The sequence below is a fragment of the Tachypleus tridentatus genome, chromosome 1 (genome assembly GCF_004210375.1).
Source record: "Tachypleus tridentatus isolate NWPU-2018 chromosome 1, ASM421037v1, whole genome shotgun sequence".
Lineage (NCBI taxonomy): Eukaryota > Metazoa > Arthropoda > Merostomata > Xiphosura > Limulidae > Tachypleus > Tachypleus tridentatus.
The window spans coordinates 35151349-35223437 of NC_134825.1; the positions used below are offsets into that span (position 1 = coordinate 35151349).

General features: G+C 33.0%; 1 protein-coding gene across 4 annotated transcripts; it reads right to left on the reverse strand.

Moving 5' to 3' along the window:
• Positions 1-12063: 12063 nt before the first annotated feature.
• LOC143246121 (uncharacterized) lies at positions 12064-29283 on the reverse strand. 4 transcript variants are annotated; one of them, XM_076492346.1, is made up of 6 exons: positions 29087-29283; positions 21018-21465; positions 20458-20580; positions 18265-18406; positions 15549-15641; positions 12064-13390 (listed from the first exon to the last, which is right to left on the reverse strand). In XM_076492346.1, the coding sequence occupies exons 2-6, from the start codon at positions 21336-21338 to the stop codon at positions 13224-13226; spliced, it is 846 nt and encodes a 281-aa protein (XP_076348461.1). In that variant the 5' UTR covers positions 21339-21465; positions 29087-29283; the 3' UTR covers positions 12064-13223. The 4 variants fall into 4 exon arrangements, with proteins under 4 accessions (XP_076348461.1, XP_076348473.1, XP_076348465.1 ...); XM_076492358.1 differs by lacking the exon at positions 29087-29283 and adding an exon at positions 22423-22568; XM_076492350.1 differs by lacking the exon at positions 29087-29283 and adding an exon at positions 22346-22484.
• Between the last annotated feature and the right edge of the window lie 42806 nt (positions 29284-72089).

Sequence of the window (72089 nt, forward strand, 5' to 3'; positions counted from 1 at the left end):
TCAAGATGACAATTTCCCAGTCCACAGAGCACGAGTAATCAAATCGTCTAATGGTTTGAACAGCATGGCACTGACGTTTCCATATGTCAAGGCCTTTGTCACCATATCTGAATTCAATCGAACTTATATGGGATATTCTGGAACAACTTCTGAGACAACGTTTTCCATTTCCATCAATTAGGTATCAGCTGACTGACTTTCTCGTCAGTAAGTGTTGTAGTATTTCTCCTGCAGAATTTGAGATGTTGATAGACTCGATGGGACGACAACATGCAAGCCGTAATGAGAGCACGCTGTGATTCAACGCCCGAAAAAGTAACTTTACATTAGTGCTTCCATTTACTGGCTACAACCTGTATGAAAATTTGAGATAAAGCACAGAAATGTATGGGTAGTACGGCTGCATAGGTACGCGATTTAGAGTTATAGTCACACTGTTACCAATTTGAGGCTGGATCTTGTCAGACTTTAACGTTTTAACCACATTGTTTCAGTCCATCCTGTTAGCTGAGGCTTATTAACCTTCGATGGAATATTGATTCACTAGTGACATGAATTTGAAGATGTATTTGATCCACAGACTTACAACTTCCTAAATTTACTTCCTACCAGATTTGAATAATAATTATATTCAGTTAAAACACTGTCATTGCTACTTATACTTAATTTTTCCTAACTCTTTCTTTTTGGTTAAAGGTATAATTCATAAAACATTTTCAAGTTTCACTGTTAGCTTATACATGAACACAATGCAATATGGTAGACTACCGTACAGAATAACCGTGAAGTCAAATCCCTCTCATGTTCAAATGGAACTTAAGACGGTACTAAACTTCAGCTTAATTAGTACAAGTGTATGCATCAAATACATCTTCAAATTCATGTCAGATGAGAAACACTGGTGAATCAGTCTTTCATTGTTTATAAAGTAAAGTTAATCAAAGACTTAAGTTGTAACTGTTTATCAGCATGAAAACTTTGTATCTAGACTTTGAATGTTGATTATAAAATAAAGCAAAAATGTTTCCTTAAATCATTTCTTGATCAATGAAATCATAATAGCGCTAATAATATAGAAGGGTGTGTTGTCAGTCTGTATGTAGGGATGGCACTGATGACCTGTGTTAAAACAACATAAAAGTAATTTGAATTTCCTACTCTACAAGCCATCAGAAGCTAGAAACTGTTAGCTTTCTAAACGAGTCTCTCTGTATCTTGAGTATATGTCGCTTTTCAGCTATCCAGAGCGTCCTAAAGTCGTAATCCGGCAATTAGCCAAAATCGAGATTTCGTGTTTTTGTTCATTAACATCTTTCTTCAACAGGCCCAGAGCTTACCTAGTTCTAGCAGTAAGTGTAATTTTATCATCACTCGATACCGTAAAATACTCCTCAAAGTCTTTGACTATTTATTTTATTATTGTTTTATGCATTATTTAAAAAGAAGTAAAAATGTAATTCTAGTGTAAACAACATCTTGTCCGTCTTGATCAAAGTTAGTTTTCTAACATACATTTTTGTTTTTTCAGAAAGTATAAGTTCAGGATGAAGTAGAAAATGTAGAAGATTATATGACTGTAACGTGCAGAATACGTAATAATTTAAACACTACATTTGAGCACTATACAATGGGTTTTAGAGAGTTAACACCTATAATATGGATGAAGTGAAGGAGTAGCAAAGAAACATCAATACACAAACAGGCCATGTAAAGTTAGATATGAAGACATACTTGGTATAGACTCTCTATCTCTTAAATATATGTCACTTTTCAGCTAACCAGAGCATCCCAAAGTCAAAATATAGCAAATATCCAAAATGGAGATTTACTACTTCAATTCTTTATTATCCTTTATTGACGTTACTGGCTTCCTCACTGGCATAAAAAAACAGAATTTCTCATTGTACAATGTTACTCTATTGTAAAATAGGCATAAAAGTAGTACTGTAGATTTAACTAATGAAAAGATAAAACAAAGAAAGCTGAGATACTGGCCAGACACAAACTTTCGACAGACAAATTGGATAGCCAGTAATTTATGGGTTTTATTTTCCATGTAAGGTCGAGATGGCTTATCTGGTTTGTGATCAGTGTATATGACCACTTCCATCTCTGTCTTAAATGGGTTTTTATCAAGGTCAGTAGTTCTTAGATTTTTTCTTTAGTGGTAATGTTTTTTCTTGATATTTTTGCCTCCCCACTCTGATACAGTGGCATGTCTGCAGACTTATACTGTTAGAAACTGGGTTTCGATACCCACGGTTGGCAGAGCACAGACAGCCCATTGTGTAGCTTTGTTCATAATAACCAAACACCTAATTCTTCTTGTAGATTAAGCACAAACCATGCTCCCGAAAAATGTTTACCTCTTTTAAATAAAATAAAATATTTATTTCAAAAATACATCGTTTTAACTTCAAAAGAAACATTAAAACAATAATAATTTAAAAAATAATTGCACATGACAGGAAGAGGTTGAAATATGTTACAGTTTTTTCTCTCAAATATTTTCTCATTCTTGACCAAAAAGTACATTACTACATTAGCTGCACAAAATATTTACTACACAATTGTTTTATTCAGATTTTACCTGATTATATGTAATTTCACAGATCAAAAATTTTATTAAGGATTATACGACTCGCTAAAAAGCTGAAGAATTTATAAATTTATATGTATAAAAAGGAATCAGTTTAATATTTTATATTGCAAACCTATGTCAATTAAATCTTATTCACTGCAATGCCTAGTTCATTAGTTGCACTATTTAAAGCCTAGATTTAATATGTTTGCAATTACAATACATTGTCTTTCGTCATTACGATATGAAAGATTTGATGCTCAGTTTTTGATCGAATGTGTTATTCGTATTTAAACTTCTAAATTAAAGTTTAATTTTGTTAATATATTTCAGAACTCTCTCTACGTTATTTTATTCCTTCAAGCAACATGTTTAAGGTTGTAATGAAGAAAGTTTATAAAAGTTTCACATACTAAATAAAACTGGAATTTGTTCTAACAATAAATAAATTTGAAAAGTGAATCTTGTTCTTACAGAAATGTTGACACATTTAAATTTTATATTAATATAAAATTGTTGATCACCAAAGAACAAACAACTTTTTCATAATTTTGTAGGATTAATGGTTTGTACAAGTATGATCGAATATTAATTACTTGGCAAAATTTCCACTTGTATTGAACACCAACGGCTCACGCCCGCTGATTAACACATTTTCAATTCAGTTTTAAATATTGTAACCACATGCATTATGTGCTTAATGGAAAGTAATGTAATTTTTTTATTAATTTAATTTTTATAAACATTAATATATATATATATAACTGATATGCAGATTTGTATTTAGTTGTAATATGTTATTTCTCTACCAATAAGTAAAGTATACGGCAATTTGTACGAATTTCCTTTACGTTACCCCCCGCTAGTACAGCAGCAAGTCTACGGATTTACAACGCTAAAATCAAGGATTTGATTCCCCTCGGTGGGCTCAGCACATAGCCCGATGTGGCTTTGCTATAAGAAAAATACACACACAACACACTCTTTATGTAACGACTGTTTATTAATTTCTTTATACGATCACAATAAAATTATGACTGTTAACATTCGGTTAAGAATATTAGTGGCCGGGCATGGCCAGGGGTTAAAGCACTCGAGTTGTAATCTGAGGGTCGCGGGTTTGAATCCCCGTCACAACAAACATGCTCGCCATTTCAGCCTTGGGAATCTTATAAGTAGCGTTCAGTCCTACTATTCGTTGGTAAAAGAATAGCCCAGAGTCTTACTATGCTAAATTACGGACGGCTAGCACAGATAGCCCCTTTTGTAACTTTGCAAGAAATTCAAAAAACAAAGAAAGAAGAATATTATGTTTTTGACTAATCAGAACACTGGGAAATATTTCAAAATCAATGAATGATTTAAAAAGAATACATTAATTAAAACAACTGTAGATGTAGAATTAAGACTGTGTTTTAATCGTATTTTATTATTATTATTTAATCATGGTATTCCTATGTTACACCCATATGTATGTTTTTATTATAAATAAGCTATTAAATATCTGTAGTACACCCATGTGTTATTGATTCACAAATTTACTCTCAAATAAAATGAATTTTGATACTAGCAGTATCTGTGATAATGGGTTAATCCAGAAAGCTTTATAAACACTTAAAATACAGAGAAGTGTCATAAAACATGCATTAATGTCCATATTTATTAAATTTTCTGTATTATATTATGTGAAAAATATAAATGAAAGCATAACAGACGTACGTTACAAAGAATGAAAATCTCCATTCAAATAACATAAATATCTCAATGTTAAACGAGATGAAATTCAGGTTTCTGTTAAAAGAAAAATGAAATAGGTAATACATTGGTGTAAATTAACAGAAATAAGAATTATGGAATTTTATTTTCATAAGTCATTAACAGTTGATCGTTTTTAACTGAAATGTTTCTACTAAGAAATTATGGTAAAGCTACTAATTTGGGAACAAATTATTCATTATTCACTACCTTTCTAGAACTATCTGGGCATTTTCTGCTAAAAACATCAGTGAGTATAAATATACTGACATGCCAAACAGGTAGAAGAAGAATATAAAGACGTGTGGATGATTGTAGCACCAAATGAAGTACATGAAAAAGTCACAATGTCTGGTCACACAAGAACTAATACGTGTTACATGAGCCTATAGTGTGTCACAGAAATGTACAAATCATGCGAAGATTGACTTGGAATGTAATAAATATATATTTATTATGATTGTCAAATAATATTTATAAACTAACCTGCTTTATGTGATAAACATCATTTTGGAGAGGTAGTAATATTACATTTATACACATAAAACAGCCCATATGTGTGTGTCAGAGGAGCCATAGTTCCAAGAGGAAAGAACCAAGAAACCTAAAATTTTATACTCATACAAAGGAAATTTCGAGGGTGTGAATATGGATAATACTTTTAGTTAAATCATTTTGGCCAGTTTTTTCGCCTATAATTTTATATTATAACCAATTAACAATAAAAACAAAACAAAAGTTTATGCTGCCATGTTTCGTCAGATACAACTAATTGTTAGGCAATTGTTTACTATTAATAATAGTTTTGTACCAACATGTTTACAAAACACGCATAAACAGATTAGAATTCACATTATTGGCGGAAATGATTATATTAAAATGTTCGTTCATCTGCATTTCTGAAATTCAAATTGATAGAAAATCGTTTTACACGAAAGTCTTTTTTTATGCATTTAGTGAAAAACAAATCGAATTTAGGTTAAATTTATTTTTTTTCGCTCTACGGGTAATAAAGGGTTTTATTTAAAAAAAATATTTAAAATATTTGAAAAAGGTACGAATGATACAAACCTGTCTTCGCAAACGAGCAGTGTATCTGTGAGATTCACCAGAAAGTGAAGGAAACTTCTAACCAGGAAGGTATCAGCGATATTTGTCTTTGTGCTGAACTAGCCCATAATAAATGTCGTTTAGGCTTATAAAATAGTAAAGTTACTGTGTATAATTAATTATTCATGGACGTTTATCTACTTCAAAATACCCTTATTTACGTGATTTTATCCTCTTATTGGGTTATTCATTGGGCAATAATGTACTGAGAGATAAAATCTCGTTATCGTGGAACTCAGTTTTGAACAGGCATCTGTGCAACAATCTTAACATTTGTGACACCTGGTAGTAAAGTTACTTAAAACATGGTATTATAATGAATATACAATATAAATTGATTATTCGAAATAAGGAAATATTATAGGTAGTATGAATAGAAAAATATAGGCTTTTTCATATTTCAAATTATAAAATGTGAAATTAAAGGTTTAAATTTATCTCGAAACCACATTGCTACTGTGTTTGTGTACATTTTTAAGTATTGCCTTTAATTTGCATTTAATTTTAAATTAATAATTAAGTTGAATAGTTTGCCTATCTGAGAATGATTAATTATACTAATTAAATAAAGGATCGAATAAAAGTTTAGGTTTTACTCGATACGAAGGTTTTAAAAACCTGTTGTTACAGAACTGTCACTGTTGTACATATTTCAAAAAACTAAATTATGCAAAAAAATGTTGGAATTCATATTATAAATTCCAGTAATAATGTTAAACAATAACAGATTTTTATAATGGGTTTAAGAAAACACGAAGTGTTAGAACATATATTATTGGTGGAAATGATTACATGTTGAAATGTTTCTTCGTACTAATTTAATATCCGTAAAATGTTTGAAATCAATGTCTTTATTTTAAGTATTAGCACCTTTATGCATTTGATACGTATTTTTAAGTGATACTTTCTGTTTAAAAATAGCCAAACATCGACTTTCCGTTAAGGTAATACACATGTAACTCCAGAATAACTTACAGAACACTTACAGTCTTGTACAACAAGCTATTAAAATATCACTCTAGTAATTTTGCGACTCGTTTCGTTCCTATACTATAGATTACTCTAATATCCTTTATGGAATTACAAGTATTTTACCATTTCGTAGGAAACACCTTAACATCAGAAACCTTAAGCAATATATAAATATCAATTATATTGTTTTTACTTGTAGATGTACATCAAGGATTAATGCAATTGTTCTTACATTTCGACATAAGTTGTCATCTATGTTACGACACACTGGCTGTGCACGTATGACAAACAATAAAAAAAATCACACCTCCTGATCCTCATGGTTATTTCCAAGGTTTGTTTGATCATGTGATTTATGAGATAAGTGAAACAAAATCAACTAGATATATTTAATGAAAAAGAAATTCAAACTACATTTTCAAACATGGGCTCTAAATGAAGAAAAAAAACACATCTGAACCCAGTTCAACTATGATGACGTCACAATACACCCCTAGAGACTGTTTCCCTTCTCAATACAAATACGCTGTACGTTTTGTTTGTGACTAAGTCACAACTACAGCTATGTATTTACCTGATAAAGTACAAAGAGCTAGAATAAGTTAATGGTTTTGGTTTTTGGTTTGTTTTGAATTTCCCGCAAAGCTACACGAAGGCTATATGCGCTAGCCGTCCTTAATTTAGCAGTGTAAGACTAAAGGTAAGGCAACTAGTCATCACCACCCACCGCCAACCCTTGGACTACTCTTTTACCAACAAATAGTGAAATTGACCGTCACATTATAACGCCCCCATGGCTGAAAGGGCGAGCATGTTTGGTGTGATGGGGACGTTCCTAAACAGATCATCAACAACTTGATTGTATTTACATCAAAACAATGATCAAAGTTTTTAACTACTTAAGACTTGCTTGTTGTTTTTTTGATTTGCGTGTAAATACACAATGAGCTATCAACATTCTGATTCATCAGAAAACTTTACTTCCAGACACAGTTATGTGTTATGTCTATGACACAAAACAACATCTAGTTAATTTTTAATAAAGCCATCTTAGTATGAAAATATGTATAATTCTCTTAAATTCTAATTATGGGATTAACAATCTAGCAACTTTCAATTTATTTTAACTTTTAACAAATTCATTTGAATATCAAAGTTTATAAATTCTTGTTAATTAGAACTTATCGAATTAATAGTCTAGTTAGTTCCAGTTTGTTTTTCATATGCATAGATATGTAAATCAACAAAATTAGTATGATAACGAATATTCGCTATAATCTTTTCTCTCACATCGCCAGAAACACACAAAAAACGATTAAATTATTATTAATGACTATTTCTTCACGTTCTCACTGTAATAGCATAAAATACATTTAATTATTTTAAGATAATTCAATTTCTACCTAAAATACTGAAACGCCCTGAAAGAAAAAATTACGGTTAAGGATTTTGAAGTGTTGTCACATGTTGAAACCACATAAGGACACTATCAAGCTATTGTTCGTTATCAGAACCAATAAATATAGATAAGTAAGTTAGGGTTGGTCAAGGAGAGAAATTGCAACATTTTTTTTGTGTTTTTTTATATTTCTTTGGCACATTTATGGCACTTTTTATCGCTTGATTAGCAAAGAACGTTTAGACTGTTATAACACTACTATCACGTCACAGTAACAACAGCTTAGTTTGTTTTTCAGTCGATCATAAATATGCAAACCCGAATTGGGCTGATAAGGTTCAATATCATTTCTACTTTAAAAGTAAAATTAGAATGAATATGAGTTCTAATTCAGGATAAATCAATAATAACGTTAGTTTTGTTTCAACGCCACAATAGTAGAGGAATAGTAGAAGACCCGTGTTTTTACAGTCAGTTTTGTCTTATAAACAGAGATTTACCAGTATATTAAGTGTCACCATTATGGAGATTGTTAAGTGATATTTCAAACATAACTAGGATAGTATTGGTTTAGTTCACAAATCGGTGATAATTGTTTATTTTTTATGATAAAAATGTGTGAAGAGCATATTTGACGAATTAAGTAGTTATCTTTAATTTATATGTGTTTTCCTTAATAATTAAAGAAACACAGTAATTTTGTAAGATTTATGCCTTAAGTACGTTGTCTAGTGGGTGAGCGGTACGCTTACAGACTTACAACAGTAAAATTTGAAGCTCGATTCTGTGCAGTTAAAAGAACATGTATAGCCCATTGTTTGGCTACACGCTGTAACAAACACTAAGTATTAATTTGGTTTTGAGTTTACTTAGTGATAAAATATATTTTTATTGCAAATAACAGCTTTTACATAAAGTAAGATTAGGTTTTAAAACAGGTATGTCGTTTCCATCAATCGTACGTTCAATGTCAAGTTGACAATATTTTACAGTAAAGAACGTTTTAGTATTTAAATCAACATTCAAAATCCAACAATGTATTTGAATTATACATTTAATTGAAGTTACTTATTTACGTAAGTATCAGTTTTACAGAATACTTATGTATGGCTAAACAGCGACAACAAAAATCAATTCAACAAACAATAAACAAAAATCAAACTATGAAATATTTTACGCAAAATATTTGCAGGAGATTTGGAATGTCTAATGAAATAACGATCAAAGACATATCGAGATATGCCTCAATATTTGTTAACTGTAGGATTGTTTGATTTTTTAATAAAGCTTCTCTGATTTTTTCTTCTATTAGTGTCAGGTTCATGTTTTAGTACTGTGACGCTCTGTTCATAAAATTGTTTGTTGTTATTCGTATGTTCATGAACTTTGGAGGGGATTTTCTGGTGTTTTTTTAATCTGATATTCAAATTATTTTCTGTTCCACCTGTGTAAAATACTAGGATACAGTCTCAGTTTGTTTTGTAAATGTTTCCTGGTGAGGTTGGTTCTTTATACAATTTTTCGAAACATGTATTTAATTTTTAGTCCAGGGTTGAAATCGAATCTAGGTGTTATATTAACGTTATTTTTAGGTATTAGTCATTTTAAAATTTCTGATAGAGTGGCGCCAATATTTTCGATATATGAGATCATGCAAGTAATAAGGTTTTCTTTGTTTTGCGCAGTGATTGAGTTTGTTAGCTTATTAATTTTTTTTTAATTTCTTGATGACGAGAAATCCACTTGAAATAAAAATGTATCTTAGAACGGCTGGTGTGGGTATAAACACCGGACAACGGTCACTTGCAAACTCTCTCTTTATTATTAACTCCCCCCCCAGTGGCTCAGCGGTATGTCTGCAGACTTACAACACTAAAAACCGGGTTTCGATACCCGTGGTAGGCAGAGCACAGATAGCCCCTTGTGTAGCTTTGTGCTTAATTCAAAACAACTGCAACAACTCTCTTTATTAACTTGAAGGTGACCTAGACAGGTCGAAACGTTGTTCCATGCTTATCTATAAAAGTGTTAATATCCATATCAGCCATTTTGAGATACATTTAAAAAAAAATTATTAATAGTTTTTATAACTACTTTAGTAGAGAACTGATTAACGTTATTAAAACATTGAGTTAAGTATATAGTTTCTTTATCAATGTTTTTGTTGTGCATATAATGAAGGCTAAATTTAGGAGTTTTTTTAAAGCTTCTGTAAATCTATGTAATTTCTGCTGTATTTTTACAATGAATTTTTGTGGTGAAACCTTGAGTGATTCGTGCGGTATTGACGATTAAAATGTATCGTGTTATTGTTTTGCGGCTAGTTGTAACAGTTTAATTAAGTTTTCCTGGCTTATGTTGATTATCTTTTTGGGATCTTGTGAAATGATTTATGCAGTAAGTCGTGTTGTTTCCTGAGAAATATATTCGTTTTTATAAGATTTATGTTTTCAAAGATGATGTCCGGTAGGTAAGCGATCGGACTTACAATAAAATCTGGAGCTCGATTGTGCGCACTGAAGAGAAGAAAAACAGACTATTGTTTGACAACACCTTTAACAAACACTCTATAAATTATTATCAAAACATTGAAAACACGGTGATTCCGTGATTTATAACTATATCTAACCAGTGCTAGACTTTGGAACAACGTACAGCAAAATGAGATCGCTTTATAGTTTGATACATATAACACTTATAAAAACTATACCACGTTACAAATGTGATAAATCTGAGTTACGTAATATCGTGAACTTGACGTTATGTGACTCAATTTAGGAAATAATGTTATTTTTAGATATAGTTTAGAAAAGGTTAGTGATGTAAATGAGTTTAATTAAAAACAAAATAAAGTTAGTATTTCCATGCCTTCAGCACAATTTAAAATGAACAAAATATGTTGCTTACGCGTTATTTTTCATAGCTCGAATTTGAAGTTCATAGTAAGCTATTATTAAGAACAGCTTTTAACAAGCTAAAATCTGTTGTTGCAGAAGGTGTTGTATCGTAGTATGCAGTAACATTAACTGGTCGTTTTCTCAATCTGTGTCTTCTTAACCAAGTTGATTAAACTAATAAATTACACAATCGAACAAGATGACGAATCGGGTTCTATAAAACGTAATTATAGTATGTGGTCAAATTTATGGCAGAAAAATGGTTAAACCTAGTCAATCCGTTTGGCTGATTATATACTAAGACAATAAGTATATGCTGCCGTTTTACCTTACTTGTTATTCAGTTTACTGAAAACTTTATCATTTTAGTACTAAGAGAACACAATATTAAACGGAAAATGAAAGTGTCCACAAAGATGTGTTAATGAGGACTGATATTTTCCCTGATTTACTGACGAAAATTGATATTTTACACGTTATAATGACTGAAATGTATTTACAACCACTAATTTTCCTACCACTAATTGTAATGAAGATTGTTGATATTTCTCCAAATCTTTCTAATTCAGAAAGTTGAACCTGCGCAAAAATCAAAACGCTTGTAAAATAATTTCTCTCGCGAACATTTGGTGGGAAAAAATTACGTCTGATATGAAATTAGTTTAACGCCAATATGCTTCGTTCATCTCCTGATAAATGACGTATTATTCGGAAATGAAAGATTAAAATTATCGTCGCTTTTCCAAGATAATATTATGGGATTAGGTTTTGTCATAAAAACTTTAACTGGTTTGCAGGTTTATCCTTATAGTACGGAGCGCGATTCTGGACTGACGATTTATCAAACGTGGCTTTTTCAGATATACAATCAAAGCGCATTAATTTCCAGGCCGCATCCGACTCCTCATTAAAAAAAAAACACAACAATAAACAAAATTTCTGTGTTTCTCAAACTTAAAAAACCTTGTAATATCTTTTTCTAGACGTTTTAATTGACTATTAAATATTTTATGACCAGAAATACAGAAATACGTAATTGTATTATGGTCATAGCAACGGTTTGGATTTTGTATTAAAATTCTCTTCTCCTACAAGGTTGGTCAAACACATCAAACTATTTAATCGGCAAACATGACTTTTGCCAATTTTATTACGTTGGGATTGTAAAAAAAAATCTCAGATGTATATTCTTTAGTTTTCTTGTACAATACATAATATTTCCATTGTATTACTTCTTTATTCATGATTCATAGAATCTGTGCACAACTGTATATATATATTGATTTATTACCTACATTTGAATAGAATAGGCCTAATTAAAATGTCAACTTTCCTTTGCTAGTATGTTCTTTGAAAATATTTTTATTATTGAAAATGAATAAATAAAATGTTAGTTCAATATCTATTAGTTATATATTTTAATTCTTTCACAACAAAAGTTAACATTCCTATGAAATTATGTAATAATTCATTATCATTACTTCTGATAATAAGTTCATTAATACATTATTTTCGAATAAGAAATATTTTCCGAATGCTAATTCCGATCACTGAAAACAGTCAGATACAATGCTGTGTAATTTAAAAAAAAATGTATGTTTAATAGTTATAATTGTTATCAATTCCTCTAAATATACCTCCATTTAAGAGTAAAATAAAAATATTTAACTTTATTTTTATATTATGGCTTAGAGTATAAAAATAATTCACAATAAAATATATTTTGGTTATATGTAAATCATATTGAGTTCTAAACATATATCAAAATAATCTTAAATTACACATTAATTATATTATAAACAGTATTACATAATACAGTTCAGTTGCCAAAAATTTCATTCTTAGTTAATTTTGTTATTGTATGAATAGTATAATGTATGATGCAGTTTATATAGATCAGCAGATTTCATTTAAATCTCGAGAGCCTAGAAAGAAAAATTCTGGAAGATTCTGCACTGCTGTAACTGGCGCAGTTTAATGAAGAAAACTGCGCATGTTTTAGTTTAAGGCACCATGTTATATTACACTTCAATATCTAGAAGTAGTGTAAAAGAGAAACATTCAAATCATGTTTCGGCCAGGTCAGAGAATATTGAAGTGAATCAAGCTGAACTGCTGTAGGATGTTTTATAACATTGCCTAATGATAGAAAAGGTAATATCTTAACTTTCTCTACACTCGGAGCTCATTCATAAGAGAAATGACTGTTTGTTCTATGAAACATCTCTTTACTGCTGTATGGTGACAAGTTTCAGATCTTTTAAAGTTATGGCTGTGAACAGTCACTATCTTAGATGTTTCATTTAAATGCAACTTTACACAATGGGATATCTGTGTGTGTGTATCTGATAGCAAAGCCACAGTACTGGATTTACGTATTGGTGCTAAAAAAGATAAGTGTATGTGTAATAAACAAAACGTGTAATGATCCAAAGTTTCCCTTTATCATTTTATTTCTACTTTTACTGCTAAATTTTTCCGCACCTGCTTTTTAACACAATAACATCTCTCACAAAACTTCCATTATAGTAATTTTTTCTTTCCCACAGTGGCCATCGTGAACTTTTTCCATAACCTTCTTCCACTTGCCTTCCTTAGATAGGTTTTCAACATCATTGTTAAACTTGTCCTCGTTCCTGACTTCACCAATATTTACTGACCAACAGATGTACCCTCCTAAAAATGAACAATTCATGTATAACATCATTAAAATATTATTGGTTAATTCACCAGTAACGTTATTGTTTAACAGTTGTTATAATAGCAATATCATCCTAAATCTGTTGGCAAATGAAAACTAAATTAAACAAAAAAAAAAACAAAACTCTGAATTTTCGATTGTCATCAAGCAATGCAATAAAGACCTTAAAAACTTGCATAAGTAAAAAATGCTCACATTATCTAAAAACAGGTCATGTTCTGTATGGAGTCATAAACTGTAATAACAAGTTAATGATCAGTGTGCCATTTACAAACTGAGATGACAATACTGTGATCAATTACTTCCAGATACACAAATGAACCGATGGAAGCGCAACTCTTGTGATATATTGTTATAACAATAAAAGTACTGAGATAAATTGTTTGTAAGTTGACAAAAGTGTTAGTAAAAGTATAAGAGTTGAGATAAAAATAACATTTAATTTTTATTTTTCTAACTTTTTATCAAAATAAAGATTCGTTGTTTAATATAGTCATTTGCATTCACACTCTGAATAGTTCACCTAAAACTAATTTTCATGTTATGTATAAAAATAGTAAATTTTACTTTACAGTTTTTATATTTCAGTTGCATAATCTTTTGAACCACCCAAATGAATGTTTAAATGTTTTTAAGCTAAATGTGTACATTTTATTCGACATTTGCTCTACAAATCATAAGCTTTAGCTGTTATCATCAAAATACAGTACATTGAAATATTCGGTGGTGGCGTTGTTCGCTCCTCCACATAGCGCTTTCTCTATCCATACCAGCCGTTTTTACATATATAAGTACATTGTAATGTTTAAAATTAAGAATTATAAATACGTACTGTACCTCTTGTCTCTTCATTGGATTGTTTTATATATATTATTATTTTAACGTGCATAATTTCACACCTTTAACTTTTTACTTTTCGTTTTTATTTCAATGTTTGAATTTCTTCTCCTATTTTTATTCACGTCAACACACATTAACACGTTCCTACAAGCATTTAAACATTAACTTCCGTCATAAGGTTTAGACCCTTTGCATATTAATTTTTTTCAACTTGCAGGTTTCACAAAGCTATTTTAGCAATTCAAAATACAGAATCATTTTAAAGAATAAATAAAACTTAGCTTCATTTCAACACGTTTCAAGGCAGATGTATGACATATGTTACATATTACATTAACACTTTCAACAGGGAAAATCGCCCATTTCTGTTGTTTATAAATATGCCATTCAACTTAAAACAGTTGTTGAGCAACCCAGTTTTTACTTTTTAAGTGGGTTTTGCACAGCTTGAATTAAGAATGTCTATAATGATTTCGTTTCGAAGCCCTTTCTCAGAACTAGTATTAATTTACTGATAAACTAACTCTGCGTACATTTAGATTATTTTCAGAAAAAATAATCTTCAGTTAGTCGTTTTCTATATAACAAATGTAGCCACTCGAACTTCAAGTGTTCAATTATTGTTTGTCTGTTTATTTTGAAACAAAGCAATAAATACTGAATCACAGTACTTTATAACGTAAATTTCATTAAAATACATTGATAATAAATTGGTTTAACTAAATTTTGAATATAACTTTGTAACACTTTGTGACGTACAGAAAAATGGTACAAGAGTTTATAGGTTTTCGAACTGTGATAACAATACCGTGATCAATCTTGGAACTGTCGAATAAAACAAGAGACGTCATCACATGACTGTGATCTGTTTTAAAGCCAACTGTTTCAGAATAATAACGAAAGTAGAGTTTTTATTATACATGGTGTTTTGAGTCCATTTTACTTTACCATCTAATAACCTAAATTAATTTATATATGTGAATAATGACATTTCGTTTTTATTTGTTTCAAGTCATGTTATAATATTTAAAGCATTAGCGTATAGGTAGGTTTAGAGTGGCAATTACTACATTTTCCATTTACCTTTACCCTTTACCAGATCAGTTAATTGTCAAATTCACTATTACGGTGCTTATTAATTAAGTTCAAAAATCCGTTTTTGATATATACTAGTTAAAACAGAAGTTTGTGACACGTTAGTAAAAGAGTTTTCAGTGAAGAATAACTTCACTTTATGAGGCACGACAGCACTCTTCAGCGAACATTGTTCAGAATTACAGTTGACAAACTTACCCGGTTTAACAATGCGAATCAGTTCAGGAAAAACATCTGAGTCACAATGATTTGGACAAAATACTCCATGCAACACAACAGCGCTGTAGGTATCTGTGAAAATAAACCAGAAAATGAGATTCGATTTAGCCTTCTTAAATTCTAAAGTGCTTCGTATTGGATAAGTGCCTGTTTACATAAGGAACCAGTTACAGGAAAATATACTCTTCAACTGTCTTTTTAAAATGCCACTTGTTAATATAAAAGTAAAAACTGCGCTCATACGTTGTTAAAGAGAACACTGAAGTTAGTGCAGCATTAATCGTCATAAAATATTACAGTAAGACAACAAATAATCATTCTTTTTTAAAGTTTAATGAGTTATACGTTGGCTCTCTTAGCATTTGTAACTCCTGGCTAATGACTATTTGTCATTTGTGAGAGCAAAGGATAAAATAAATATCTTTGTCTTCCGATATTTATGAAAAAAACTATCGAAGGACAGTCTGTGGAAGAAGTCTCTAATTTTTAACTGGTAGACTACAGGAATGGCAGCTTGTCCAGTGCACACACCGCCAACTATTGGAATACTTTTGTCAGCCTGTTGTTTGTCACTATTATATCCTTTTAACACTATTTTCAATACAGTTTCAATATTTTTGGGAAAAAAACTGTGAATTGTTATACCATTATTTATCAGAGAATATAACTACTGGCACAAAATGTCCAAAAGATAATTTGTTGTAACTCGTTAAACAACGTTACTTGTTTGTTTGTTTTTGGATATTCGTACACAGATACCCAAAATATTTGCAATAGACGGCTCAGATTTTTAACTGACAGCATAAAGAAAAACATGGATGTTAGTAAAAAGAAAATTATTAACAAGATAGTGTATCTTATATTTACATGTACAGCTTGGGTTGAACACTTTAAAAATCACATAAATCTTAACTATATAGTTGCACCAATCGCAACAGAGTCCATCCTCTTTTGGCACCAATAACATTATATTCGGTGTCACCGGGCACCAATCACAGCATAATTAATTCTATGGGATCTATAAACTCATTTTGCTATTAGCTCTGTCTCAAAATAAATATTCATAAGCATAATACATGACTTGTTTGTCCAAGACAAATGTAAGTTGCTTCAACTCCTCTTTTCTAGTGGGACAGCGGTAAGTTTACGAACTCATAACGCTAAATTACAAAGTTCGATTTACCCTGGTGGACACAGTTTTGTTTGTTTATTTTTTTAATTTCGAGCAAGGTTACACGCGGGCTATCTGCGCTAGCCGTCACTAACTTAGTGGCCCGGCATGGCCAGGTGGTTAAGGCACTCGACTCGTAATCTGAGGAATGTGGGTTCGAATCCTCGTCGCACCAAACATGCTCGCCGTTTCAGCTGGAGGTTGTTATAATATAATTGTCAATCCCATTATTCGTTGAAAAAAAAGAGTAGCCCATGAGTTGATGATGAGTGGTGATGACTAGTTGCCTTCCCTCTAGTCTCACATTGCTAAATTAGGGATGGCTAGCGCAGATAGCCCTAGTATAGCTTTTACGCGAAATTCAAAACATATCCTAATATAGCAGTGTAAGACTCGATAAAAGGCAGCTAGTCATCACTACCTACCGCCAACTCTTGGGCTTCTCTTTTATCAACGAATAGTTGGATTGACCGTCACATTATAACGCCCTCACAGCTGAAATGGTGAGCATGTTTGGTGTGAAACGGATTCGAACTCGCGACTATCGGATTACGAGTTCAGTGCCTTAACCACCTGGCCATGCCGGGGCTGTGAACACAGTAGCTAAATAACCCAATGTGTCTTTGCTTCAAGCCTGTGTCCTACGCATCTCTTAAAATTATCCAGTGTCTTCAGTTTCGTTTTTCATATGAGCTTGTTTTGTCCCTTAAAATGTGTTTGGATTTGGTTTTGTTTTCTAACGCAGTCCTTTCATTTGATTTTAGCACTTATTTATATGTTTAATGATAATATTGTATACATACACCCACATTATATTAACGATAATGAAGTAGAGTATATTGTTTCAGTATATTTTCATTGCATCTTTACTTCTCTTTGTAACAATTAAGAGTTATTTAGGTTTGAATTTCAGAGTTTTTTTTATTCTTCCAATGTCATAATGGATAAATTAACCGAGATAAATAACCGCAATGATAACAAATGGAGAATGACAGTTTTAAATTGACATACCTTTGTCCGGTTAAAGGTTAAAGAAAGTTTAATTAAATACTGCGTAAATTAACACTCAATTCAAGAATACTTCGGATGCATTACCTAATTCTTTGATATTTTAACGCTAAAACTCGGGCTTTGATACCTGCGGTGAGCAGACCACGGATAATCCAATGTGTTGCTTTGTGCTCACCAACAAACAAATATATAAATGATGTGAACATGTTCACATATGGATACAATATGTTACTTAACAAAATCGTTGTTGTTATAATCAAACTTAAAGTTGATATACTGATCATTGATGTGTCTGTGTTTATAACTTGAGAATTGCCTCCTGCTAGCACAGCGGTATGTTTACAATTTACAACGCTAAAATCAGGTGTTATATTCCCCTCGGTGGGCTCAGCAGAGAGCCCAATGTGGCTTTGCTAGAAGAAAACACACACAAACACAAACTTGAGAATCATGTTACAAAACTAAACATGTACATTATTACATAACGACAACTAGAGTTTAGAATTGACATACCGTTTTCAACATCAGGAATGCGAACTCCACCCTTCAGAATAAGATGGATAAAATTCTGATAGATATTTTTGGTTTTGGCTATTTTCAACATCCCTTCACTCCCATCCAAGGCATCAATGTTATTATATCCATGTTGCTTCAGCTGAAAGAAATATAAATGATAAATTAATCATATTCTATTAATTAAATCTCAAGAAACATAAAATTAATCCACAACTATTTATTTTGGCCCAGCAAAAAGTTCAGTCAGTTTCGGAAAAAGCAATGTTACATTTTAAGAAGCTGAAGTGTAATCTTCTTCATAGTACAATAAAACAGTATTTTCTATTTGTTTGATTTTGAATTTCGCGCAAAGCTACACGAGGGCTATCTGCACTAACTGTCCCTAATTTAGCAGTGTAAGACTAGAGGAAAGGCAGTTAGTCATCACACCCACCGCCAGCTCTTGAGCTACTCTTTTTCTAACGAATACTGGGATTGTCTGTAACATTATAATGCCCCCACGGCCGAAAAGGATACATGTTTGGTATATTGGGGATTCAAGCCTACGACCTTCAAACTGCGATTCGAGCGCCCTAATAACCTGGCAATTCCAAGTCAGTATTTTGTAAACAATTAAAATATTGTTCGTGAACTGTCAAACCCCAGTATGGCCAGGTGAGTTAAGGCGTTCGACTCGTAATCTGAGGGTCGCGGGTTCGAATCCCTGTCATATCAAACATGCTCGCCCTTACAGACGTGGGGGCGTTATAATGTGACGCTCAATCCCACTATTCGTTGCTAAAAGAGTAGCCCAAGAGTTGGCGGTGGGTGGTGATGACTAGCTGCCTTTCCTATAGTCTTACACTGCTAAATTAAGGACGGTTAGCGCAGATAGCCCTCGTGTAGCTTTGAGTGAAATTCAAAAACAAACTATTTATTTTTCTTTGTATTGTCGAAGTTTTATAGAATGATTCGCAGATTGTCAAGTTTTTTGTCTGATTAATGTTAATCATTTTATCTTATTTTTTTATTTTATCCGACAGCCTGTGCCACCAACCAATGTTTGAAATAGTAAATAGATCTTTGAAACAAGACTCAGCATTAGATATTTTTTCAATATGATCTCCAAAATTACCAACAATTCCGAACGTTTGATAATACAGAGGCTGAGTACGTTTTACTAAAAATTCGGTCATGCCCTATCTCACGGCTGATCATTTTGACAATAATAGTAGTGATTCTACTGAAAAAAAAACACACTTTGTGTTAAGGTTATCATGTTCAAACAAACAGGGAGGATGTAGATTCTTCGAACATGATAACCTTAAGATAAAGTACGTATGAATATAAAGGTCAAAGTAAAAGCTACTCACGTGAGAGCCAGGCAATACGTAACAGGATCTCTATCTGAAAGAGTGAAACAGGTTACACGTACTAATCTTCTTCCATGATGTGGAAGCTCTACAACTTTATACGTCAAGCAGCTTGAGAATTAATATATATTCACAGGTCTTCACCTGTTACAAGATTCTGCACTTTGCTAACTACGGGCAGCGTACGAATTGTTGTTGGTCACTTTATGGATGTTCTTAGCGACCCATATTTATTAATATTCCTTTGTTTTCTGATACCATTAATTATAGGGGAGTCCTCCCTCTTAGAAGTTATTTTAATTCAGCGTATAACAAACTCAGTACATTAATATTAATATAGACGTTTCACAGTTGATGATTTTTATTTCTTTGCAATACTATTTAGTTCATTCAATTTTTTCAGGTGGTTAAGGCTCTCGACTCGTAATCTGAGGGTCGCGGGTTCGAATCCCTGTCAAACTAAATATGCTCGCCCTTACAGCCGTGGGGGCGTTATTATGTGATGGTCAATCCCACTATTCGTTGGTAAAAAAGTAGCTAAGAATTGGGGTGGGTGGTGATGACTAGCTGCATTTCCTCTAGTCTTACACTGCTAAATTAGGGACGGCTAGCGCAGATAGCCCTCGTGTAGCTTTGAACGAAATTCAAAAACAAACAAACAATTATTCTTTTTCAAGCAGTAGCAATTTCCTACAGGTTACGAAAGGCGAAACGCGTTTTAACTATAACATATTTATCATTCACAAATATCTTCGAGTGATGATCTTAAATCTCCCAACAATATTGAAAATATGAAAAACAAACAGTTCTTCTTAACGCAGACAGTTCTGTACAATACCACTTTTGAAGTTGCTCCTGTCCCAGCTCCCACGTCCAATATCCTGCCACTTTTCTCTTTTAGAAAGTTCATCAACTCCGTCACAATTACGAACCAATTTTCAGCTTCATATTTTATTATGAACTGCAAAACAGGTTGAAAAGTATCCATTAAATAATGTATAGATACATTTTATTATGATATAAAATAAACCACATTACTGAAGTGTTATCTTGTTTCTGGAATTTCTTTCATCTATTGTACCAATACCGAGTCTCTTGAAATGTAAGACTACAGTAAATATCTAAACGAATGGTTTAAAAATATTAAAGTATTATTTCTAACTCAAGTTACAAAAACCATTGTAAAAAAAATAGCGTTTTATAATGCATTCGAATCATATTGCTATCAGTTCTTTACGTTGTTAACCATGAAAACGTTGAAGGAATTTCACAATGGCCTTACAGCTTTTGTCATATAATTCTTAGTATATTAGTTAAGAATATTTCGTTGCATCATTGTCAAGAAGTACAATAGCCGTGTTAATGACAAATAAAATACTAAAAAGTACATCAGGTTACCTTTTCATAGTAATCTGCATGTTTATCATAAATTTCGCATGTTTTTTCTGGCGGCATAATTTCTCTATGAGTTGCTTCAAACAGAAATGCTTCTTCATCGTTTTCTGTGTCACAGTAATGATGGCTCTGAGCATGTTCACATGTACACGGGTTTGTGTCATCAGACTCAATCCTCCTGCAGTGTTCGTCACTTTGACAGCTTCCATCGGTGTCTTTATTGTGACCACTTGCACAGTTTTCGTCAGACTTACAGCATCTTTTCATACTGCTATTAGGTTCATCTGGTTGTGTATCACCATGGTGACACTCTGTTGACGACATCGCTTTGACAATAGAGGTTGCTAAGATGCAGTTGCTAAGTTATCTGATGTTGTGCATGAAAACCAAACACTACAATATCGTATCTCCTTAACTCTTGCCCTGTAAACAAATTACTGTAGTCGTTGAACTAAAAATAAAAAAGGACGGTTGAAATATAATCAAACAGAAAGTATTAATTGTAAATATGAATATCGCTAAATATGATGAAACCCGTTTACCTACATATTAACATTTCTTTAATACCAATGTTACGTATTTATAGTATACCGTAAGTTACCTCTGTGACCTTTTTTCCACTTATTAATATAACTTATCTTAAAGTATGTAACATTTTACCATTTTACTAAGTTAAAGTATTCGTTACAATAGCAGGCCAGATTTACAGATATAATTATTTAGATAAACGTTCATAAAAATATAAAATGAAAGAAAAAAATTAAAGATTATTACTTACAAAATTGATAACATGGAGGCATATCTTTCTCAGTACCAGTACGTCATTATGGAACAAATTAACAACGTACTGCAAATAATTAACTATTTAACATAAGTTATAATATTTAAATGTAACCAACATCTTACAAAACAGGAATCATTTCGACTTATGAATACAAATAATCATTAAAAAAAAACAAGCGAGTTTTATGGTTACGCTTAATGCCGTTGTCATTTCTTTATTATAATTTTTCGACGAGAAAAAATTAGCACTTACGAACGGCTTAAATGAAGTGATAAAAATCTTTATTTTAATATTACGTTATTTAAAATTTAATGGTGGGTTCACTAGACACGGTCAGCAACTAATATAACCGAATGCCGAAAGTACACTCTAGTGTTAACGTTCAGGTTTAGGAGTGTTCCTTTACGTGCAAACTCGCCATAAGCGTGTCTCGCTAAGTTACAGTTTTGCACGTGCTGTATGGTTATTATCGTTATTATATCATTATACTGAGTTGTATCTTCCCATTACGAAGTATATAAATAGTAATAATATATATTATACATACACAGCTACCTTTTCGTTGCGTGTTTTAAATTCTTTTATCTTCCTGAGTACAGTTTAAAGGCTATAACTTGTACTAACCTCAAATATGGAGCCAGTGGTATGTTCGCCAAGTTTTAATGCTTCCCTCGACGTACATTAGACGCATGTGTGAAAGGCCCTGTAAAGCTAGCCAATCATAGCGCACGAACGCTTAGGTAAATTGCAGTCGCAATTGTACTAATAGTAATAGTGAGCAAACAGTATAATCCAATCATACATTTAGTTAAACAAATAGCTTTACTTATATATATTTATATGTCTTTGTATAGATGTAAGCGATTATTGGAGAACAAACATCTGTGTTCCATATTTTACTGGTGATGGGTGTAGAGCGGAAGTTACGCCCACTTATCTACCTGGATGTGAAGTGACAAAGCACTGACGGATACCTCATATTTTGGGCGACCATAGTAATGGAAATATATGTATATATATATATATATATACACACACACATATATATGTGAATCATTTCTATATCTATACTTGATCAGCAAGGACGAACCCCCTAAGTAAATTGCACCAAGTGGTTTGAAGCGTTAAAAACGCTTCTGCTGGGAGTATTTAAGATTTGATGACCGTTTCTTTAGTGGACATTCGTACAGAATTCGTGTTTACAGCTTCTATTTGGATACATCTTACGGTTTTCTAACTGACATTTACACTATATAGAATAAGAATTAAAACTAACTTATAACAATGCTTTGTTAATCTCAGGTTTTAGTTTTTGCCTCAGGAATCTCTCTCCTCTGAAGATATTCTGTTCCTGATCGCTAAATACTAAGGGAATTATATCTTAGGGTTGTGCATCGTTTACGGTCTTTTATTACAGTAACCCGTTTCAAAGCCATGTTGACTCCCTCGTAATGGTACAGCGATAAGTTTGTTTTTCAATTTCGCGCAAAGGTACATGAGGGCTATCTGCGCTAGCCGTCACTAATTTAGCAGTATAAGACTAGAGGGAAGGCAGCTAGTCATCACCATCCACCGCCAACTCTTGGGCTACCCTTTTACCAACGAATAATGGGATTGGCCGTCACTTTTATAACGCCCCCACTGCTGAAAGGGTAAGCATGTTTGGTGTGACCGGGATTCGAATCCGCGACCCTCGGAATTACGAGTCGAGTGCCTTAACCACCTGGCCATGCCAAGCAACAGCGATATGTGTTTCTGGAATTACAACGCCTATGCGTACAAACCGTGTGCAGCATTCTGTATGAGGAGAAACATTTCTTCCCTTGGTGTGTATAGTCCAAGGCATGAAAACAGTTTCATATATCGCGAGACATTCATTTCACTAATTCATAATAAGAGTATTGGGCACGAAAACCTTAATTAATACTGTTAATATAAACTAGTTAAATGACGCTGATATTTAAAGTCTAGCATAATGTTGCTTGTCGCTACTCTTAAGTAACTGGGAAGAGGTACTTATCCATATTTTCATCATATATGATATAGCGAGACGGTGAAGTCGGTAACTTATTCCTATTCAGATTTTTCCTTGACATTATCATATGCTATGTATACAAGAGCCTGTCGTTAATTGTTTGTGTAGTTGTGTACAAAATTTGAGCGTTCATTTCTAGGTATTTTGTATGTAGCAACGAGTATCGAATGTTGTATTGGTTGTAATTGTCTTTTGAACAGCGCTGGTGAAATGTTTATCCATGGTGGACGGGCGTATTCAATTATTGGTTGTACGTAATGTTTGTATATTCTAATACTATTCTGTGGTAAGTTTCTGAATTGTTAGCTGACAAAATATTGTCATAATTTGCTCGTCTCCACATTTTGGTTCGAATCTGGTTAATATGGATTTTCCATTTTTATTTAGAGTCATATGTGATACCTAAAATTTAGGTGATGTGGCAGTACAGAAAAGAGTTCCATGAACATATATTTTTGGTATGTTTCTTACAGATTTTGTTCTATTAGAATATAACACTTTTTGTGTTTTAGGAAAGTTGATTTTAACTCTATATTTTTGGCAATACTATATTATTTAATTTAATACGGATAGTACGTCTCTATCTACTATGGACGATATTGGAGCTCTTGCAAATTGCCACGCCATCTACAACTTGCGAACTGTGACAGAAATTTGCGGTTTTTATGTCACTAACATAAAGGATAAATAAAAGGACGCTAAACACCCTTTCCTGGGGGGTCGCTTGTCTCTGAAGTAAAGTACTCTCAATAGGTGCCCCCCACATAAATTCTACATTTTTTGCTGTCAATAAATCTATAGTTTAATAATTCCTCATAATAGGTCCTTAAATTATTGTGTTTTACAATAACATGCTTTCTTAACATCGAAAAAAATCTGTATTAGATATACAAAACAGTTTAGTGTAAGTGTTATTGTTCAGTTTATTTTGTTACTTAATGATGATTTAATTTTATGACAAGTGTTGCAGATGGATTGTGAGAATCAGTCTAGTATCTAGATGAATACTCCATACTACCTGGGATATCTTGAGACCATGTGTATGAAGGTATTAATATACGACTTGTATATTAAAAATTTGGAGGAACTAGAGAGAAAAACCAAAAACAGACTGCTGAAGCAACTGCAGTCATCACAAGAGCTCAAGGGAAAATATATCAATCCTTTTAAAGTCTCGACTTCGTTAGGCTGCAGAGGCGATTGGACAACACAAACAGCTTTAGCAAGAAATAGAACCAAAATGTTTAGCGTTAAAAACACAATGCAATTAAGGCAAAGAAAGCAGAAATAAAGATCTTGAAAAAGCATCGTGTTTAACTAACACGGACTGTTGGACAAAAGAAAGATAAAGAAGGAAAACAAAAGGAAAATTGGATATTGAAAAAAAATGAGATCACCCCAAATGAATTACACAGGGTAAGCTAAATTCGTTTATCACTAAGCGAGGTTAACAAGATGTTCAAAAATTTAGTCTAACAAAAAACGTATAGTTAAGTACGAAGGTTTCAATAGTGTGAACAATTGAATTCACGTTGTCAGACTTCAACGACAACAGTGTGACAGACTATCTAATGCAATAACTAAAATAAGGTGATGACTTTTGAAAGATTTGTCATAGCGGCAGAAAAACAAACAGGCCCAGCATGGCCAGGTTGTTAAGGCACTCGACTTGTAATCTGAGGATTCGCGTGTTCGAATCCCCGTCACACCAAACATGCTCGCCCTTTCAGCCGTGGGTGTGTTATAATGTAACGGTCAATTCCACTATTCGTTGGTAAAGTGGTAAAAGAGTAGCCCAAGAGTTGGCGGTGGGCGGTGATACTAGCTGCCTTCTCTCTAGTCTTACACTGCTAAATTAGGGACGGCTAGCGCAGATAACCCTCGTGTAGTTTTGCGCGAAAATTCAAAACAAATAAAAAATAAAACAGTTTACGAAATTAAATTTCAGTAACAAATAACGTATGGCGATAGACTTGTTTCATAATTGATAATCTTTAATACATCTTGAATTAAAGTCAGATAATATATCTGGGTGATAGAAATATTAACAAACCATGAATGAAGATCTAATACATGAAACTTGTGATAAATAACAACGACGTATGGTACGTACTTTAACTGTTGAAATTATTAGTATAATTTCAAACTATATGAGATTTTTTTGTTTATTTACTAGATTCTGAAAGCTGTTTATGTTGCGTTATTTATGTTCTTAGAGCTAAAGTTCATGAAATGTATCTGAGAAAATGAAATTTATCTGGGAGTTCGTTTAACACGACTATAATCTAACATTCTGATCTTAACCTGCTTGATGTGTTTGTTGTGGAACGCAAAGCTACACGATGGGCTACTTGGATTGTGTCCACCGCAGGTATCGAAACTAAGTTTTAACAATATAAGTCGCCAGTATTACGTATCTCGATTTCACATATACGAACAATACAATTTATAATAACAGTTATTACAAATAATTATTACGAACAATAATTTCTATACAAAAGTTTTACAAACAATACAGTCTCCTATCCAATCCTGAACTTCCTTAATATCTTATCGAGGGTTCACGACGATCGAATTAATTCTGAATTGATATAGTTACAATTCATTTACTCAGCTCTTAGCTGATCATGTGAGTTTTTCAATATTAAAGTTAAACTGTTTGTAATGTTCGAAACGTGTAAACTTTCCTGGTCTGATATCCGTAGTTTCCCGATTAATAAGTGTTAATTACAGTTATACCTTCCGAGGTTTATAGTATACCAACTGTAGCAAACCAACAATATATACTGTCTATACGAGCGTCGCGTTGGTTTATGAGTTTGGGAAAGATTCTAGAAGTTTCATATACGTTGTTTATTCTTACACTCAAGAATGTTCAACAACTTTAGTGAATAGGCTGGAATTTCGCAATAAAGATCGAACAGTATAAGATGCAGGCATTTCTAAATATATAATAAACTGAAAAAAACCCATCGGTATTCAAATAAATACACAATAATCACTGGGGGGTAGAATCTGCTTGAGAGATTGTAATAAGATTATAATTTAATAGTCTGCCTGTGGGTGCAGTCTGTCTGTCAGTTTCCAAACGTTCTTAGCAAACTAGGAAGATCGTATTCTGTGTGTGCATTGTAGTTAATCACCTGGAAGGAGATATTGTAATTTCCAAGTATCATTGTACTAGTTTTTATTTATTTATTATCTTTCCTACTCTTTATTCACTGCAGAAACTGGTTTGATGAGATTAGTATGAAGATGTTTAGAATTTTGACTCATTTTATCAAATTATTCGCACAGATGTTAAAGAGAATAATATAGAACGATATTTAATTTACATTGAATGTAATAAAGTACGTATTCATATACTAACCATTACTGTTTTTACTGTTAATTTGGAGATGCTTTATTTACTAAGAAGCCAGACAATGAAACAAGAAATGTAGTTGAACCATTATTAAAGTACTCTTTATCACATGGGAAGAAAATCTGAGTACTGTGACTCAAAAACGGATTCTTTACACACCATTATTCATGCTAGCCTTCAAATTAAAATAAACCAACTCTGATAGAAAGGTGAATCAAAGTGAATTAAATAAAGAAAAGCTACGAAAAAGTTAATAAAACCTTGAAAGGTTCTTCAACATTCTGTGAAGAAAGTACGAAAATACTGTTTTTGAGATTTTTTAAAATTTAATATTGTAGGTATATGACATAGTTAAATCGCTATATGTGTTCTCTGTTTAATGATAAATAGCTATACATGTCATCTGTTTAATGTTAAAGTAATATTATTTAGTCTCGAAGTATATAAAAAAGACACGATGTGGTGCTTTGAATGTTATGATTGTTTATTTTTATGTTTACAACGTTTCGAGGTTGGAGCAGCAATACTCTTCGGCCATTATAGCTAAATAAAATTACATTAACAACAGATTTTTGTGAGATGATGACTATTGTTTTGTAAATAATGAAAATTGTTTACGCCTTTGAAAATCGTTATATAAATTTGTCAAGGATAGAGTTTTCTAACTGATTAAATGTGTGCGAAGTGATTTGCGCACGACGAAGCTAATCTGGTTTATACAGTTTCTGATTATTTTAATACACGCATAAACTTAAGCCACATCAACGTACCTTCGTTTTATTCTTGTAACAAAGAATGCTACTGTGGACTGTAATCACCAAATACGTTTATTCGACAAACACCACTTTTACCCAAACAGAAATGAAAAAACCAACAACAAAGTAAATAAAACAAATATTGTCTCACAACAACCCCTTTCAAACATGTGGTCAGCTTCCGGTCAGTTACCTCTTTCTTTGTGAGCCTGACGATGACCGAAGAAGGTCGAAACGTTGTTCGCTCTTCTATGTAAAATATTTTCTCAACCCAAACGAGCCGTTTTTGCATATAAATTTCTCAACAAGTGGGTTTCTCGACATCACTAATCCGTTTCTATTAACAGTAGTTATATTCGAACTACGAAATTACTTACTAGCTATTTGAAACGCTTATGCGAAACACATCTTCAAAATGATCGTATTTTTTAAAAATTGGTTACATGATCAACTATAACTGACGACTATAATTTTCTTTTTCCTATTGCAGATGGAAATTCATTTTATGTCATGAATCTCAAGTCACTTTATAACAATATACACGGTCTATAACATTAAATTTCAAAGTTCATAAATGTGGATATAAAGATGTTTGAAAATAAAATTGAAGCTTTTGCTTGTAGTTAAGCACAAAGATACACAATAGACTATATGTACTCTGCCCATCACGGGTATCGATACCCGGTTTCTAACATTATAAGTCTGCAAGCATACCGCTGTACGTAACTAGGGGCAGAATAATGTCATGATATTAAATGTACAAGAAGCACATTATAAGCGGAAGTATTATTAAAAGGATAACCGTAGTAGACAATTTTTAAATATATGATATTAAACAGATAAGGTATTTCACTACTTTTAATTCATTGGTACTTGCGTAACGTTCAATGTTAAAACTCATAATTAAAAAAAAAACAATTATTATTTTTTACATAATTCTAAAAATGAGTCTGTTTCCAATCTAAATATTACAATAAATACAAATAACATACTATGCTGAGGTAGAAAATAAAAATCATTCGATGTAACTAGAAAACAGTTTCATACACTATGCACGTCTTTCACACTTCTTAGGCCTAGCATGATATAATGGGTAAGATACTAGACCGGTATTATGCAGGTCACTATGCTTACCATTTCAGACGCGCAGGCGTTACATTGTGAAAGTCAAACGTACTCTTTGTTGTCAAAGGAACGCTCCAAAGTTGGCAGTGAGTGATCCTGACCCTCTTGTCTTCCCTCTAAACTATTGCTTCAAAATTAAAGATGGCGAATTCACACAGCTTTCGAATGGCTTTGCTCAAAATTCAAGACGCAGTAATACCAATGTAGCTCCATCTACCAAACGTTAGCAAAACTAGAAAATGTTGCTGTCTTTTAAACATAATGAGTCATTAAGTTTTATTTGACACAGTGTCATGGAAGTATAGAAAAGGTCGCTTTATTTTTCTTTTTGACCATTGATTTTATGTTTAGAAGAATAGTTATAGTTTTAATTTTTTTGATTTATAGAAAAGTAATTCTCTATTTGTTTAATAGTATTTTTGTAATTGTGTTTTTTTTATCGAATTTTGTGCAAAGCTATTCGAAGGCCATTGTGCCCATCAACTTATAATTTTTAAATGATATACTGGATGGAGGCAGCTATTCCACAACACTCACAAACTACTTGTTAATTACTCTTTTACGATTAATGTCATTTTATTGATTATTTGGTAATGCTCCCCAAATTTGTTCCATTTTCTTCATTAACTTGGCATAAACCTTGAAAACCAGGATCCAGTCCGACACAATTTCTGACTGAAGAGGTTTGCTCTACTTGAAAAAATACCACTGTTTTAAATTTATTAAAAACAAATTAGATACTATTAGTATTATTATATATATTTATAAACATTGCATATTGCATCTACAATGGCCTGGCATGGCCAAGCGCGTAAGGCGTGCGACTCGTAATTCGCGGGTTCGCGCCCGCGTCGCGCTAAACATGCTCGCCCTCCCAGCCGTGGGGGCGTATGATGGACGGTCAATCCCACTATTTGTTGGTAAAAGAGTAGCCCAAGAGTTGGCGGTGGGTGGTGATGACTAGCTGCCTTCCCTCTAGTCTTACACTGATAATTAGGGACGGCTAGCACAGATAGACCTCGAGTAGCTTTGTGCGAAATTCCAAAAAACAAACAAACAAGCATCTACAATATTTCCAACAATATGAGAATTATTTTTTAACGAAAATACCAGTTTGCTCTTCTTCAAAGCATTCGTATTTTCAGATACTTTTTTTTTTTTCTGTAGTTAAATGCATGGCCAAGCGCGTAAGGCGTGCGACTCGTAATCCATGGGTCGCGGGTTGGCGCCCGCGTCGCGCTAAACATGTTCGCCCTCCCAGCCGTGGGAGTGTATAATGTGACGGTCAATACCACTATTTGTTGGTAAAAGAGTAGCCCAAGAGTTGGCGGTGGGTGGTGATGACTAGCTGCCTTCCCTCTAGTCTTACACTGCTAAATTAGGGACGGCTAGCACAGATAGCCCTCGAGTAGCTTTGTGCGAAATTCCAAAACAAACAAACTGTAGTTAAACACAAAGTTACACAACGAGCTTCCTTACTGAGACCACCACGAGTATTGAACTCCGGTTGTTTAGCGTTAAAAGCCTTTAAATTTAATCTGAGCCACTAGAAGTTGTCCGATCTCACAGTATCAACATGAAACTTTATTCACACGAATATTTCTTTTTTAAATTTAAATTTTTACGTACTTAAAGCAAGTTAATAGTAATTTCTAATAACGATTTGTGCATCCTAACATTCAACATGTAGGACATGGGATGACATGTTTGTCACTTATAATTTTTTTTATTGTTATGATTTTGTGGTGAACACAGTGCAAATAGCTCAATCTATAGCTTTTTGTTAAAAATAGAACAAACAATACTATAGTTTACCATTAATACGGCAGTGCAGTTCCATGAAGTATATTGTCATGTCCAGAGATATGTATCACAGCAGTTCTGGAAATTAGAAAGATATTCATAGAGTCAAAGAATGTGGTATTTAAAACAACTGAATCTTTAATGTTCTACATGGAAATAGAAAAACTCGCACAACAAAGCATCTAGGAAAAGCAGCAGGTTTCGAAACCACACTTCAAAATAATTTTGAACAACACCTTTATCTACAAAGTGAACATTATGTTACCAAAGGAGAATTCTCCAACTGAAAAAGTCATTGAGGACGTGATTAATAATGTAACGAATAAAGACTTTATGATGATCAAGTTTCCGAAAATTGATCGCTTAAAGATTTCAGTTACATCTTGGAATCAATGTCTATTTTAATGAAGAAGAAGATAGCTGAATCAATTTGAATCACAGAAATCCCATTAAACCACACTTGTAAAGCCTCTAGATGCAAATTCATTATAGTTTTAAGCTTTTGGCCTCCTTAAACATTGTTTTTGAAGCCGACGTTCTCCTACAGAACAAGTTTTATAAAACGTTTGGCAACGTGTATGTCATAACTTTGACTTCATCATCCTTTACAGAACAGTGTTATATAATAAACTTTGGGGTTGGTCCCAGGAACTTTTTTACAATACAATTACACGACTAAGTATATGAAATATAATGGCTCCTCATGTACTCATGTTCCATTAAAGACCTACTTGGAAAGTATTTGCCATGGTATTCTAGTATTCAAGTTACATCAAGACCAACTCAGGCAGCATGGTTCACATCACATAAATTTGTGCCCCCCTCCCTACACACAATGGAACAGCGACAAGTTAGTGGACTTATAACACAAAAGTTCAGGGTGCTGTTTTCCATCACGAAGAAGAGGTCAGATAGCCCATTGTGCAGCTTTGTGCTTAGAAACAATAAAAAACATATGCTTTTTTAAAATCCTATTAAACAGCACATGACTTCATATTTGTGAGAAGATTAATACTAGTGTGAACTAATACTCAATTCGAGACCTTTTAGACAAATTATTTGTTAGTTTGTTTACCTAAACGATATCTTCCAGACACGTACACTAGGCTTTCAGTCACACCTTGAAATCACTAGGTGCTTTCATGAGAAACAACAACAATTCCGTTTAACCCCAATACCTTTCACTTCTTCAGATGCAACTCCAGGAATAGTTAGTTCCTCATCTCAACTGCAAAAATATAACAGACCACAGACGAAAATATTTGTTAGTATTATTTATCGACTCTATTACATTAAACAACGGTGAATCCCTATTTGCACTGCACGTAAGTTGTTCGTCATTTGTATTTAAAGATATGTGAATTTTGCATTTAAGTGCAAGGCTCGGTTTTTTTATTTTTATAATGAAAAACAAAAAGTTTTGTGAAATTTTAAAAACTTGATCCTAAAACAGTCTCATAATTGATGTTAATGGAACAAAAACTTTGTTCAAAAAATGACTTCCTTCACAAAATTAAAAAAAATTCAAATCAGTTGTGAAGTTTAAACACATCTTAGTACAGTTCACAACAAAATAACTTGTAATAAACAATAAATAATTCACATAAATTGGACTTGAAGAATACAAAAAATATACTCTGGAAACCAATATTTGAAGATCATTCTTACTTGAGGGGGCCCGACGGGTTAAGGCATTCGACTCGTAATCTGAGGGTCGCTGGTTCGAATCCCCGTCGCACCAAACATTCTCGTTCTTTGAACCGTGGGGGCGTCATAATGTTTAATGTTACGGTCAATCCAACTATTCGTTGGTAAAAGAGTAGCCCAAGTGTTGGCGGTGGGTGGTGATGACTAGCTACCTTCCCTCTAGTCTTACACTGCTAAATTAGGGTTGGTATGACTAACTAATAATCTTACTGTTTATGTCACAAAATACTAGTTTAAGTTAAACAAGTTATAAAAAATAATAAATTGAATCTTTTGTTTCTTGATGTCAAGCATTTCATTTGCTACCTTAAAACTGCAGTGAAGATCCGTTCTGATTGACAGTTATATCTGTATTATCAAGTATATTAGTCTATCATAGAGTAATTCTCAAAAAAAGAATTATGGTCGAAAACTGTTACCTATTGCCTTGGCAATAACCCCAATCATCACTGGAGAGATGAACATCATAATGTAACCAAATGAATTGATATCCAAAAGTACCTGGGTCTTAAAAGAACTATTGCAAGATAGAACACGTTGAAATTATACCTGGAGAAACGTGAAAATTTGGATTGTTGAAACATGCTTTTTTTTAGGAAATATTAGAAATAATTCTGACACATATTTACCATCAACAATATATAGTAATGTGTCTGGCATAATTATAGACTAAGAATAAAATTATATATGTAAAAACGGCTGGTATGGATAGAGAAAGCACTATGTAGAGGAGTGAACAACGTTTCGACCTTTTTCGGTCGTCGTCGGATTCACAAAGAAAGAAAGAGGTAACTGACCGAGAGCCAACCACACATTTGAAGGCGGTTGTGTAATTGAATGTAGGAATATAGAGGGCGTGCTTAGATGTTGGATTATATTTATTAATATAGGAATAATGGTATTCCTTTGTATTGGTTTATTTTGAGCTTGAGTTGTTCTATAAGTAAGGCTTCTTTAATTTTGCGTTCGTTTATGTTTGTTTCTTTATTAGCTCTATACATCTCAACATAAACTTCACATGTAAACAGGAAGTAAGTAACCAAGTATCATTTCTTAACCTCAAAATTACCAGAGCACAATTTAATTTAAAACAGAAATGCACCGAAAAATCACCCATACTGGATTATACATTCCTTGGGACTCAGCACATAAAACAAGACAAAAACTCAACACACTAAGAAACCAAATAAGCACAGCCACAAAACTATGTTCACCAGGTAAAATTAACAACGAATTAGATAAAACAAAACAATACTTCATCAACATCAACGTTTCTTCCACAAACCGTAGAAAACATTATACACACACACCCAGACAAAAAGCAAACTCAACTAACAAAAGTAAATATACTTCACGATTTAAAAAAAAATCACGAATCCATATATTGTTGCATACCATATATTCTCGACATCAGCAGAAAAATAACCAACATTTGGTAAAAACTAGTAAAAAAATATGACATTCCAGTTAATACCAAATTTATTCAAAAATCAGGCACAAAACTAGGTATATACTATGTAAAAACTACACTGACAAACACAACACCAACATTATTTATAAAAACAATGTGATAACTGTCATAACTTCTATATTGGAGAAACAAGTAGAAAAATAGAAACCAGATTCAAAGAACATAAAAAGTCACCTCCACACGTTTTCGAACACTGCATATCAAATAAACACGACATAACCATAGAAAACACCCATATGTCCTGATATCCAGGATCTTAATTTGGGTACATACTTACTCATCAGATTCTCATTCATAAGACAAGGACCAGACATAGACACAGGGCAGAATCCATGAAGGTTGATACACAACTTACTAATAAACAAAACACACTTTGGTAACAAACAGAAACAAAAAAGATACTGCACCTGGTTCTTATACTCCATCTTAAGAAAAATGGACATCTTTACACAGTTTCCATTTTTATTTCGATGGAGTCTTTGATTGATTCCTCTCAAATTTTGTATTTCTTCTTTCCGGAAACATTTGTCAGATCAGTTGATACTGTTACAAGATTTAATGATTTTTTTGTACAACAAAAACAGGTTATGTAGTGGATGAGTTCATGGAAGCATGGCATTTCTGGTTGATATTCATGCACCCACCATGTTTGTGTCATTCAATATGCCACTGGAAGCTGTTGGCATCTGTGTTTTATGGATTGTACCATCATTATTTGTTTTATTTATCTCCCAACAAAGAAACAATTGTGATTAAGCAGTAATTTATCGACTGATTTAATATTTATTATCTCCCTTCTTAATTTTAGAAGGCTCTGATGAGCACAATCCACTGTAAGATGATGACAATATTGGTGGGAATAGTAGTTCTACAACATTTTTGTCTTCAATACTGGTCCACATACGTATTTTTGTGCCCCTTGTCAGTCTTTCACTGAATCTCCATTTCACTTCAGATTTTTGTAACTTTCCCAGCAATGTCCTGTAAAGCTCTTTTCCTTACTATAGTATCCATTTAGTCATTATGTCTTCATGCCTTGAGGGACTGAACTTTTTGAGAATACGTAGACTGCTTTTTCTATATTTTGCTTTTATATCAAAGTATGGTCAAATGATATTAGATAATATTGCTGAGTGTGATGATTAGTCTATCCGACGGTATCTAGTAATCCTTCTTTGATTCTTATGAGGAGGTCAAATACTTCTTTTTGGTGAACATACTTTGAACCATTTTTATGTTTCTGTTTTATGGATGGTTTAAAATCTTGTGACTCTGTAAGCTCTGCCATGGTTTTATGTTGCTCAATGGTTGCTTGCTTACTCTAATTCGTTTAGTTTCTTTAAGGCTCTGGAATTGCCTAATGAAAGCTCTCACCTAGTTCTCTTGGATATGCAGAAAAGTATGTCCCACTTCTCTTTATCATAATAAATTTACAGATCTGTCATTAAGGGATTACCTCAAACCAGTTGATAGTCGATTCAGAGTAAGAAAATTCATAACAAGTTTTTTTTCTCGGATAAAGCGTATTGTTGTCGTTTGACCATCCAGTTTCCTTAAGAAGCAGAGAGAGGAAACTGTTTGTCTAGGCTAAAGTTTCATTACTTATCGTTTGGTTTCAGAAATAAATGATCCACCAGTCTGTGACCTTGGTGACACTAAAGTTTCAATTGTCCACATTTTACTTTCATGCCGTCCCTACAACCGACAGCGTGAAGATGTTTGTCTCTGGATTTGCTTGTGAAATTTAACATGTAATCGGTGATTGTAATATTAACCAGAGTGATTCTATTTTTATTTCTTAGGGACCGTTGGCGGTTGAAATTATATTTCTTTTCCTGTTTTAGCTTATTTTGCTTTTCTACATTTTCCTATCTAACGTTTCGTTTATATATTTTTTAAAAGTTATTATTAAACCTGGTTAATCTTCTATAAAAATCTTTCACATTCCTTCTTTGAGGATGCGAGCGGACCCCTAATAAAAGTTTAATTTAAAAAAAAATTACATATTAAGAAACTGCAATCTTGAAAACAAAAAACACTAACACTCCAAATGTTTTATTTTATTAATCCATAAACTGAACAGCGTATATTACAACTTGTTTCTTTTTTACCATCTCAACCGACTGTAACAGTTTAACACACACAAGACGAATTCTGAAGCTATTCAGAAAATTAAACGTATACGTGCTGCTATCTGTCGGTAACGATGTTTACGAAATCATTGGGGGCCTGGGAGATCACGAAAGACGCATAGTTAATAAACTCTTTGGCACAGCTAGCCCTGGTGCTTTGCGTCATTAAACCTCAACAACAATAACAATAGGACTATGAATTATGAAGAAGCCTTTGAAACACTCAATGGAGAAATATATTTTATGCTTGTGATTAAATTAGGCAGAAGACGTAGTTTCTTGTAGACCAAAATATTAGTTTCGGTTTTCATGGTACAGATATAATTAATTTTGTCGTAGTAGTAATACAACATAAATTTGTTATTTTGAATTTCGAGCAAAGCTATTCAAGCGCTATCTGCGCTAGCCGTCCCTAATTTAGTAGTGCAAGACTAGAGGGAAGGCAGTTTATCATTACCACCCACCGCTAATTCTTGGGCTACTCTTTTACCAACGAATAGTGGGATTAACCGTCACATTATAACGCCCCCACGGCTGAAATAGAGATCATGTTTGGTGTAACCGGATTATAACCCGCGACCCTCGGATTATGAATCGAACGCCTTAATCCACCTGGCCATCCCGGGCCGTTACAACCTCAATCCAACTACTATTACCCCTTGTAATGATTAAGTGCTGGATTAATAGAAGTGGTAAAAGTAGTTTCATATACAACAATTAATTATGATTTAATCAAGTAAGTTTAGAGCATATATTAGAGTATCACAATAACTTCCTCACTTATAAAAAGTAAGTATTTTATTCTTTAATGTGTTTAATTACTTTAAAATCCAACTACACGTTAAATATTAGTACTGCTGTAATAAGTAAAATTATTTTTATTTTGTACTTAAGTGTTTGTAAATAATTCAAAAGCATCATACGTTTTAACTCTAGTCTTTAATAATTTATCAATCTCATAGGCGAAAAGAGAGAATAGAATAATAATCTATGTGAATGTTTTTCAGTTAATTTGTTTATTTTGTTTTGAAATTCACGCAAAGCTACACGAGGGCTATCTGCACTATTCGTCCCTAATTTAGCAGTGTAAGATTAGAGGGAAGGCAGCTAGTCATCACAACCCACCGCCACTGTTTGTTTTTTTTACGAATAGTGAGATTAACCGTCACATTATAATGTATTCACGGCTGAAAAGGTGAGCATGTTTAGTTGGATGGAGATTCAAACCCACAACTTTCAGATTGCGAGTGGAGCGCCCTAACCACCTGGCCTTGCCAGGCCAAAAAGGAAGACAGCTAGTCATCACTAACTACAGCCAATTCTTGAGATACTCTTTTATCAACAAATAGCGGGATTGACCATCACATTATGAAGCCCCACGCATGAAAGGGCGAGCATGTTTGGTTGGATGGAGATTCGAACCCACGATTTTCACATTGCGAGTGGAGCGCCCTAACCATCTGATCATGCAAAATCTTGTTTCTTGTTCTGTATTGATGCATTCCGAAACTAGATTTAAAAAAAATAACAAGTTATTAAGATCATATGTAAAGGACACATAAAAATATTTGCGAAAAACATAAAACAGTCACGTGCTTGGTGCACAGCTCAACGTTATCAGTAGTAGCAGTACGACATTCACCTGAAGAAATTTTTCGAAATCTCAGTTGCATAAGATTTTTTTACTCATTCTTACCCTTTGTGACCTGCTAAATTCAAATATGAAAACGGTTCAGCTCTACATGCTCTAGTTTTAATGCAATTTTAAGTTTTTCATTCTAGCCGTTTGTGGTCAAATTAACACGTTTCCTGCGATGCCTATATTGGCAAACCGGCAACTGCTGCGATGCTCTTGTACATCTGACAGCTTCAGTGCTGCATGAGCTATGATAACGTGAGGTTGTCGTTACACTTGTCTCTAGCCTGCAACTTAGTTAAAGGTAAGACAATAGTGGGACACCGGTGGGCCCCATCGCAGGAAACGTGTTAATTACTTACACGTTTATGTTATCAACAGAGATATTAAAATTGTTTAGATTTTGTGGTCAAATTAATTACTTACACGTTTATGTTATCAACAGAGATATTAAAATTGTTTTGATTTTGTTTCAGATCTGATCATAGCTACAAGGAGACGTCAATGTAAGAACAAACCGGACGCTTTCTGTTATATTTGGGGATGCTTCACGCTTATTCGTCAAAGGCGTAATATAACATCGTTTGTGAGGCGTGCTTATAAAGCGTGGACTTGCTCTTGGTGACCAAGACAAGAAATGGGGCCCACATATTATGTGTCATAACTGCGAGGAAATGCTGCGTGACTGGACAAAAGGGAAACGTAAGGGTTTACCTTTCGGAATTCCCATGACCTGGCGAGAACCGATGGACCACACAATTGACTGCTATTTTTGTCTGGTCAATACAAAGGGCATTGGCAAGAAAAACAGACACAAAATCTCATATCCTAGTATCCCCTCAGCAATCCGACCTACTCTGCACTCTGATGAGCTCCCAATCCCAGTTTTTAAAGGATTTCTTCCATCTGAAGATGTGGGTAGTGACCAAGAGCAAGAGACTGCTGATGAAACTCAAGAAATACTTTCAGAATCTGGCGATCCTTCTTATGAGACCCCACAGTCATTAACTCCTCAACAGTTTAGCCAGCCAGAGCTTGTGCGTGATTTGGGTCTCTCCAAAAATGCAGCTGAAGTGTTAGCTTCCAGGATGCAAGAAAAGAATCAGCTGAGCCATACAACTAAAGTGTCATACTTCCGAAATCGGGAGCAGGCTTTTGTGCCATTTTTTACAGATGAGAATATGTTTGTTTATCGTCATAATATCTCAGGTCTTCTCCAGGAATTAGGGATGCCAGTATACCATCCAAATGACTGGTAATTATTTCTAGATTGTTCTAAGCAAAGTTTGAAGTGCGTTCTACTTCATAATGGCAATGTCTATGCATCTGTTCCAATTGGACACTCTGTGTATTTACGAGAGGAATATAATGACATTAAGACTCTGATTGACCTACTAAAATACCACGAGCACAACTGGACAACTTGTGTGGACCTCAAAATGGTTAATTTCCTCCTAGGTCAACAAAGAGGATTTACAAAGTACCCCTGCTATCTTTGCATGTGGGACAGCCGAGCTCGAGAAAAGCACTGGAACCAGAAGGAGTGGCCCATACGTGAGACTCTGAAGGCAGGTATGCCAAATATTGTCAACGATCCAATTGTCAGTCGAGAAAAGATCATATTTCCTCCTCTCCATATCAAGCTGGGCTTGATGAAACAGTTTATGAAGGCGTTGAATACTGACGGTGAATGCTTCCAACACATATTTTCTGTGCTCCCTGGTTTGTCCTTCGAGAAGATCAAGGCAGGTGTTTTTGATGGACCACAGATTCGTGCACTTGTGCGTGATCAAGAATTTGCCAGAAAGATGAACGACAAGGAAAGGACTGCATGGCTTTCATTTGTGGCGGTGATGGCAAACTTTCTCGGTAATAAAAAAGCTGACAACTATGAAACACTTGCAGCGAATATGTTGTCAGCTTTTCGCGATCTTGGATGTAACATGAGTGTCAAACTCCATTACCTGTACAGTCATCTTGATAGATTCCCTGAGAACCCAGGAGCTGTAAGTGACGAGCAAGGCAAGCGGTTCCATCAGGACCTCAAGACCATGGAAGAGCGTTACCAAGGGAGATGGGACAAACATATGATGGCAGATTACTGCTGGAGCATTAAACGAGAATGCCCTGAGACAGTCCACAAACGCAAAAGCTACAAGCGGAAATTCATGCCTGAGTAGACTGCAATTGAGCTTTGCCTCCTCATAGTAGCAAAGGCCTTATCTACTAATCAGTTTTATATAAATAAATTGAATTATAACTTGATATAAAATTGAATTTATATAAATAACTTGAATACATTTATACTATCTTGCATTTTCTTTTTTATTACCCAGCTATATTAAAGAGTTTTATAACATATTTTATCACATATTTTTCATGATAGACTACGACGTCAATGTGATGATGACGAAATTTTGAGATTTTCAAATACCTTCATTGCAAAAAAAGTAGAGCACTGAGGAAAAAACTAACTTCAGATCTGAAATCAGGGCAAGAAATTATGTAATACCAAGTGTTTGATATAAATGCAACAAAAACTTTGTTGACCAGTGATAATTCATTCCGTTTTGGAATTGCGGTTTTTGTAAACAAGTTTTTCTCACATTCGTTAAGATAATGTACGAATTCAATGTTTTATACCTTCTTGACATTATAGATTCTACTTTTTGACAAAAAACGTATATATATAACATAATTTATAAAGGTCATTTAAATGTATCTACCCCTTTTAACTTGTAGATATTAAAGAAACAAACGAAACAAAATACATAGTAAAACAATCATAATGATAAAAGCTGTCTATTAATAGATGTATTTGATAGCTATATTTCTATAGTAGTAGGTTTTAACACTAGGTGGCACAACAGAGACTAACAGATAACTTAGCAAGACGAAAATTTCATAGCTTAATGAAACGAGGTATCTCCAGAACTGTTTGTTTGGTTGGTTTTTGAATTTCGCGCAAAGCTACTTGAGGGCTATCTGTGCTAGCCGTCCATAATTTAGCAGTGTAAGACTAGAAGGAAGGAAGCTAGTCATCAACATCCACCGCCAACTCTTGGGTTACTCTTTTACCAACGAATAGTGGGATTGATCGAAACATTATAAATACCCCACGGCTGAAAGGGCGAGCGTGTTTGATGCAACTCGGGTCTTCAGAACTGAAAGAAACAACTCGAATGATAAATTTCGCATGCAAATAAAGAGACAAATCCAGTACTAATGCCAAAACTACTTGATATCCAAGAGAACTATGCTTCGTGATTATGTTACAGACCGATTACTAAACCTAGAGCTAATTTAACTTATAAAATAATTTATTAAAACCACATGCATAGGTCAATGAATTGTCTATTGTTAGAGTGAGAAGAGGACTATCAGATTAGAATATAAAACTGACTCCACCTTCTCAAACTGTTTCTTTCTCTCATAAAAAATACACTATAATTTTTTTAAAAGTGTGTATATTAGTGAAAAGATAATAAAAAAATCTTGCCCTATTAGATATTCAAAGTTTTCACGCTTTCTGTGACAATAATTATGTAAAACGTTCAGTCAGTTTCGGACAAAGCAATGCTACATTTTAAGAAACTGAAGTGTAATTTTCTTAATAGTACAAAAAAACACAGTATTTTGTATTTGTTTTTGAATTTCGCGCAAAGCTACACGAGGGCTATCTGCGCTAGCCGTCCCTAATTTAGCAGTAATAGACTAGAGGAAAGGCAGCTAGTCATCACACCCACCGCCAGCTCTTGGGCTACTCTTTTTGTAACGAATAGTGCCCCCACGGCCGAAAAGGAGAGCATGTTTGGTGTAACGGGGATTCGAGCATTCGACCCTCGAACTGCGATTCGAGTGCCCTGATCCCCTGGCAATTCCACATCAGTACTTTGTAAACAATTAGAATTTTGTTCGTGAACTGATAGACTCGGTATGGCCAGGTGTGTTAAGGCGTTCGACTCCTAATCTGAGGGTTACGGGTTCTAATCCCCATGACACCAAACATGCTCACCCTTTCAGGCGTGGGGGCGTTATAATGTAACAGTCAATCGTACTATTTGTTGGTGAAACAAATTGTGAACTGATGAATTAAGTAAACGAAAGAAAAATAATAGTCTTAATGTGGTTTTAAAAGTTAAAAATTTAAAACCTCAACTAAAAATATACTGAATAATTTTTGTTAATTTTGCACTGAATGCGCTACTATAAGAGTGAAATTATACACTGGAGAAGTCGTGAAATGCAAAACAAAAATCATAATTGGTCAATCGTTTAGCCAAACAACATTCTTCAAATCGTTCCTTTTCTCTTATAGTCATTTAATAATTTTTTTGTGTACTTTGTTTTTTATCTACATATCTTTGATACTCATTGCCCATTGAGAAAGTTTAGAAAAAGCTGGTAACTCGATATTGCTCGGAAATTAAAATCTTGGTTTTTGCTGTCTGTAAACATTTCGGGACTCGCTGGCACTGTTTAGCTGACTTGACAGAATTTGCACTGACACAAGCACCACACGATAGAATAGAGAGAGACAGGTGGTGAACCCAAACTGATATTTAAACTGGAAGTAAGCGAGTATTTAGTATTAACGTTAATATTTTTTTTCTCCTTTACGCAGTATTTTCTTGAAATGCTAACAAATTATTTTATGTTATTAGGAACAAGTATTCTAGTCTCTTTTACCTAACAGAATATTTTCGTGTTTTCGTGTGTTTTTTTCTCATTGCCAGCACCGAACATATGTCTTTTAACTTCAGTTACTGAATTATTGTAGAACACTTTTACTTCAATGTTTCAAGTAAACTGAACTAGTTTTCTTTGATCCTCTGATACATTTTAATGGTACTGCTGAACATCGTTATTGAAGCGAAAGTTTGTTAAACCTAAAATTCTCTATTGTTTGTTTTAGAATTTTAACGCAAAGCTGCATAAATGTGCATATAATAACTGTTCTTATTTTTGAGTCCTCTGTTAGGTCAGCTGTAAGTTTGTGGACTTACAATGCTAATACGCGAAGTTATTTTAGCCAGGTTGAATAGAAAAACAGCCTACTGTGTAGCTTTAGGCTGAAAACAACAGCAACAACCCTAATAGTGAACCAACTGACTAAAACAAACACTGCACAACAAAGTGTTTGTTTCTTAAACACTGTTAGGTGTTCTTATAGACTTTTGGCTGCTGATCACGAAAATCACATCCAAATTTCCCCATCACGTCCCGTTTCATCGAAATCTTCAGTTTCACCAGAACATTGCTACAATGGAAAAATCATATCAGGGCAACTGGAATCCGTCAGTGGTTGTTGACTACTGTTGGACACTGCAACGTGATATACCGGACATTAAATACAAACGAAAATCAGGAGCAAAACACTTTTAATGTTGAACTTAATAGCATATTAGAAACATAAACGCAATTAAATACGTTATTGCCGGTAAACAGTTAACTGTCTATTTCTCAGAGTTCCTACGTGATGAAGCAAAACCAAAACCATATTTGTGCATACCAACCAGGTATCTGTCACAATCAGCAAAAACTTTTCAGGAAGCAAAACTTTTCAAAAAAAATTGTTGTGCGGTGAAAGCGGCTACCATCAGATCTTATCCCAAATACTGATTAATGTCGTATCGTCGAATTGTAGAAAGTGACCGTCACTGTTACAGTGTAATCCCGATCCAAGAGAGTTTCTGGAATAATAGGACAGGAACCAAGAACAACTAAATCCACAGTTTGGCACGCCAAGAACCTGGCTACTCCCGGCTCTTTTGTAAATTCATTGTAATGATTTCTTGAGAATTAAGTTATCTGTAAACGTTCAGGCCAATGAAAAGTAATTATTCGAAAAGACAAGAAAAGAAACAGAATATATATATTAAAAACAAGACTTTTTGCAAATTTTGACAAAATCTTTCATTCAATACTTGATTGCATATAATTATATGAAAGTAGCATAAATGAAGACAATTACAATAGTTTATTTTGAAAACATGCCTTGTTCCTTTAAATGTCTATAGTGTACATATCACAGGTGCTTTGTTTGTTTTTGTTTTGTTTTGAATTTCCCGCAAAGCTGCTCGAGGGCTATCTGCACTAGCCGTCCCTAATTTAGCAGTGTAAGACAAGAGGGAAGGCAGTTAGTCATCACCACCCACCGCCAACTCTTGGGCTACTCTTTTACCAACGAATAGTGGGATTGACCGTCACATTATTTCGCCCCCACAGCTGAAAGAGCGAGCATGTTTGGTGCAACTGGGATTCGAACCCGCGACTCTCAAATTACGACTCGAACGCCTTAACTCACCTGGCCATGCCGAGCCTCACAAGTGTTGTTGGTACAATGCTGTAGCAGTCTACTTAATGTGAAAGCTTAGACAAAGTATAATGTTCTTACTTAAAACTATGAACAAGCTCACAGAAAGTATCCTTAGTCAATTTTTGGTAGATCAGTAACAGATAACATCCATTTATGTAACTCGAATATATAAATTTTAACTTTTATGTTGCTATATTTAATGAAAACTGAGATGCGATCGAAAGGTTTGGGTGCATACAATTTTTTTAAGTAGCCAGTTTTCTACCTATAATACCCTTCAGTTATTTTAACATATTTCTCAGGTATTATTTTCCTTAAATTAAATATGTAACGTTTTAATTTTAACTTGTTTTCAGTAATTGATTTTTTATCAGTTTTATTAACAGTCTTTACTGTAAACTTAATAATACTTTTGTTGTTTATTTTCAGGTTGATTCTGGATTGATACTTTTTAGTCAAGTGACATAAGAGATCAACTTTGAAGACTGTCCGAACTGTTACCTTAGCTGTCGTGCTACGTAATGTTTTCAACACTTCCCGCAACTCTGGTTCATCTTCGAGCGATTATATCGAGTAAAAACTAGCTACTTAATTACTTGAAAGATCGAATCACTGAAATCCAACTCTGATATGTATAACAAGTCTTCCCAACTCAAGGGTACATATTCGAAAAACCTTTTTAGTGAGAAGTATTAGTTTCACATTTGTTAAAAATTAACCCATTCTTTATATATTTTTTTAATTCCACTTGGTGAGAAAACTATTAAAGAAACAATTTGTGTACAAATTCTTCATAAAATAATCCATTTCTAGAATAATTTCAAAAAAATATTAAAGTAGGTACCTGACCTGTAATCGAATATAAGAAATTAACCTTACGTTCATTCGTTCAGTATTATTCTGCCATTAAAGAATACGCAATCCAGTCACTTTTTAAAAAATCCTATATAATACACTTTAGTTTTATCTGCCCCAAAAGGCTTCATATCGTTTTTTAACCAATTAAATATATTATTTGAATTACGTTTACTCTCCTGTGTTCAATACACAGTAAATATCTTAACGTGAAATAAAAACAGTTTATATCAAACTTCTCTGAACGCTTTTTTTCTTCTTCTGCACGAGCATTAAGTTATCTCAGAAAAAAACTTAAATCCACAGGGCTAGTTAGCACGCTTGAACTTCGAATCCAAGGGTTATGATTCTCTTGTTACTACCGTAAAAAAACAACAACAAAAGAAAACGTTCTTAATTTAGAGACTTTGGGTGCATTATAAAAGAGACAGTCAAATCTCACTATTCCTTCAAATAAGAGACCCCAATGAGTTGGTAATGGATTGTTGATTTCTCTCTACTTTAACACTTCAAATTGAAGAACAACAGTATCCTATGTGGCTTTCCCTCGGTGACTTAGCTTTAAATTTAAGAGATTATAACGTTAAACATCTGGGTTCGATACTTACGGTGAGCATAGCACTGATAATCTTCTGTTTAAGTTTTACTTTTAACAGAAACGAACTCTTTATGTAGCTTCGTCCGAAAATATTTAAACAAAGAATTGTATATGATTTAATTTTCCAGAACTTTCAATAGATGGCGAAACGATCCACAGACAAGCTATTTTATGAGAAACGACGTTGTGTTTCATTCAATATATTAACCTTTATAACATTCGTAAAAAAAGCATTACAGGAAATTAAACATACGCGTGTTAGTTAATTATACCTTTAGGTAAGTATGATGCGTGAGATATAAAATGAGAAAATATCATTATTGACGCATTATTCTATTTGCTCCTGAAATCAGAGAAGCTTATTATTACAATAGCGTAATTTTTGGATTGTATGAAGCGATTAAGTATTTTAATACTTCAAGGATTTAATGGTAATCATCATGCATTTTTATTCCTATATTTAATACACATCACTGGAAATTCTTTGCGCAAACGAAGTAGATTTACATGTCTTATCGTTTTCCATTGTGAATTATACCATTTTAATTATTTATCGTTGGCTCTTTGTAATCCTCGATATTCTTACAAATTTTGACAAATTTGCCCATTACTTCGGCTTCATTGTGCACGATATTTTTACATGAGGTACGTAGGTGGCGCTAGACATGATTAGTTTTTATTTTTTACTTCTTTGAGTACCATGCTACTTTACTGACTTTAAATAAACTATTGTGAATGCATCCAATTCGTACTGAATTATTAAAACAAAATTTCTGTTACATAACACTGTTTTCAAATTTCCTTTTGCAAATGTCGAACATCTTGAAAGTCCTGATAAAAACTGTTTTCAAAATTAGTTCCAATGGACTTTTGTTGCTGTAAATACGGGGTCAGAGAATGTTATAATTACAACACCACGATCTTTATGCTGATTCAAATAGTGGATATTGAGAAGCTATAGCAAGTCTTGATAAGCGTACAGTAAAACAAATGTAGTTTGTTCCACTAAAACAATTCATTAAAGATACACATTCAAATATACATGCTATCATATTGCTCCCCAGAGGCATAGTGGTATGTTTGCGGACTTACACACTAAAAATCGGGTTTCAGTACCCGTGGTGAGCAGAGCACAGATAGCCCATTGAGTAGCTTTGTGCTTAATTCTAAACAAACAAGTTAACATATTTTGCGTCTTTCTAATGGTTGGTTTATTTGTTATTAAGTCCAACGTACATATTGGGACATCTGTGCTGTGCCAACTACAGGTCTCGAAACCCGGTTTCTAGCGTTATAAGCCTTCAGAATTACCATTATACACTCAAATATAATATTTAATGAAAATGCTGTTAACGCTTAATTGAGAAAATTATCTTAACAGTGAAAACAGATAAATTGTTTTGAATGGATTATCGCCACGTTGACAAACCAACCGAAGGTTTCAGTATTGATTATTAAAAGAAATCAATATAGAAGTGCAATATATATATATATATAAAGATCGGAAAAAAATAAAATTTATTAAAAATTTAAATTTGCTCACATACATGAACACAGCAGCTTGTTTCTGAAGTTTTCTTATACATTAAACTTTAGTAACCAGGGATTTAGAAGTATTCCCACAAAAGTAGCGGCCTCTTATAGAAGTCAGGCCATTCATCTTACCATAGAAACGTACCAGCTGTCCATGACATTTCGTTGTAGTTCAGGTGAAGCTTGAAGGCACCTGAAGAAAGGGTGTTAGGGCTACTTTGTCAGAGAAGTTCATGATTTGTTGTTCATTGGATCTATGAGAACCGAAGCCCCGCTGTCTGTATGTTTTTTGACAAGAACCTTTGAGGTTTGTCTGCTTTGTTTTCTCTGTTTTCGTAGCATGCGTTGATATAAATTTTCCAGACAGATACGCTATATTATGACTATATAATGGAGAGAAATGGCCTATGCAATACTTGATAAATTCATGTTATAATTAATACATCGGTATTTTAATAATTTTACAATTTAATAACTTTTAGGTACTCTTAAGGGCTATCTGCTCATCGTCGTCTCTGATTTTGAGTTGGTAGACGAGAAGAAAGACAATAATCTCAACAACTTCTCTGTCAACTTCTGGCCTACCCTTGTCTGACTGATTTTGCGTCACCGTGAATTGACCAATAGCGCGATTTAGCGGCACGGGTCACCGATTCACAGGCTTGCTTTGCTAACTATTATGTAGTGTCATGAAAAAAAACAACGCAACCTCATGTTTTTATTTCCACAATTTTCCATAGTTAAAACATTAGTACATACCTACAAAACATCGAGCTATTCGCATACTAAACAAGTAGTGTTTTAGTTTAACTGAGTTTTTCTTCTACAAAAGTTAAATTCCTTCATCCAAAACAAACTTCTATTTAAGTTAACTTCTTGAAATGAACATGAAAACATTATTGATTTTACAAACATTTTAAGTTTAATAATGAATTAAAGTATTGGTTCTAAAACTTTACGGCTTTCCAACAATGCACAAGGTAGTATGATCATAGGCCCGGTATAGCCAGGTGGTAAAGGCATTCGTCTCGTAATCCGAGGGTCGCGGGTTCGCATCCCCGTCGCATCAAACATGCTTTCAGCCGTTGGGACGTTATAATGTGACGGTCAACCCCGCTATTCGTTGATAAAAGAGTAGCCCAAGAGTTGGCGGGGAGTGGTGATGACTAGCTTCCTTCCCTCTAGTCTTACACTGCTAATTCAGACGGTTAGCAGATAGCTCTCGTGTAGCTTTGTGCGAAATTCAAAACAAACAAACAAAGTATGAACATCTTGTAATTTGACAACTTTGTTTCATACGAGAAATGCGAGTTGTATGCTTCAAAATCTTGTCTCTTTACGTCTTCTTTCTACGTGATGTCTAACTCTGCTGAGATAATTAGCGTTGTATGGCTTACTGACTTCATGTTTTAGATTATCTTGCGAAATAATGTCTAACTATGTTGAACTAATTTCTGGAATTCCACGAACAGTGTTCGTGTTTTTAATTCTGTTCTCAAGTAAATCTAGTTGCACTGTTTAAAAATATTAAAAGTCAAAATCTTGTAGTAAGTTATTCACAAGAAGTGAAGTTAATGAAATACGCAAAGGATTTGATTGATTATGCTCAAGAGATTGAGGTTTTCCTGGCGCTTTGATGAACATAACTTGTTTAGTTCCTGCTGAAAGTCTCGATTGCTCGGTGGATCTAATTTCTTATAATATATTGTGTTACACGGAAACCTCAAAAATGATTTCTTTCCAAGTCTAAAAGAATGAAACTTTTTCATTGATAAAAAACAAACTCTGAGAAGAATAACCACACGAGCACAAAAGGCTGCTATACACCCTTTTCAACAGCTTATCAGCGGGTTCGCTAAGCGAAGAACCTAATGACAGTGATGACACTGCTTAGAATTGGTTGTACATTGATGAAAGACTGAGGGGGGCAGCGGTGAAGTCACAGATGATGAATGACGTTAGAAATACAACTATTGAGATAGATGACTTTGAAAGCTTGGCAATCATCTCACTTAGTTTCCTACATAGAAGAAGACTAGCCTAAGAGGAGTGCGGACGATCAGCTAGTACGAAATATATCTTTTTGATGGAGTATCTTAGAAGTAAAAATACATCAAAAACCTTAGTACCCATTAGAAACAGGTATGGATGACTTTAATATTAAAAGAATATAACGGTTTTTGTCTGTTTAAAAAACAACCATTTTAACCCGCTGTTGAAAAATACTGAACTGTGCAGAATATTGTATTTTTTCTCATATATATATATACATACAGAATATTATGATTTTATATATACTGACACAAGTATACTTAAACTCTTAAAGGACCCCTTAGAAGTTAGATGGTTTGTTTTGAATTTCGCGCAAAGCTACTCGAGGGCTATCTGCTGTAGCCGTCCCTAATTTAGCAGTGTAAGACTAGAGAGAAGGCAGCTATTCATCACTACCTACCGCCAACTTTTGGGCTACTCTTTTACCAACGAATAGTGGGATTGACTGTCACATTATAACGCCCCCACAGCTGAAAGGGCGAGCATGTTTGGTGCGACGGAGATTCGAATCCGCGACCCTCGGATTAGGAGACGAACGTCTTAACACACTTGGCCATGCTGGACCCAGAGGAATTAGAAGTGTTAGAAGTAACTGAATAGTTATTACATGTCTAACAGTTCTAAGTTTTATATCTTCACTTTGGTATTAGAAAAAAACATTAATTTAAAAAAAATAAAATCTGTTTACTTTTAGAGATGATGTTTTTATCTACATTTAGTATTTCAAAATTATGAATGAAGCGACATCTTGTGTTTTTATTCACAGGATAACTTAGAAAATCGACGTCTTTGACGGGTTTAGTATCATATATTTATTTTAATATCGATGTTTGTTTCAGTAAAATATATATTTAGAAATGCATATAACTTATACTGTTCAATCTGTATTGTGAACTTCCGCCTATTCATTAAAGTTTGTCATGGTTGATATACTATGAACTTTGAAAGCTATAATTGTGATTAACGCTTATGAATCGGGAAACTACGGATATTTGACCAGGAACGTTTACAGATTTCGAGTATTACAAACCGTTTAACTTCAATGTTGAAAAACTCCCTTGTGAACAGCGAAGAGCTAGTTAGTAAGTAACCCGTTAAATTAATTGTAACTAGATCAACTCAGAATTAATTCGCTCATCGTGAACCCTCGGTAAGCTATCAAGGAAGTTCTGGAATGGATAGAAGACTCAGTATTGTTTTTATGTAAATGTTTTGTATATAAAACATTGTTTTTAATAACTATAAGTAATAACCGTTATTATAAATTGTATTATTTTTTTGTATTTATCAATCTTGTTGGCAAATATAATACATTTCATACAGCTCTAGATTTAAACACATTCTAAGTTTAAATTATAATTTAACCCAGTTTTATGCTATTTGAAATTATAATACGTAACGTAAGAAATTGGAGGCTGTCCTAGATAAATTATAATACGCGAAACGACGTTTAACTTTCTTGCGCAAAATATATAGGGCCACTAACAGACATCGGCGTGTTAATTTACCTTCATAATTTAGACATTTAAAGTTGATTCTAATAAATGATTACAGTAAAGAGCTTGTGATAATTTAAAATAGCTTTATTAATTCTAAATAGTTCATTTTTTTATAGGAATCATGTGGATAAAACTTTAGTAATGGTGGAAATTTATGCTTGGCGGTGCAATTGGATCTTAAATCATAACACAGATTTGCGATGATTTTATTGTCTTGAAATGTTTACATGTTCTGCAGTAATTCTTGTACACTGAATCCGAAAATGATAGGAGATTTAAATATATTTTAAGAAAAATGTATTTAACATATTCGAATATAAGTATTGAGAAATATTTTTATTAGTTAGTTTTAATTTTAATTTATAGCTGTTTTTTTGCTATGAAGAGATGTTTTATAAATAAATGTTAAATTTTAATACCAAAATGCACGATTAGTACGTCAAGTACGATACAAACGACGAAAACGGTAAATTTTGTATTTGAATTTTGTCGGGTATAAATCATACAAATTGTTCACCGAACAGAAAAAAAAAATACTTTTACCCCCCAGAGTTTCATTCAGTGTAACAGCTGTAAAGATTTAAAAAATGCTTTAAATTTTTGAATTAAATCTTTTACTATAAATATTAAGTTAGCTGGATATAAAAATACTAAAATATAGTATTTAACACGCTCTTAAGTTAGGAACTTTATTTTTAAAACTAGAAATGTCGTTAAGGGGTCACGTAAAAGATAAAAGGTTTTTTAGTTCAAACTGTCTTACTTTTTGACAAATGTATCATTAGTGCTACATGTGACCAACTAAACAAGCTTTAGAACAGTTCGAATGTGGACTGCGTATCATTATGTACTGACCAAATGTAGACCAAATACAATGACATTTTCAGATATTTAGAATTTCTAGACGGAAGCCAAAATATTCAAATTGAACATCGTGAATAAAGTGAATAAATATCAGAGCTATTTGTGTGTTGTTTGTAGCTAAACACAAAGCTACACAATGAGCTATCTGTGCTCTGTTCACCACGGGTATCAAAATCCGGTTTCTAGGAGATGGCAGTGTATTATGTTGTGCTTAAGACAGAAAAGAACAGTTTATGCTAATACGGTCAATATATATATATATATATATTCTACCTCTTAAGGTTCATTTTTTTACTGTTTTGATACGAATTGTTGATGTGGTCATCCTTTCAGGTTTCTTGTATTTTAACTTGCTGCAGTGTAGAGGGATAGGCGATTATACAGTTGTTGGTTGGTCGATTATTTTAGATGCTTGCATAAAGCAACACAAATGCTGCCTGAGCCAGTAGTATCTAATTCTAAGCAGTTAATCAACAGTATGCACCGTTGTCTCTTGAGATACTTCAATTAAGTACTTGGAATGGATTGCCGCTCACATAACGCACAGATCTCTCCAAACTATGGGACGCGATTTTTCGGCGAATGGATACGATTCTACAAGGAGCCTACATTTTGTTCTTTATACTTGTAGATGTTTTAATTTAAAATGAAAAATCATAAAACATCACAAATTATGCAATTTTCTTTTATCTTTTACATTGTCTTTTGAATTTGTTTTGTAAGTCTTTATGTGGCTCATAAGACAATTACACTTCTCCAATTAAAATTTCTCATAATACCATGGTAATAAAGTGGTTCATAAAATATGCAATCCAGAGTGAATTTAATGGCTATTTTAACTAAGTGACCATGGTGAACTGCACTGTTACTTGACTAAAAAACATTATTAAGTCAGAATAAAAAGAACGACACCTGAAAAGAGATGATAATTTTCAGTATGAAGAAAGCACATAATGTTCAGTTGAATGTGAAACTATATTACACGAATTTAAAAATGGAACAACTATTCCATCGTATTTTGCGCGTAACATTTTGAATGACCCTCTGCAAACATTTGTCCCCAAGTGGCACAGTGCCTGCGGACTTATACCACTAGGAATCTGGTTTCGATAACCGTTATGAGCAGAGTAGCATCAACAACTTTTAAAGATTTGTGGTCGAATAAAAATGTGGAGATGGAATACAGCCGCTAATAAGACTTTTGTTGCTTTTAAAGCCTTATCTGTTTTATTGTTTATGATACCAATAGATACTTCTGGCTTCCCCAGAATGCAGTTTTGGAGGAGGGTTCTCTTTAATAATTGTTATCTTCAGGTTTCTGTAAAGTGTTTGGCTCCATATTGACATGGAGTCTTGTTTCGAAACTCATTGCTGTACTAAACGTTCTGCTATGCAAGATAGTTAGCTTCAATAGAGAACACTTGCGAGACTAACACTTGAATTACTATAGAAAAGGCAGTCAGTGTTCTTCCTCTTCACAATTCTGCTTGGAGAAGAAAAATACTTCGTTTTAAATAGTCCACCCAGTGACTCAGCCGTAAGTTTACAGACTCATAATGCTGAGATCCGGAGTTTGTTTTCCTCGGTAGATAGAGCACATCTAGTTCTTTCTAATGCTTTGCCCTTAAAAAATAAAACAAGCAATGGTCCTATGTATCACTATTGATTATGTATAGTAAAAATTAAAGATTTTATACAAAAGAAGAACTATTTATTAAGTGATATCCGTGTCATTGTTAAATAGAGAATTTGCTATCCATCGACTGTTTCATTTTCAGTATCATTAGATCTCCAATATATTTATGAGAATATAATCAAAGAGTGTGTTTGTGTGCGTTTTGTTTTGGCGCAAGTCTATAAAATGAGTTATATGCACTCACTCTGTACACTCTAAGTTGAGTCGATTATCGAATTTGGCGTTACAGGTATGTAAACTTACCACTGAACTCCTAGGATCCAATGAACTATTGAAAACTATTGATTAATAATATTCAATAGTGAAATATAATAATGAACTGCACTGTTACTTGAGTAAAAAACATTATTAAGTCAGAATAGAAAGAACGATACCTGAAAAGAGGTGATAATTTTCAGTAGGAAGAAAGCACATAATGTTCATTTGAATGTGAAACTATATTACACGAATTTAAAAATGGAACAACTATTCCATCGTTTTAAACTTAGAAACCAATGTTGATGATATATGATATTTAAAGATAAATTTAGGTTATTTTAAGGGTTTTACTACTTTTGTGTGGTGAAAATGACCTTCTGGCGTCAAAGTGCTTTAAGTATAGTATAAAAATGACAGTTTTTTATATTGTTACACCTCGCTTACGCTAGCTAGTTTGTATATCCTCAGACTGCTGACTTTTTACCAATTAAGATATTCAATGTCTTTGTATAAATACTAACGTCTAAAGGTAATTCCCTGAAGTTGAATAGTTTGTAATATTCCAAATCTGTAAACGTTCCTAGCACAATTCTGTGTTTTTTATTAATAAGCGTTAATCACAATTATAGCTTCCGAGGCTTATAGCATACTGACCAATAATAATATTATATTATTTTCTCTCGGCTAGCTGCTTTTATGCGTATAACGCGAGATTCGAGAACGTTCAACAATGTTCGAACACGCTAGTGTTTTCGTAAAACAAATATTGTTGATTCTTATTCTCAAGAGTCTGTTACAAATTTAGAGAATGGGCATGACTTGCGCAATACACATTCAACAATATACGTCACATGCATCAAAAAAGTATACTGAAACAAAGTATAACAATAAGTCCGTTACTTTGTAAATCAGTTCAATACGACCCACAATTTAATGGTAATCCGGAGTATTGCTTATCACTTTTGTATTTCTAGAAGGAAACTGTTAAAAAAGAAAAGAATAATATATTTTTATTTGGCTTTTTTTTCAGTCGCAGTAGCTGAGGATGACAGCAAAAAATTATATATATATTCCGATCTTGCCAACCGTTTTACCAGAAAGTAACCTTACCTTCTAGTCCTTTATATTGTGAACCATTTTACCAAATGAAATCAAGACAATTTCCTTCCTCATTCATTATTGTCAACCATTTTACCCAAAAGTATGAAGATCACTTTTTCTTAGTTCTTTAATGTAAAACATTTTATCAGAACGTATCAATACAACTTTCTCTCCTTATTTTTTTTCTTGTCAACCATTTTAGAAGAACGTATTAAGATAACTTGGTTTTCCTTTTCCAGTTAAGAAGCTTAACAAGAAAGCTTTTCTTGATAGTTCATTTTTATTACCAATTTTAATAGAAGTAAAATAACATTTCTTTTTTATTTCATTCTTTTCAAGTAATTTAATATAGGTATGTTCTTACTTCTAATCAATTTATCAAATTATTTTTATCATAAAAAACACGATGTTTTTAGACGATTCGATCTTTACTTAGAGATGTTCACTCCTAATTTTCCTTGTGCAAGGAACCTTCTTTAGTACAATATCAAAGTTATTTCTGAAACTAAATCGAAATAATGAAAAAAATCACCCATCTTTAATATTTCTGCATAAGAATGATTTTTCTTTATATTAACAAACTCGAACATTTTTCATGAAGGCAAAAGAGTGAAATGAGAAACTCGATTTTCCTTTCTAAAAGCACTGTGAACTTTGGATGTGTAAAGAGTGTTAGGTTCTTGCGTGTTTGATAAAACGTCTCCTACAGCTGCTATTTCGCCTCAACTAACATTATAAACACAATTTAAAAACTGTTAATGTAATATAACTCTTGTTATTTGCAACTGAATTGCAAAAAGCAAACAAACAAACAACATTTTCCAGAATACTTGCTGCTATTTTAGGCTTTTATTACTTTTCGTCCTTATTTTACTTTGGAGTTTCTACAGTCATCGAAACTCCGAACTATTAACTTTCTGGATTCAGTTTTTTTCAGAAATTGCACTTTCCAAAATGTTGACAGCTTAATTTTGCCTCAATCTTAACACTTATCTAGAACAACGTCTGTGAAGTTCTATTAGCATAAATAATAAAATATAACACTATTTATTTATAAACATTTTATCAGTGGTGTATAGGTGGTTAGGGCGTTCACCACGCAATGTGCAGGACGCGATATAATGTTACCGTCAATCCCATTATTCGTAAGAGTAGACCAAGAGTTGGTGGTATATCACTCCCAAATTAGGGAAAGCTAGCACAGATAGCCCTCGAGTAGCTTTACGTAAAATTAAAAATAACCCAAGCTAATAATATATAATATAAAAGAGTAGATAATTCTGAGCTCTGTGTTGTATGGTAAGCCTTTAAACACAAGTAATCTAAGTTGATTGATTTCATTCTTCATACAGGTGTTTCATACAATAATAAAAAAACATTCACTTATAAAATATCATAAACACACAACTTTATAACATTTTTGTCTGCTAAAATAGTTGATAATAAAAACGGCTGATAATAATATTGATTTTAATATTCAAGTAACCCATTTCTCTGTAAACTGAAGTTTTACTTACCATTACTAATATATTTTTATGCATTTTCATAAAATAAAAGGAAACTAAAGAAGAGAATTAAGTCTGTTAGGTTTTTAAAAATATTAAACACATTGAACTGTTTAGAAATGTGTTGAGTTTTGGCTTTTCCATCCTTTCACAGGTCGTGTGAAGGAAAAAATCAAACCGTTGAGCTATGTAAATATAACTCACTTTCAGTATTTATAAAGAAGTTGTTGATTTATAAACCACTGTTTTCGATGTATCTTACAGAGGTTAGAGTACAGGTCACGTGAAATAATCTTTGCGTGAGTTTTAACTACGATTGACATCGCATGATGCAAGTATTTTGCGCGTAACATTTTGAATGGCCTGTTTTGACAAATGGCAAACATTTGTCCCCTAGTGGCACAGTGCCTGCGGATTTATACCACTAGAAATCTGGTTTCGATAACCGTTATGAGCAGAGCACAAATAGCCCTTTGTGTAACTTTGTTCTTAATAACGACAAATAGACCACAAAAATTCGCAAATCATTGTATTTGAGATGGTATGTATAATTACGCTAGGCACAAACGAACAGTTAGAGACCATAAAACAACATAGCTTTCCCCTATTTATAATGATTTTATTCACAAAATTTGTCAGATCGGAAGACTTAGATGTCTTTGTCTCTACAAACTCAAACATTATAATATTTTATTAGTTTGTTTACAGATACACGCTAAGTTGTGCTTCATTTTATAAAACGTTCTTGTTAACTTCATTTGTTTATTTGAATTTAGTGCAAAAGCATTCGAGGACTACCTGAGCTAGTCGTCACTAATTTTACAGTAATAGACTAGAGTGAATGGAGCTACTCAACTACCGCCAACTTTTGGGCTTTTCTAATCAAATAATGAGGTTTGACCATCGCCACTTTAGTTTGAGATTATTATGCTTTGTGCGGTCACAGAGTGTGAACCATTGCATCTCACTACACAGTCTGGCACGCTAACTTCGAGGCAACAATTAACCCTCTTGTTAGCTGATAGTAACTATAGAATTAAATACAGTTTTAAAAATTAGTGAAAGTGAAAGACGTATGCGGTATACTTATATACATAAGGAGAGTTGACCAAATAGTATCTGAGAATAAATAATTACGATTCTTTGAGACTCAAATTATGGTTCAAACATATTGCAGCCGAAATTTAAGAATAGTTAAAAGGTACATGATAAAAGTTAGGAGATACTGTTGCTTAATTAGAAAGAAAATATTATTATTAAAACAAAAGATGACGTTAATATTTATACTTTAGGCATTTTAAGTTAGAAAACGGTGAGAAATTAATAAGAGTTTTTGAAATTAGACGTCCAAATCAAGGACCTGTCGAACAAAACTGGGCATCATATATATAAGAAAAATTCTTATATTATTATTTCGGTGAAGTCTGATTCTAATATGATAAGTAGTATACATTTATTTGTATACAGTCATAAGTAAATAGAAACATAATAACGATGTTCGAAATACGCTTGAGTATACATTTAATCCAGTAATATTCCATTTTTCAATTTTACACATTTTGGGTACAAATAAACAACTAAAATGTTCCTGATTCTTTGTAGCTTAAATGTTGGATCTATCTATTGGGTTGAGGAATAATTCGTGAGTGTTTTTTCAAGTTAAAAAAATATATTCATAAATGAAACGCTTTCGCAAAATATTTCGTGTCATTTGGTAGATAATATTTTGCTCTAATAGATGGTGTGTTTGATTTTCATATGTCTTTAATTTTTGCTTTCATTTTCAGCTCGTTAAATGGAATGTCAAGTGGACAAAATCGAGCATTTTCGACACCATCTGCTTTTCGCATTTAATTTCTTGCAATTTCGTTTAAAACAATGCATACTATATACCTAGGTATTACATGAAATAAAGTTTCATAATAAATGATTTGGGTGTAATGTGTTCATGCATTGAAGTATTGTATAGTCTTGCATGTAATGCTTGAATGAAATTATTTAAAAACGCTCACGAATTATTCCTCAACCTGATACTATTTATAGTTGAAAGATTATATGTTCTTTCCTTGTATCGTTTTGTCCCGAATAAATTATTCAGGAATGCGTTTGATCTTCATGAACCTTCTGTATGATTGAAATAGAAGTTCAGGACCTGATTATTTGTTGTTTTTATGTATAAATGTACCATTTGATTAAAATGGAATTTCAGGACCGACCATTATGTTGAACCATATTTTATGTAGAACTGACTGAAAAGAAAGTTCAGTGGGAAGAAGCTAATTACTGTGTTGTCATAATACGTTTGGTTATACGTATCTAAATTTAGGTATTTATTCATGATTTATTATGGGTGAAAAAGTGATAATCAGTGAAAATATGAAAATTGTCACCGTAACATCAATGGGTCTTAATGCTCGTGTGGTACATCCTTAATTCTGGTCCAAACAATATACAAAAAAAAAAAACAACAAAGAACACCTCATGCTTCGGTTTGCTTAACTTGTCGTAAAACATAAAACTTTACAACAGGTTACCTGGGATCTGACTATCATGGACAGATACACACACACACACACATATATATATATAGAGAGAGAGATGACAAGATGGAGCACGTCAGGCAGCTTTTAATCATGCCATCGTAAAGAAAAAATTGCAACTGGCTCGAAAATGAGCTTGGAATAGTTATTATTAGTTTCTTTTGTAGCAAGTTAAGATTCATATGGTGGTTTTACCTACCATTGATTAAGCGATCAGATTAGGCTAGATCTGAGATTCCTAGTGAATGGATTATTAAGCTGATCAAAAATCGTTTGTTTCTTGATATAACTGTTTTTTATGGTTACAGAAATTATAAAGGAGAAAATAGAGGAATTGCCAATTAATCATTTGACATGAACTTTAACAAAATCAAAAAAAAATACAGCTCATTGTTTCATTATAATGCTCTTTTGTCGTTAGTTTCATTATCATAACAAAAACAGATATTATTTCAACAAATCATAAGAAAAGAATAGTCTCACTGCATGTGTAAGTTAAGCTTACGACCTAAAATAGCCTTTAGTAATAGCACAGTTTGTTAATATAGTAGTCCTTATGTAAGGCAGTTAAGAGTAAGCTTTACGAAGTCTTAAGTTATTGGTTTCGATTTCACAACGTTTCACCATCAAAATCGTTGAAATATATCTTATATTTGAATAAACAAACACCTAACAAGTAAATGTTCAGACTAATTAATCAGTCATGAGTCTATGATTTATTTGTATACTTTTCATTTTCAGTAGAGTCCACATGTAAGATAATTTTGAGTAATTTAATATTTTTAATTTAGTTTAACGCAAATTGGAGTTTATTATGAGACGTTTCTATAAAGTTAATTTAAACAACGACATATATCTCCAGAATGTATCTTTGTAAGTTCAATATTTCTTTATTACAGCTGTAGCAGGAAGTATCAATATCCTACAAGTTCACTTGAATTACACTGAAGCTGTAATAGAGAAAAATTGAGCTAACAAACTTACACTCTGTGATATAAGTCGTAATTTTATTTATGACTAATTTAATGATTTGTCTGTTACAATAGTTAGAGTAAAGAATTAGCAAAAAACAAAACCCAGAAAATTGTCGAAATCACTAACTGTCTTATATGAAATATAAGACCGGTCCATAACAGAATTAGTGAGAACGATGCTATATGGATGGGGCTTTTAGTTAATTTTTTATCAGACTTGTGTGTTAAAAGTCATGGACTTTTAAGCAAGTTAATACAAAAATGGTTTAAAAAATATGTATTACAAAAGTCAGAGGGACCCATTTGGACCCCATCAGGAATTCCAATAAATGTATATAAAACGTTAAATATTAGTATATAGCTATACGTAGTACTCTCAGAACTTTCATATCCATAAATTAAATTTGAAAAAAAATTTACTGTTAACTATTTTATTCGTGTATATCGTAAAATTCTGAATGTTTACCAACGATCACACTGATGTCAATTCCCGAGATGGTTTTGCTTCAAGCAGAGAAGTGTCACATGTTAAATTGTACAACTATGAAGCCGTGTAAAGTTGGCGGCTGCGCAATTTGGAAATTATTGAACAGAAAACTATATACAAAGTTTCTATCGTTTGCCTTTATATTTCATTTTAGTCTTATCAGATAGTATTATGGTTTCACAATTATTTTCTAAACATTTTTATATGAAGAGTCTAGCAGAAATAGAGTTTAAGAAAAATAACAAAATATAAGGAACAAACAGAACCATGTGTTTCACTTGCAGTTTCACTGTTAAAAATGAATTGATTGTGTTATAATCTATATAAACGCAGAGTAACAATGACATTATAGGTATTTTCAAAGTAAATATAAATATTTATACAGTTTTATACTTTTCAAACTAAAACACATTTTGAATGATTTACAAATTACTCAGTTTTAAATGAAGTTGCTTATTATTATTCTTTAAATGACCAGAACTTTACATGTTAGTATGAAATTCTTAATAAACTAGAAAGTAAATAAACATAAACGCAACTTTATAGAAATAAAATACTATATGAAGAAAAGAAGATAAATCCAGCCATTATATGACATAATTAGAAATTGTTTTAAATTCCTTGTTCTAAATCACTGTAAGATAGTATTAAGTAATTTTAAACGTTGTTAGAAACTGCACAAAGGAAACTAAGAAATAATATAAAAACAATATACGTATATCTGTGATGTTTGCTTTCTAATTTCAACGTACCTAAATAGGGTTTACTGTTATTTGACCTCTTGGATAAGTTATAAAGATTGTTCTGCTGTTAAAATAAAAAGCTTAATTCAACAAACTTCGAAAACGAGTTTCATGACCGACAATGTTTTTTATGTTATTTTACTTTGTGAGTCAGACATAAAGACTCGCTATGGAAATGTCACAGCAAACATGTAATAAAAAAAGAGAGTAGAATGACCTTAGTCTTTCAACTGAGCACAGTATCTTGAGACATGACGTCTTTTCATATAGATGTTGGAACTTTTCCACCCTTAAATGAAAAACATAAAACGTAGCTGTTGATGGTTTGTTGTTTTCTCGTTTGTTCCTGTTATCGCTTGTGTTTGACATAACGACTTTAGGTTTGGACTTTATATGTTTTACTTAGTTCTACAGAAGGAACACACTTCTTTCAAGAAACCTGACAACGGAAGTACTGCTAATAAATTACTGTTTGTTTTATTAGACTGTCGGCTCTAACAAAATTAGTCCCAACATCCGGAATATATAAAATAAGAATTGTGAGTGTCTTCATAACATATATATTTGAAGAGCCAGTACTCACACACGACTAATATAATTGTAAACTAGGTGCAAAATTGAAATTTTCTGTTCTGTTCGTAACCCCAGAAATTGGACTAGTATATATAAGAAGAAAAAAAAACAACTTTGAAGAACAGTTAGAAAGGCGTATTTGTTCTTAATTCGAAATTAGTGTTTTGTAAGTTGTATTAAAACACAAAATACACATGATATTAATAATGTGGCGAAGAGAGAGAAAGATGAAGTACACTGTATGAAATATAAACTGTATTTCCACAAACAGTTAGATACTCTATGTTGTACGGATACTTTAGACAGCAAATAGCTTTATTCTTAACATAATCAAAATGTTCATTTATTGCACGTTAATTTATTTATTTCTGTTTGTTGTTTCGTCTTAAGAAAAATATTTAATCGTAACATACTTATAAACTTCATATTTTTTCCTGAAGAAGTGAACATTGTAAATGGGTGATTTTCACTTGTTGAAAAACAAATTATAAGAATTCTCAGATGATCTTCCAAGCTGGGAAAGAAAGTTATATAAGGTAGTTATGATTTCACGTCTGCTGTAATGTTTTTGTTTTATCTTTCACACTATATTAAAATAGATCATCGAAAATAGATTGGTTTATTTTATAAGAATGCTCTCCCATCATCGACTTCAATCATTACGATGAACACAGCAGACAGAAAGGAGTTATGGGAATTGACAGACATATAAAGGAACTCGAGACACGTCACGCAAAGCAACACTTAATCTTTGTTAATACAATTTGTTTTTGCATTTGAATCACTTCATGAACGTAGCACGTTTTTCGAGGGAAGTTACCAGTGTATATTGTTAAAATTCTTTAATTAAAGTTGCACGAAAAAAAATTCAAACGAGTAAAATTCATTTTGAAAGAATGAATGACTACAGAAGTGTGGTTAGTAATAGTAATGTTAGATTGTTCGGATGATTCAGGGAGTGTCAGGAAAAGAAACCAGACAATAATTACTTCCTCAAGCGTTATACTTGTGATGACGGTGCAATAAAACTAAAATAACTCGTACTCAACTCTATCTATGCTTAGAACTAAATTTAGATCAAAATTAAAATGTCTTGATCTATGTAGCTCATATTTGTAAATTAACCTGTGATTATTCATCAAGGGTTAGAGTACGTGTCATATACGATTCAGATTTTCCATTCGGATCGTAAACAACGTTTGAATTAATCAATGTTGCATTGTTTCAATCAAACTTTTTATATTCTTGGGGTCACTATGTAGTAACATGTTCAACATCTTGAACAATTAAGCAAACGTAAACGTAAAAAAAGCCAAGATTTAAAAATCATTCGTTAGGATTGTTAATAAACTGGAAGCAATATAATATGGTGTGTTTAAAACTAAGAATTTTGACTGATTGCAATTGTATAGGCAACATTAATCAAATTGACTTACATTATTCATGTGGCGAATTACCATTTTTGTTATTTATAAAAGTATTTGTAGAAACTGCTTAAACGTTCCTCAAAGGCTCTACCAAACGTTGAGTTTTTCTCACGATGTGATGATTTTCAAAAATTTATATGTGTTACTCAACTTTTGCTAAGTATCAATTTTTCGAATCAAATAACCATTAGTGAGAGTTCTATTAAGTACCTGTCCATGACTGAGTTCGATGCTCAGTTCCCCGCCTAACCACGTGTCCATACTGGGCCACATGGCTCAGAGACAAGTGTGTTTGAAAGAACAATCTCCCGTATGTAGAATCAATATTGAAACAAATGGTAAGATCAGGAGATAACATAGTGTTGGGGAGATTTGTTATATTAAAATTAAGTTGTGTTTGTGACTTTTTTACTAAGAGATTACCACTTGAGAAATGAAAAAAAAATGTAGTAGGGGTTACAATTCATTCGAAGGTAGATTCCAGATGGCCTTATGTGACAGGTATACAGTTCATATTAGTATTAATAGGCGTACTTCTGACACTTACTCATTCAGAAATACTTGAGATAAATTAAGGATTACGTCAGGTGGACACTAATCCTACTTACTATAAATTCCATATTCTATCTTGAGTATTATGATAGGTTTGTAGGTAACGTGTTTAACGTTTCCTGACGCAGCATTTTACAGAACATCATAAATATGAGGGATGTTCTGTCATGACGTGTATAGTAATCAGCATATAGGGAAAGATGGACCTCCATATTACCCAGAACTATATACTATTGTTGCAGTTCTGTAATGGTGCTATAGTTTGTACAAACTTAGGTTGAGTAATGACAATGTCCGCCCATACTGAATGTACATAATCACTGTTTATCTTGAAGAGGAAGCATCCAAAAGCATGGATTAAAGAGCGATATCTTGATTTAAAGCTGTATTGAGTTTGGAAAACTTACAGAGGGCGATAGCAGACCATCCAGTGCAATCCAGGACTGTACAAGAGCTTAAGTACTCACTTATCAAAACAATGTCTCAACTTTAACAACAATAAAAAAGTATGATTGGTTGGATGTAGAACTATTGTCAAAGCGTTGTTGTGTGTCTAGTGACAGTTACAGTTGATAGCGATTTTCTACGAATATAAGGAAATTGACTCTTTAAAATATTTATCATTTTAGGTTTTCACAAAGGTTTTTAGAGTTAAGCATTTAACACTGTTTCTAGAGTATAGTTACCGCTTTTTGAACCTTATATTTTTTATACACCATTTTGCACAGTTAATATATGATAACTGGTACAGTACGAATCTATTCTTTGTTGGGAATACTGGACTTAAATGAAGGACAATTAGGATATACTTATATAAAAAACAAAACTGAAATACTTTTTTGTCAAAACATTGTAAAGATTGTTTATATACTTGTAATTAACCATAATATCTGGACACGATCATAAAGAAATTAGCACATGCTTTGCTACCACAATATCCTCTTAAGGATGTAAGTATTAGAGGGCTTGGCATGGCCTGGTGATAAAGGCACTCGACTCGTAATCCGAGGGTCGCGGGTTCGAGTCCCGTCACACCAAATATGTTCGCCCTTTTAGTTGTGGGAGAGCTATAATGTGACGGTCAATCCCACTATTCGTTGGTAAGAGAGTAGCTCAAGAGTTAGTGATGGGTGGAGATGACTAGCTGCCTTCCCTCTAGTCTTACATTGTTAAATTAGGAATCGCTAGAGCATATAGTCGTCGAGTACCTTTGAGCGAAATTAAAAAAAAATCAAACCATAGTATTGGAGTGGCCTTAAACGATGATTTAGTGTTAAAGATTTCAAACAATTCACGTTTCGTGCTTGTCAGTTTATTTCTTGTAGAAAAGCCTTTATTTCAAAATGAGTTTTCCCCGCTGTTTGTGTCAGGATTTTAATGAAAACTAAACTAATCAGTATACACTGAGAGAATTTTCGAAATCCATGTTTACCTTATTCTCAGGTGGAAGAGCAAAGTTAGAAAGTGTGGTGTTTGAATCAAATACAAGTGTCGTGGATATAGCCTCCTGGGTGTTCCAGTTGAACTTAAAGTGATCACAGCCATCGTAAAGAAAAACTTTTGAATTCGCTCGACGAGGACATAAAAATTGCGAAGAAGAAAGAAAAATAAGAGTAAGAAGCTTTGTCCTTTTCACTGTAACCACATTTATTAGCTTGGATTACCTAATGACCCGTTATTTAGAAATGTTTGTTCAGTCTTCAACTAACGAAAGGCATAGGGTAGAGTTAAAATATTTATTGTGTTTTCTGCTAAGTGCAAGCATGTCATTATCATGTTAAAAACATTCTTAAAGTGCAAATAAAGGTAAAAGGGCAACGGCTCTGACAAAAATTATTTTTACTTTTGAAAGACTTTATGTCAACATCAAAGTTTTGGGAGTCTCCCTGCGTTTCTCTGCGACCTGGAGCGAATTCTTAACCTGTGCAAAGTTTTGATGAGAGAGTGATCTAACTCACGTAAAGTTACAGATAAAAGATTAATGTGTCCTATCAAACTTTGCCACTGTTTTGTAATAGACAGTCTTACGGAACATTAAATGTATTTATGAACTGGTTTGGTTTGTTTGGAAGTTCGCGCAAAACTACACGAGGGCTGTGTGCACTAGCCTTCCATAATTTAGCAGTGAAAGGCTAGAGAGAAGGAAACTAATTATCACCACCCACAGCCAACTCTTAGGCTACTCTTTTATCAACGAATACTGGGATTGACCGTCACATTATAACACCCGTACGGCTGAAAGAGCGAGCATGTTGGGTGGGACGAAAATTTGAACCCGCAACCTGTAGATTGTTTGTCCAGCTTCCTAACCCCTTAGCCATACCAGGCCAGATAATAACAGAATAAAACAATAAAAATAGAATATCTATTCAAGTATTGTAATTTAAATAAAAAGATAATGATTACTTGTTTTAAAGCAAAACCGTATTGGGCTATTTCTTTTGTCCACTGCAGGGAATTGAACACTGGTCTTTAGCATTGTAAGTCCGTAAACGAAGCACTGTTTGACCAGGGTACCAAGTCATAAATAGTGACTTATTTCGATGGTGGTGCATCTCATTACCAACAATCAGTTAAATAAATTCAGATTATACGAAATATCTCGAGAAGTTCGGTTCAGATCAGTCTAAATGTACAATAAAAATTTATCATATAGATGTCACATATGTTATATATATATATTATTTTCCTTATAAATACCAGTAATTAGTTTTATCTTATACTTCGGTTGCTATTACCGCCGTATGCAGAGACATTCTGAGAATGATTTTTTCTATGTTTGTACTGGTCAAAAGTCGACCTTTGGGGAAGAATGTCTGGTACATTATTATTTGACTAATGTTTTGTCTGTTAGAAACTGAATCAAATAACTATTCTACGTTTATGTTAGATTTCCTAAACGTGTTATTAGTTAATTTAATGTAGAATGTTTCGTTTTGCTTTATTTTTTGATGTGGTTCATAACTTATTAATTTAGTGCTATTCTATAATATTGCAAGGTATATTTCCTTGATAAGAGAGGGTGTTACAGGTAAATCGGTATTACTGAGTCTTGTATGTTTATCATACGCCTGATTTCTATGTTGGATTATTGTTTTTGTTTCTCCAGTACCTAATAATTCAAATTCCTAGGGAGTATTACAAATGGTGTAATTCCTTTCTAATAGGTCTTTGGGTGGTTTGATGTGTATTAACTATGATCGTAGAATTCTGACCTTATCATGTTTATACGAGATGTAATAAAAAGTTTTAAAATGTGGCTTTTATTCTGAAGAATAATGTTCATACATCAATATTATATGCTATCTCCTTCAAAATAATCTTCCCCAGTTGATACACCCTTGATCTAACGTTCCTGCCATTTTCAGAAGCAATGCTGGAAGTCTTTAACTGTTATGTGACTAAGTTCTGCTTTTGCATTATTAAGGAAGGTTGGAATGTCGTCAAATATCTTTCCTTTCAATTAATTTTGATTTTTGAGAACAGAATAAAATCACACGGGGCAAGACGAGAGAATACAGGAGGTGTGGTATCATAGGAATATTATTTTTCTGTTCTTGAACAGATACAGCTGTGTAGGAAGGCGCGTTGTTATGATGAATAAATCAGTGACACAATCCAAAGTAAATATCAAGTTCATCATCATTTTCGCAGATAGATAATCGTCGACCACTTCGAATTTTTTCTTTCACCCTAGCGACCGTTTCATCAGTGGATGATGTCGACAGTCGCCCAGAACGTGAGTAATCTTTGACCGATTCCCGGCCATCTTGGAAGAGTTTTATCCACTGATAAACGAAAGCCTTACTTAAACAGTCATCACCAAAGGCAGTTATCAACATTTCGAGGAATTTTTTTTCAAACGAAACACGTTTCTCTTCTTTTCTGTCCATTGTGATTACGACAGAGGCAAGAGATAGTTCTTTTCAAACACGTTTTTGGTAACACAGGTATAAGGTCTGGAAAAATGGCTTGTTCTTGGGGTTAATCACTATTTGTACTTTGTACACACCTCAGTGAAGCTCACTGCCTCTGTACTGGCACCTGTAACAGAAGAAGTCTTATAACGTTTTGATCAGACCTCGTATATCCTCTGTAATTTTTAGGTAAACCTCCAACATATAAGAATATGGTTTATATTTGTATTTCTCTATTTTATTCTTGGTTTTATCTTAATTGTTTCTTTATAAATTACTACAGGCGTCCATTTTTAAGGATCATATTTAAAAAAGTTGCCATGCGTTTTTCTATAGTCAATTATAGGATAATGATGTATCCAGGGTTTTACTTTATTACAAAGGAATATTTTCGTTCATGCAGATTGAGATGTTTAGTGGGTATACAATATTGTAACAATTTACTAAAGCTGTTTCAGTACAAGGTGCAGTAAAATATTTGCAGAAAATTGTTTAAAAGTTGTTTAGCCTGATCCTAGATACATCTGTTAGTACTGTTAATGCATTTTTCACTGTTTATATTTGAACTTCCATCGTCTATTTATCCTCAAAAACCTATTTTTCACTTTTCCAGTATGCTCAAAAGGTCCAAAATTGTGGAAACGCCAAAACCCAATTATTTTGCCATTTCTCGAACAGTGTGATGCGGGTTTCTTTCCACTAATATTCTCAGTTGGTCGATACCAAAAGCAGAAGTATTTTCTCTGCCCACCTTATCTTCAAGACTCACAGTCTGGAAACAATGCTGTACTGTACAAGCTTGACTGATATTGCGATTTGTTTGCGATGTAATATGACCAAGTTTGAATTCATGCAAAAAATGACGAGCAACTTTTTTCCATCATTACTTATGAAGTCTAAAATATTGGAAATAAAGTTTTAGAAAAGTATAAACACACTGATCAGTAGAGAAAAGTTTTAGCTTTTTAATGTTTTATATAAAGTCGTAAAAATGACAGGTTTTTTATTCCAACAAATGACTAAAATTTTAGTATAAAAATCCACCATTTTTTCAAACATGATTTGTTTGTTTTTGAATTTCACACAAAGCAACACGAGGGCTATCTGTCCTAGCCGTCCCTAATTTAGCAGTGTAAGACTAGAGGGAAGGCAGCTAGTCATCACCACCCACCGCCACCTCTTGAGCTACTCTTTTACCAACGAATAGTGGGATTGACTGTCACATTATAATGCCCCCACGGCTGAAAGGGCGAGCATATTTGGCCCGACGGGGATGCGAACCCGCGACCCTCAGATTAGGAGTCGCACGCCTTAACACGCTTGGCCATACCGGGCCCTTGTTCAAACATCCTAATATTAAATTTTAGAACATAATAATGTAATTTTTATATCTCATGTCTTGGAACTTAAGTTAGTCTCGTATGAAAAGTTCTGAACATATAATTTTGATATTGTATCACAAGTATTGTTGCTTAATTTTGTGACTGTAGAGCTTAAAAATAAGAAGATTTCTTTCATTGATTTTAAGCGTTGATGCTTATTATTTTAATGTTACGGTAGCTAATCGTTGTAATTAATGTTGATTTTGTGGAGCTTCAGAGGCTGAGTGCGCGTAATTTTGTGATATCAATGTGTAATATAATAAAGACCCGCCTTGTTTTCAAACGATCTCAATTTTAGGAAGTTATTTTGTAGTCTAGGTAATTATGCCGTCTCATGTCATGGGAGTAGTTTTGTACTGTTATATCTAGGCTATCAAATCTCCAGACTTAGGAGTTTTAATTCTTTGAATCTGATATTCAGGGGATTAATACTGAAAGTTAAAAATCACAAATTTTTATTATTACTTTGCAACATCACACACTGAAGCTCTAACTGTTACCGTTGATATTTAATTCCAGTTTGTCAGTGTTAATATTTCGTAGATTCAAGTTTTAATAGCTACAGTTGTTTCGTACACGAATTTTGAGAGTTTGTGGTGCAACGTTAATACCTCAGCTTTGACGTTTCATAAAAAAAGTGAAGTTTTAGTGAAACTAGAACACAATAATTAAACTAGTAAGAAAAGACTGTGAGCACTACGTACATTTAAATATCCTGTAAATGTAATACTTGTTATACACAAATTAAAATAGTTCATATGTCAATATTACTATATTCTATTAAAGTGCTATTGCCAAGCTGACACATAAAATAAAACCTGCTAAACTCTAATAAAATATCATTTATTTTACACCAGGTACTGCTGTCACAAAGCAATTTATAAAACCAAAAAAAAATGTTGAAGATCATTGATACAATTTTTGCTCCAAATCTTTTATTTAATGTATTCCTAGACATCTATTAGTAACACTTTTTGCACTCATATAACTTATCATTATTTATTATACAAAATGTCTACTGTTACAACTGTCAAGTATAGAATTATTATATATATATATATAATAGATAAGTACTTATTATTTTGATGTATTATATCAATCATTCGTAACAGTTCTATGTAATTTCGATCTGAAAAAAGAGCATATTTGTAGGATAATAACTTCTTTTCAACCTAATGAGCAACTGTCAAGAAAATGATTTCTGGGACAAATCCATTCTAATTATCAAATTATGGAAATGGTGTACCGAATTTTATTAAAACAGATTTGTTATAGTAAAGGGATCTCAGAATGGCCTTATGTGGTAGCATTTTGTATCGACAGGATTATTATGAAAAGTAAATTTCATAATTTACTATGTTAGTAAATTGCGTATTATTAATTCATAAATATTTTTCTTCTTAAACATACCTGAAAAAGACATATAAAATCTAGCAATACAGCAACAAAGAAAAACACTTTGTGTATACTTAAAAATGATGGGCTCGACATGGCCGGGTGGTTAGGTTGGAATCTCCCGCATACCAAGCACATTCTCTCTTTCAGCCGTGGGGAGATATAATGTGACGGTCAATTCCTCTACTCGTAGAGAAAAGAGTATCCTAAGAGTTGGCGGTGGGTGGTGATGACTTTAGTCATTAGGGACGGCTAGAGCAGATAGCCCTCGTGTAGCTTTGCACAAAAATCAAAGTTAAAATGAAAACTGTAATTTATCATGAAATTATTAACATGTTGTTTTTGATATTTTTGGTATACATTAAACCTAATGTAAAGTTTAATATAGCTTATGGTTCAATTTTGCTTTTAATTTAAAATCATCATTGTTATTCATCGCATGATATTTTGTTACTGTTAAAGAATTAACGAGGGTGAATTAAAAACAATTCGATTCATGTTAATATTCTACAGTGTGTGTGTGTTTTTTTATAGCAAAGCTACCTCGGCAATCTGCTGAGTCCGCCGAGGAGAATGAAGCCCTGATTTTAGCGTTGTAAATACTACGTAAACTTACCGTTGTAAATACGTAAACGTACCGTTGTTCCAGCTGGGAATAATATTCTACAGAATTACCATTTCTTGAAATATTGTGTTACTTTCTTGATAAGAATACAATGTTACAATAGAATATAAGTTACGACATGCACATCCTTTTATTCTATAATTAAAGTGTTTAAAATGGTAAAAATACTTGATAATATTGATGCATTAGCAATGTTCATACTTAACAGCGAAAATTATAGAACTAGGTGATACAAATACAGATTTAAACAAGATAGAAGCTGTCATCAACTAAGACAATTTTATTTTTCCAGTAGGGTGGTTGGCTCATGGAATGAGTTGTCTTCAAATGTGGTGAAGGAAATAAATTTGAGTGAGTTTAAACGAAAGCTTGGCAGTTATATGAACGATAAAGGTTAGATAGTTTTAGTTTGCCTTAAAGGATGAGACAGCCGAGATGGACCAATAGGCCCCTTGTTGTCCCTGAACTTTATGTTAAATATAAACGCACTGTTCACAATCGTATTAAAACGCCTCTAGAGTCTATTATTTTCAGTGTTAACGAAGTTTGGTTCATTATCTTATTTACACTCAACTCTTTTCATTTTCAATACAGTCAACTCGATCGTACATTGGGCTATGTGGTATTTTCAACACAAAATCTTGAAAACAACATGTAAATTCAGAAGTTCACTTAAGATATATTGGACAATATTAAACATACATTATTCACGCATTCATTAGCTTGCAATATAGAACACCTATCAACTGATGAAATGATAAATATGATTCCATTGGCTGCTATGCTAACAGCTCACTTAAGATGATCAGAACTGGTCTAATGTTTGGGTTTAAGTAGTGCTTGATAAACGACGCCATCATTCTTGCAAATGTTTGCAGTGTTTAATGTTATTGATACATAAATAATATGAGTGTGTGTGAGGGGATTAGTTTTATTTATTTAAACCTTGCGTATACTGAGCTAAGTAACATTGAATAATAATTTAGGCATTCAAAAAAATTACTTTATATACCCGAAACTAACTCTACCACGTTCTTTTAAAAACATTTGTGTCAAGCATTTTGATCCTAAAAATTAGAAACTTTTAATATAATGGAAACAAGCACTAAAATTATATTTATCTCTTCAATAAGCACAATGTGAAGAATATAATATTCATTTAGACTAATAATAGTTAATGTAAGTTACATTAGCAACAGCCACAGAATCCTTCCCTAGAAAAAAAAAATTGTATACCTGAAAGCATCACACATAATTTCTTAAACCTAAAAAGTCTTGGATAAAATGGTTATAGCCAAAATATCCTTTAATTCCCATCCATAATGGAGTAGATTATGACATGCGGAGAGAAATTTTGTGTTTAAACAATTTCGTGAAGTGTTATCGGTCGTAAACAATAAATATGATATAATCTGAGGTCTATTCATT

Coding starts and splice junctions, on each gene's coding strand:
- LOC143246121 (XM_076492346.1), bottom strand. CDS start 21,338: ATGTCGTCAACAGAGTGTCACCATGGTGATACACAACCAGATGAACCT. Junction 18,407..20,457: donor CAGGAGCAACTTCAAAAGTG/GTATTGTACAGA, acceptor TATTTCTTTCAG/CTGAAGCAACATGGATATAA. Junction 13,391..15,548: donor GATTCGCATTGTTAAACCGG/GTAAGTTTGTCA, acceptor GTTCATTTTTAG/GAGGGTACATCTGTTGGTCA.